Source organism: Chiloscyllium punctatum, chromosome 23 (assembly GCF_047496795.1).
Source record: "Chiloscyllium punctatum isolate Juve2018m chromosome 23, sChiPun1.3, whole genome shotgun sequence".
Classification (NCBI taxonomy): Eukaryota; Metazoa; Chordata; class Chondrichthyes; order Orectolobiformes; family Hemiscylliidae; genus Chiloscyllium; species Chiloscyllium punctatum.
In genome coordinates, this window is record NC_092761.1 from 12674576 (window position 1) to 12743449 (window position 68874).

The window sequence follows — 68874 nt, forward strand, 5'->3', positions numbered from 1 at the left end:
GTTACATTGACAGAGTTGGGTCAGTGTGCTCTTCCCAGGGCGTGTCACATTGACAGATTGGGGTCAGTCTGCTCTTTTATGGGTGTGTTACATTGACAGAGTCAGGTTAGTCTGCTCTTCCCAGGGCGTAACACATTGTCAGAGTGGGGTCAGTCTGCTCTTTTATGAGTGGGTTACATTGACAGAGTGGGGTCAGTCTGCTCTTCCCTGGGTGTGTTACATTGGCAGAGTGAGGTCAGTCTGCTCTTCCCTGGGTTTGTTACATTGACACAGTGGGGTCAGTCTGCACTTCCCTGGGTGTGTTACATGGACAGAGTGAGGTCAGTCTTCTCTTCCCTGGGTTTGTTACATTTACAGAGTGTGGTCAGTCTACTCTTCCCTGGGTGTGTTACATTGACAGAGTGGGGTAAGACTGCAGTTGACTGTGTGAGTAATTTTGCAGAAGCGGTCATTCTGCTCTTTTCTGGGTGGGTTACATTGACAGAGTGAGGTCAGTCTGCTCTTCCCTGGGTTTGTAAAATTGACAGAGTGGTGACAGTCTGCTCTTCCCTGGGTGTGTTACAGTGACAGGGTGGGTTCAGTCTGCTCCTCCCTGGGTGTGTTACATTGACAGAGTTGGGTCAGTCTGCTTTTCCCTGGGTGTGTTACATTGACAGAGTGGGGTAAGACTGCAGTTGACTGTGTGAGTAATTTTGCAGAAGCGGTCATTCTGCTCTTCTCTGGTTGGGTTACATTGACAGAGTGAGGTCAGTCTGCTCTTCCCTGGGTGTGTTACAGTGACAGATTGGGGTCAGTCTGCTCTTCCCTGGGTGTGTTACATTGACAGAGTGAGGTCAGTCTGCTCTTCCCTGGGTGTGTTACATTGACAGAGTGAGGTCAGTCTGCTCTTCCCTGGGTTTGTTACATTGACAGAGTTGGGTCAGTGTGCTCTTCCCAGGGCGTGTCACATTGACAGAGTGGGGTCAGTCTGCTCTTTTATGGGTTGGTTACATTGACAGAGTGGGGTCAGTCTGCTCTTCCCTGGGTGTGTAACATTGGCAGAGTGAGGTCAGTCTGCTCTTCCCTGGGTTTGTTACATTGACACAGTGGGGTCAGTCTGCACTTCCCTGGGTGTGTTACATGGACAGAGTGTGTTCAGTCTGCGCTTCCCTGGGTGTGTTACATTGACAGATTGGGGTCAGTCTGCTCTTCCCTTTCTGTGTTACAATGACAGAGTGGGGTCAGTGTGCACTTCCCTGTGTGTGTTACTTTGACAGAGTGGGGGTCAGTCTGTTCTCCCAGGGTTTGTTACATTGACAGAGTGGGGTCAGTCTGCTCTTCCCTTTCTGTGTTACAATGACAGAGTGGGGTCAGTGTGCACTTCCCTGTGTGTGTTACTTTGACAGAGTGGGGGTCAGTCTGCTCTTCCCAGGGTGTGTTACATTGACAGAGTGGGGTCAGTCTGTTCTTCCTTGGGTGTGTTAAATTGACAGTGTTGGGTCAGTCTGCTCTTCCCTGGGTGTGTTACATTGACAAAGTGGCGTCAGTCTGTTCTTCCCTGGGAGTGTTACAGCGACAGGGTGGTGTCAGTCTGCTCTCCCCTGGGTGTATTACATTGACAGAGTGGGGTCAGTCTGTTCTTCCCTTGGTGTGTTACATTGACAGAGTGGTATCTGTCTGCTCTTCCCTGGGTGTGTTACATTGACAGAGTGGGGTCAGTCTGGTCTCCCATTGTGTGTTACATTGACAGAGTGGGGTCAGTCTGCTCTTCCCTGGGTGTGTTACAATGACAGAGTGGGGTCAGTGTGCACATCACTGGGTGGGTTACATTGACAGAGTGGGGTAAGTCTGCAGTTCACTGTGTGAGTAATTTTGCAGAAGAGGACATTCTGCTCTTCTCTGGGTGGGTTACATTGACAGAGTGAGGTCAGTCTGCTCTTCCCTGGGTTTGTTACATTGACAGAGTTTGGTCAGTCTGCTCTTCCCTGGGTGTGTTACATTGACAGAGTTGGGTCAGTGTGCTCTTCCCAGGGCGTGTCACATTGACAGATTGGGGTCAGTCTGCTCTTTTATGGGTGTGTTACATTGACAGAGTCAGGTTAGTCTGCTCTTCCCAGGGGGTAACACATTGTCAGAGTGGGGTCAGTCTGCTCTTTTATGGGTGGGTTACATTGACAGAGTGGGGTCAGTCTGCTCTTCCCTGGGTGTGTAACGTTGGCAGAGTGAGGTCAGTCTGCTCTTCCCTGGATTTGTTACATTGACACAGTGGGGTCAGTCTGCACTTCCCTTGGGTTTGTTACATGGACAGAGTGAGGTCAGTCTGCTCTTCCCTGGGTTTGTTGCATTTACAGAGTGTGGTCAGTCTACTCTTCCCTGGGTGTGTTACATTGACAGAGTGGGGTAAGACTGCAGTTGACTGTGTGAGTAATTTTGCAGAAGCGGTCATTCTGCTCTTCTCTGGGTGGGTTACATTGACAGAGTGAGGTCAGTCTGCTCTTCCCTGGGTTTGTTAAATTGACAGAGTGGGGACAGTCTGCTCTTCCCTGGGTGTGTTACAGTGACAGGGTGGGTTCAGTCTGCTCCTCCCTGGGTGTGTTACATTGACAGGGTTGGGTCAGTCTGCTTTTCCCTGGGTGTGTTACATTGACAGAGTGGGGTAAGACTGCAGTTGACTGTGTGAGTAATTTTGCAGAAGCGGTCATTCTGCTCTTCTCTGGTTGGGTTACATTGACAGAGTGAGGTCAGTCTGCTCTTCCCTGGGTGTGTTACAGTGACAGATTGGGGTCAGTCTGCTCTTCCCTGGGTGTGTTACATTGACAGAGTGAGGTCAGTCTGCTCTTCCCTGGGTGTGTTACATTGACAGAGTGAGGTCAGTCTGCTCTTACCTGGGTGTGTTACATTGACAGATTGGGGTCAGTCTGCTCTTCCCTGGGTGTGTTACATTGACAGAGTGAGGTCAGTCTGCTCTTCCCTGGGTGTGTTACATTGACAGATTGGGGTCAGTCTGCTCTTCCCTGCGTGTGTTACATTGACAGAGTGAGGTCAGTCTGTTCTTCCTTGGGTGTGTTAAATTAACAGTGTTGGGTCAGTCTGCTCTTCCCTGGGTGTGTTACATTGACAGAGTGGCGTCAGTCTGTTCTTCCCTGGGAGTGTTACAGTGACAGGGTGGTGTCAGTCTGCTCTCCCCTGGGTGTATTACATTGACAGAGTGGGGTCAGTCTGCTCTTCCCTGGGTGTGTTAAATTGACAGAGTGGGGTCAGTCTGTTCTTCCCTTGGTGTGTTACATTGACAGAGTGGGGTCAGTCTGTTCTCCCATTGTGTGTTACATTGACAGAGTGGGGTCAGTCTGCTCTTCCCCGGGTGTGTTACAATGACAGAGTGGGGTCAATGTGCACTTCACTGGGTGGGTTACATTGACAGAGTGGGGTAAGTCTGTTGTTCACTGTGTGAGTAACTTTGCAGAAGAGGTCATTCTGCTCTTCTCTGGGTGTGTTACATTGACAGAGTGAGGTCAGTCTGCTCTTCCCTGGGTTTGTTACATTGACAGAGTTTGGTCAGTCTGCTCTTCCCTGGGTGTGTTACATTGACAGAGTTGGGTCAGTGTGCTCTTCACAGGGCGTGTCCCATTGACAGAGTTGGGTCAGTCTGATCTTCCCTGGTTGTGTTACATTGACAGAGTGAGTTCAGTCTGCTCTTCCCTGGGTGTGTTACATTGACAGAGTGGGGTCAGTCTCCTCTTCCCTGGGAGGGTTACATTGACAGAGAGGGGTCAGTCTTCTCTTCCCTGGGTGTGTTACATTGACAGATTGGGGTCAGTCTGCTCTTCCCCAAGTTTGTTACATTGACACAGTGGGGTCAGTCTGTTGTTCCCAGGGTGTGTTACATTGACAGAGTGGGGTCTGTCTGCTCTTCCCTGGCTGTGTTACATTGACAGAGTGGGGTCAGTCTGCTCTTCCCTGGGTGTGTTACATTGACAGAGTGGGGTCAGTCTGTTCTTCCCTGGGTGTGTTACATTGACAGAGTGGGGTCAGTCTGCTCTTCCCTGGGTGTGTTACATTGACAGAGTGGGGTCAATCTGCTCTTCCCTGGGTGGGTAACATTGACAGAGTGTGGTCAGTCTGCTCTTCCCTGGGTGTGTTTCATTGACAGAGTGGGGTCAGTTTGCTCTTCCCTGGGTGTGTTACATTGACAGAGTGGTGTCAGTCTGCTCTTCCCTGGGTTTGTTACATTGACAGAGTGGGGTCAGTCTGCCCTTCCCTGGGTGTGTTACATTGACAGAGTGGTGTCAGTCTGCTCTTCCCTGGGTGTGTTATATTGACAGAGTGGGGTCAGTCTGCCCTTCCCTGGGTGTGTTACATTGACAGAGTGAGGTCAGTCTGCTCTTCCCAGGGCGTGTCACATTGACAGAGTGGGGTCAATCTGCTCTTCCCAGGGCGTGTCACATTGACAGAGTGGGGCCAGTCTGCTCTTCCCAGGGCGTGTCACATTGACAGAGTGGGGCCAGTCTGCTCTTTTATGGGTGGGTTACATTGACAGAGTGGGGTAAGTCTGCTATTCCCTGGGTGTGTTACATTGACAGAGTGGGGTCAGTCTGCTCTTCCCTTGCTGTGTTACAATGACAGAGTGGGGTCAGTGTGCACTTCCCTGTGTGTGTTACATTGACAGAGTGGGGGTCAGTCTGCTCTTCCCAGGGTGTGTTACATTGACAGAGTGTGGTCAGTCTGCTCTTCCCAGGGCGTGTCACATTGACAGAGTGGGGTCAGTCTGCTCTTTTATGAGTGGGTTACATTGACAGAATGAATTCAGTCTGCTCTTCCCTGCGTGTGTTACATTGACAGAGTGGGGTCAGTCTGCTCTTCCCTGGGTGTGTTACATTGACAGAGTGAGTTCAGTCTGCTCTTCCCTGGGTGTGTTACATTGACAGAGTGGGGCCAGTCTGTTCTTCCCTGGGTGTGTTACATTGACAGCGTGAGGTCAGTCTGCTCTTCCCTGGGTTTGTTACATTGACAGAGTGGCGTCAGTCTTCTTTTCCCTGGGTGTGTTACATTGACAGATTGGGGTCAGTCTGCTCTTCCCTGAGTGTGTTACATTGACAGGGTGGGGAAATTCTGTTCTTCCTTGGGTGTGTTAAATTGACAGTGTTGGGTCAGTCTGCTCTTCCCTGGGTGTTTTACATTGACAGAGTGAGGTCAGTCTGCTCTTCCCTGGGTTTGTTACATTGACAGAGTTTGGTCAGTCTGCTCTTCCCTGGGTGTGTTACATTGACAGAGTTGGGTCAGTGTGCTCTTCCCAGGGCGTGTCCCATTGACAGAGTGGGGACAGTCTGCTCTTTTATGGGTGGGTTACATTGACAGAGTGGGGTCAGTCTGATCTTCCCTGGTTGTGTTACATTGACAGAGTGAGTTCAGTCTGCTCTTCCCTGGGTGTTTTACATTGACAGAGTGGGGTCAGTCTCCTCTTCCCTGGGAGGGTTACATTGACAGAGAGGGGTCAGTCTTCTCTTCCCTGGGTGTGTTACATTGACAGATTGGGGTCAGTCTGCTCTTCCCCAAGTTTGTTACATTGACACAGTGGGGTCAGTCTGTTGTTCCCTGGGTGTGTTACATTGACAGAGTGTGGTCAGTCTGCTCTTCCCTGGGTGTGTTACATTGACAGAGTGGGGTCAGTCTGCCTTTCCCTAGGTGTGTCCAATGACAGAGTGGAGTCAGTCTGTTCTTCCCTGGGTGTGTTACATTGACAGAGTGAGGTCAGTCTGCTCTTCCCAGGGCGTGTCACATTGACAGAGTGGGGCCAGTCTGCTCTTTTATGGGTGTGTTACATTGACAGAGTGGGGTAAGTCTGCTATTCCCTGGGTGTGTTACATTGACAGAGTGGGGTCAGTCTGCTCTTCCCTGGGTGTGTTTCATTGACCGAGTGGGGTCAGTCTCCTCTTCCCAGGGTGTGTTACATTGACAGAGTGGGGTCAGTTTTGTTCTTCCCTGGGTGTGTTACATTGACAGAGTGGGTTCAGTCTGCTCTTCCCTGGGTGTTTTACATTGACAGAGCGGGGTCAGTCTGTTCTCCCCTGGGTGTGTCACATTGACAGAGTGGGTTCAGTCTGCTCTTCCCTGGGTGTGTTACATTGACAGAGTGGGGTCAGTCTGTTCTCCCAGGGTTTGTTACATTGACAGAGTGGGGTCAGTCTGCTCTTCCCTTGCTGTGTTACAATGACAGAGTGGGGTCAGTGTGCACTTCCCTGTGTGTGTTACTTTGACAGAGTGGGGGTCAGTCTGCTCTTCCCAGGATGTGTTACATTGACAGAGTGGGGTCAGTCTGTTCTTCCTTGGGTGTGTTAAATTGACAGTGTTGGGTCAGTCTGCTCTTCCCTGGGTGTGTTACATTGACAGAGTGGCGTCAGTCTGTTCTTCCCTGGGAGTGTTACAGTGACAGGGTGGTGTCAGTCTGCTCTCCCCTGGTTGTATTACATTAACAGAGTGGGGTCAGTCTGTTCTTCCCTTGGTGTGTTACATTGACAGAGTGGTATCTGTCTGCTCTTCCCTGGGTGTGTTACATTGACAGAGTGGGGTCAGTCTGTTCTCCCATTGTGTGTTACATTGACAGAGTGGGGTCAGTCTGCTCTTCCCTGGGTGTGTGACAATGACAGAGTGGGGTCAGTGTGCACATCACTGGGTGGGTTACATTGACAGAGTGGGGTAAGTCTGCAGTTCACAGTGTGAGTAATTTTGCAGAAGAGGACATTCTGCTCTTCTCTGGGTGGGTTACATTGACAGAGTGAGGTCAGTCTGCTCTTCCCTGGGTTTGTTACATTGACAGAGTTTGGTCAGTCTGCTCTTCCCTGGGTGTGTTACATTGACAGAGTTGGGTCAGTGTGCTCTTCCCAGGTCGTGTCACATTGACAGAGTGGGGGCAGTCTGCTCTTTTATGGGTGTGTTACATTGACAGAGTCAGGTTAGTCTGCTCTTCCCAGGGCGTAACACATTGTCAGAGTGGGGTCAGTCTGCTGTTTTATGGGTGGGTTACATTGACAGAGTGGGGTCAGTCTGCTCTTCCCTGGGTTTGTTACATTGACACAGTGGGGTCAGTCTGCACTTCCCTGGGTGTGTTACATGGACAGAGTGAGGTCAGTCTGCTCTTCCCTGGGTTTGTTACATTTACAGAGTGTGGTCAGTCTACTCTTCCCTGGGTGTGTTACATTGACAGAGTGGGGTAAGACTGCAGTTGACTGTGTGAGTAATTTTGCAGAAGCGGTCATTCTGCTCTTCTCTGGGTGGGTTACATTGACAGAGTGAGGTCAGTCTGCTCTTCCCTGGGTTTGTTAAATTGACAGAGTGGGGACAGTCTGCTCTTCCCTGGGTGTCTTACAGTGACAGGGTGGGTTCAGTCTGCTCCTCCCTGGGTGTGTTACATTGACAGAGTTGGGTCAGTCTGCTTTTCCCTGGGTGTGTTACATTGACAGAGTGGGGTAAGACTGCAGTTGACTGTGTGAGTAATTTTGCAGAAGCGGTCATTCTGCTCTTCTCTGGTTGGGTTACATTGACAGAGTGAGGTCAGTCTGCTCTTCCCTGGGTGTGTTACAGTGACAGATTGGGGTCAGTCTGCTCTTCCCTGGGTGTGTTACATTGACAGAGTGAGGTCAGTCTGCTCTTCCCTGGGTGTGTTACATTGACAGAGTGAGGTCAGTCTGCTCTTACCTGGGTGTGTTACATTGACAGATTGGGGTCAGTCTGCTCTTCCCTGGGTGTGTTACATTGACAGAGTGAGTTCAGTCTTCTCTTCTCTGGGTGTGTTACATTGACAGAGTGGGTTCAGTCTGCTCTTCCCTGGGTGTGTTACATTGACAGAGTGAGGTCAGTCTGCTCTTCCCTGGGTGTGTTACATTGACAGATTGGGGTCAGTCTGCTCTTCCCTGAGTGTGCTACATTGACAGAGTGAGGTCAGTCTGTTCTTCCTTGGGTGTGTTAAATTAACAGTGTTGGGTCAGTCTGCTCTTCCCTGGGTGTGTTACATTGACAGAGTGGCGTCAGTCTGTTCTTCCCTGGGAGTGTTACAGTGACAGGGTGGTGTCAGTCTGCTCTCCCCTGGGTGTGTTACATTGACAGAGTGGGGTCAGTCTGCTCTTCCCTGGGTGTGTTAAATTGACAGAGTGGGGTCAGTCTGTTCTTCCCTTGGTGTGTTACATTGACAGAGTGGTATCTGTCTGCTCTTCCCTGGGTGTGTTACATTGACAGAGTGGGGTCAGTCTGTTCTCCCATTGTGTGTTACATTTACAGAGTGGGGTCAGTCTGCTCTTCCCTGGGTGTGTTACAATGACAGAGTGGGGTCAATGTGCACTTCACTGGGTGGGTTACATTGACAGAGTGGGGTAAGTCTGTTGTTCACTGTGTGAGTAACTTTGCAGTAGAGGTCATTCTGCTCTTCTCTGGGTGTGTTACAATGACAGAGTGAGGTCAGTCTGCTCTTCCCTGGGTTTGTTACATTGACAGAGTTTGGTCAGTCTGCTCTTCCCTGGGTGTGTTACATTGACAGAGTTGGGTCAGTGTGCTCTTCACAGGGCGTGTCCCATTGACAGAGTGGGGTCAGTCTGATCTTCCCTGGGTGTGTTACATTGACAGAGTGGGGTCAGTCTCCTCTTCCCTGGGAGGGTTACATTGACAGAGTGGGGTCAGTCTTCTCTTCCCTGGGTGTGTTACATTGACAGATTGGGGTCAGTCTGCTCTTCCCCAAGTTTGTTACATTGACACAGTGGGGTCAGTCTGTTGTTCCCTGGGTGTGTTACATTGACAGTGTGGGGTCAGTCTGCTCTTCCCTGGCTGTGTTACATTGACAGAGTGGGGTCAGTCTGCTCTTCCCTGGGTGTGTTACATTGACAGAGTGGGGTCAGTCTGTTCTTCCCTGGGTGTGTTACATTGACAGAGTGGGGTCAATCTGCTCTTCCCTGGGTGGGTAACATTGACAGAGTGGGGTCAGTCTGCTCTTCCCTGGGTGTGTTTCATTGACAGAGTGGGGTCAGTTTGCTCTTCCCTGGGTGTGTTACATTGACAGAGTGGTGTCAGTCTGCTCTTCCCTGGGTGGGTTACATTGACAGAGTGGGGTCAGTCTGCCCTTCCCTGGGTGTGTTACATTGACAGAGTGAGGTCAGTCTCCTCTTCCCAGGGCGTGTCACATTGACAGAGTGGGGTCAATCTGCTCTTCCCAGGGCGTGTCACATTGACTGAGTGGGGTCAGTCTGTTCTTCCCTGGGTGTATTACATTGACAGAGTGGGGTCATTCTTTTCTTCCCTGGGTGTGTTACATTGACAGAGTGGGTTCAGTCTGCTCTTCCCTGGGTGTGTTACATTGACAGAGTGGGGTCAGTCTGTTCTCCCAGGGTTTGTTACATTGACAGAGTGGGGGTCAGTCTGCTCTTCCCTTGCTGTGTTACAATGACAGACTGGGGTCAGTGTGCACTTCCCTGTGTGTGTTACATTGACAGAGTGGGGGTCAGTCTGCTCTTCCCAGGCTGTGTTACATTGACAGAGTGTGGTCAGTCTGCTCTTCCCAGGGCGTGTCACATTGACAGAGTGGGGTCAGTCTGCTCTTTTATGAGTGGGTTACATTGACAGAATGAATTCAGTCTGCTCTTCCCTGCGTGTGTTACATTGACAGAGTGGGGTCAGTCTGCTCTTCCCTGGGTGTGTTACATTGACAGAGTGAGTTCAGTCTGCTCTTCCCTGGGTGTGTTACATTGACAGAGTGGGGCCAGTCTGTTCTTCCCTGGGTGTGTTACATTGACAGAGTGAGGTCAGTCTGCTCTTCCCTGGGTTTGTTACATTGACATAGTGGCGTCAGTCTTCTTTTCCCTGGGTGTGTTACATTGACAGATTGGGGTCAGTCTGCTCTTCCCTGAGTGTGTTACATTGACAGGGTGGGGAAATTCTGTTCTTCCTTGGGTGTGTTAAATTGAAAGTGTTGGGTCAGTCTGCTCTTCCCTGGGTGTGTTACATTGACAGAGTGAGGTCAGTCTGCTCTTCCCTGGGTTTGTTACAGTGACAGAGTTTGGTCAGTCTGCTCTTCCCTGGGTGTGTTACATTGACAGAGTTGGGTCAGTGTGCTCTTCCCAGGGCGTGTCCCATTGACAGAGTGGGGACAGTCTGCTCTTTTATGGGTGGGTTACATTGACAGAGTGGGGTCAGTCTGATCTTCCCTGGTTGTGTTACATTGACAGAGTGAGTTCAGTCTGCTCTTCCCTGGGTGTGTTACATTGACAGAGTGGGGTCAGTCTCCTCTTCCCTGGGTTTGTTACATTGACAGAGTGGGGTCAGTCTTCTCTTCCCTGGGTGTGTTACATTGACAGATTGGGGTCAGTCTGCTCTTCCCTGAGTGTGTTACATTGACAGAGTGGGGTCAGTCTGTTCTTCCTTGGGTGTGTTAAATTGACAGTGTTGGGTCAGTCTGCTCTTCCCTGGTTGTGTTAAATTGACAGAGTGGGGTCAGTCTGTTCTTCCCTTGGTGTGTTAAATTGACAGTGTTGGGTCAGTCTGCTCTTCCCTGGTTGTGTTAAATTGACAGAGTGGGGTCAGTCTGCTCTTCCCTCGGTGTGTTACAATGACAGAGTGGGGTCAGTGTGCACATCACTGGGTGGGTTACATTGACAGAGTGGGGTAAGTCTGCAGTTCACTGTGTGAGTAATTTTGCAGAAGAGGACATTCTGCTCTTCTCTGGGTGGGTTACATTGACCGAGTTTGGTCAGTCTGCTCTTCCCTGGGTGTGTTACATTGACAGAGATGGGTCAGTGTGCTCTTCCAGGGCGTGTCACATTGACAGAGTGGGGTCAGTCTGCTCTTCCCTGGATTTGTTACATTGACAGAGTTTGGTCAGTCTGCTCTTCCCTGGGTGTGTTACATTGACAGAGATGGGTCAGTGTGCTCTTCCAGGGCGTGTCACATTGACAGAGTGGGGTCAGTCTGCTCTTCCCTGGGTGTGTTACATTGACAGAGTGAGGTTAGTCTGCTCTTCCCAGGGCGTGTCACATTGACAGAGTGGGGTCAGTCTGCTCTTTTATGGGTGGGTTACATTGACAGAGTGGGGTCAGTCTGCTCTTCCCTGGGTGTGTTACATTGGCAGAGTGAGGTCAGTCTGCTCTTCCCTGGGTTTGTTACATTGACATAGTGGGGTCAGTCTGTACTTCCCTGGGTGTGTTACATTGACAGAGTGGGGTCAGTCTGCTCTTCCCTGGGTGTGTTACATTGACAGAGTGGGGTCAGTCTGCACTTCCCTGGGTGTGTTACATAGACAGAGTGAGGTCAGTCTGCTCTTCCCTGGGTTTGTTACATTTACAGAGTGTGGTCAGTCTCCTCTTCCCTGGGTGTGTTACTTTGACAGAGTGGGGTAAGACTGCAGTTGACTGTGTGAGTAATTTTGCAGAAGCGGTCATTCTGCTCTTCTCTGGGTGGGTTACATTGACAGAGTGAGGTCAGTCTGCTCTTCCCTGGGTTTGTTAAATTGACAGGGTGGGTTCAGTCTGCTCCTCCCTGGGTGTGTTACATTGACAGAGTTGGGTCAGTCTGCTCTTCCCTGGGTTTGTTACATTGACAGATTGGGGTCAGTCTTCTCTTCCCTGGGTGTGTTACATTGGCAGAGTGAGGTCAGTCTGCTCTTCCCTGGGTGTGTTACATTGGCAGAGTGAGGTCAGTCTGCTCTTCCCTGGGTTTGTTACATTGACATAGTGGGGTCAGTCTGTACTTCCCTGGGTGTGTTACATTGACAGAGTGGGGTCAGTCTGCTCTTCCCTGGGTGTGTTACATTGACAGAGTGGGGTCAGTCTGCACTTCCCTGGGTGTGTTACATTTACAGAGTGTGGTCAGTCTACTCTTCCCTGGGTGTGTTACATTGACAGAGTGGGGTAAGACTGCAGTTGACTGTGTGAGTAATTTTGCAGTAGCGGTCATTCTGCTCTTCTCTGGGTGGGTTACATTGACAGAGTGAGGTCAGTCTGCTCTTCCCTGGGTTTGTTAAATTGACAGAGTGGGGACAGTCTGCTCTTCCCTGGGTGTGTTACAGTGACAGGGTGAGTTCAGTCTGCTCTTCCCTGGGTGTGTTACATTGACAGAGTTGGGTCAGTCTGCTTTTCCCTGGGTGTGTTACATTGACAGAGTTGGGTAAGACTGCAGTTGACTGTGTGTGTAATTTTGCAGAAGCGGTCATTCTGCTCTTCTCTGGGTGGGTTACATTGACAGAGTGAGGTCAGTCTGCTCTTCCCTGGGTGTGTTAAAGTGACAGGGTGGGTTCAGTCAGCTCCTCCCTGGTTGTGATACATTGACAGAGTGAGTTCAGTCTGCTCTTCCCTGGGTGTGTTACATTGACAGAGTGGGGTCAGTCTGCTCTTCCCTGGGTGTGTTACATTGACAGAGTGAGTTCAGTCTGCTCTTCCCTGGGTTTGTTACATTGACAGATTGGCGTCAGTCTTCTCTTCCCTGGGTGTGTTACATTGACAGATTGGGGTCAGTCTGCTCTTCCCTGAGTGTGTTACATTGACAGAGTGGGGTCAGTCTGTTCTTCCTTGGGTGTGTTAAATTGACAGTGTTGGGTCAGTTTGCTCTTCCCTGGGTGTGTTACATTGACAGAGTGGCGTCAGTCTGTTCTTCCCTGGGAGTTTTACAGTGACAGGGTGGTGTCAGTCTGCTCTCCCCTGGGTGTGTTAAATTGACAGAGTGGGGTCAGTCTGTTCTTCCTTGGGTGTGTTAAATTGACAGTGTTGGGTCAGTCTGCTCTTCCCTGGGTGTGTTACATTGACAGAGTGGCGTCAGTCTGTTCTTCCCTGGGAGTGTTACAGTGACAGGGTGGTGTCAGTCTGCTCTCCCCTGGGTATGTTACATTGACAGAGTGGGGTCAGTCTGCTCTTCCCTGGGTGTGTTAAATTGACAGAGTGGGGTCAGTCTGTTCTTCCCTTGGTGTGTTACATTGACAGAGTGGTATCTGTCTGCTTTTCCCTGGGTGTGTTACATTGACAGAGTGGGGTCAGTCTGTTCTCCCATTGTGTGTTACATTGACAGAGTGCGGTCAGTCTGCTCTTCCCTGGGTGTGTTACAATGACAGCGTGGGGTCAGTCTGTTCTTCCCTGGGTGTGTTACATTGACAGAGTGGGTTCAGTCTGCTATTCCCTGGGCGTGTTACATTGACAGAGTGGGGTCAGTCTGTTCTCCCAGGGTTTGTTACATTGACAGAGTGGGGGTCAGTCTGCTCTTCCCTTGCTGTGTTACAATGACAGAGTGGGGTCAGTGTGCTCTTCCCTGTGTGTGTTACATTGACAGAGTGGGGGTCAGTCTGCTCTTCCCAGGGTGTGTTACATTGACAGAGTGGGGTCAGTCTGCTCTTCCCTGGGTGTGTTACAATGACAGAGTGGGGTCAGTGTGCACATCACTGGGTGGGTTACATTGACAGAGTGGGGTAAGTCTGCAGTTCACTGTGTGAGTAATTTTGCAGAAGAGGACATTCTGCTCTTCTCTGGGTGGGTTACATTGACAGAGTGAGGTTAGTCTGCTCTTCCCTGGGTTTGTTACATTGACAGAGTTTGGTCAGTCTGCTTTTCCCTGGGTGTGTTACATTGACAGAGTTGGGTCAATGTGCTCTTCCAGGGCGTGTCACATTGACAGAGTGGGGTCAGTCTGCTCTTTTCTGGGTGTGTTACATTGACAGAGTGAGGTTAGTCTGCTCTTCCCAGGGCGTGTCACATTGACAGAGTGGGGTCAGTCTGCTCTTTTATGGGTGGGTAACATTGACAGAGTGGGGTCAGTCTGCTCTTCCCTGGGTGTGTGACATTGGCAGAGTGAGGTCAGTCTGCTCTTCCCTGGGTGTGTTACATTGACATAGTGGGGTCAGTCTGTACTTCCCTGGGTGTGTTACATTGACAGAGTGGGGTCAGTCTGCTCTTCCCTGGGTGTGTTACATTGACAGAGTTGGGTCAGTCTGCACTTCCCTGGGTGTGTTACACTGACAGAGTGTGGTCAGTCTACTCTTCCCTGGGTGTGTTACATTGACAGAGTGGGGTAAGACTGCAGTTGACTGTGTGAGTAATTTTGCAGAAGCGGTCAGTCTGCTCTTCTCTGGGTGGGTTACATTGACAGAGTGAGGTCAGTCTGCTCTTCCCTGGGTTTGTTAAATTGACAGAGTGGGGACAGTCTGCACTTCCCTGGGTGTGTTACAGTGACAGGGAGGGTTCAGTCTGCTTCTCCCTGGGTGTGTTACATTGACAGAGTTGGGTCAGTCTGCTTTTCCCTGGGTGTGTTACATTGACCGAGTTGGGTAAGACTGCAGTTGACTGTGTGAGTAATTTTGCAGAAGCGGTCATTCTGCTCTTCTCTGGGTGGGTTACATTGACAGAGTGAGGTCAGTCTGCTCTTCCCTGGGTGTGTTACAGTGACAGGGTGGGTTCAGTCTGCTCCTCCCTGGTTGTGTTACATTGACAGAGTGAGTTCAGTCTGCTCTTCCCTGGGTGTGTTACATTGACAGAGTGGGGTCAGTCTGCTCTTCCCTGGGTGTGTGACATTGACAGAGTGAGGTCAGTCTGCTCTTCCCTGGGTTTGTTACATTGACAGATTGGGGTCAGTCTTCTCTTCCCTGGGTGTGTTACATTCACAGATAGGGGTCAGTCTGCTCTTCCCTGAGTGTGTTACCTTGACAGAGTGGCGTCAGTCTGTTCTTCCTTGGGTGTGTTACATTGACAGTGTTGGGTCAGTCTGCTCTTCCCTGGGTGTGTTACATTGACAGAGTGGCGTCAGTATGTTCTTCCCTGGGAGTTTTACAGTGACAGGGTGGTGTCAGTCTGCTCTCCCCTGGGTGTGTTAAATTGACAGAGTGTGGTCAGTCTGCTCTTCCCTGGGTGTGTTACATTGACAGAGTGGGGTCAGTCTGCTCTTCGCTGAGTGTGTTACATTGACAGAGTGGGGTCCGTCTGTTCTTCCTTGGGTGTGTTAAATTGACAGTGTTGGGTCAGTCTGCTCTTCCCTGGGTGTGTTACATTGACAGAGTGTGGTCAGTCTGTTCTTCCCTGGGAGTGTTACAGTGACAGGGTGGTTTCAGTCTGCTCTCCCCTGGGTATGTTACATTGACAGAGTAGGGTCAGTCTGCTCTTCCCTGGGTGTGTTAAATTGACAGAGTGGGGTCAGACTGCTCTTTTATGGGTGTGTTACATTGACAGAGTGGGGTCAGTCTGCTCTTCCCTGGGTGTGTAACATTGGCAGAGTTAGGTCAGTCTGCTCTTCCCTGGGTTTGTTACATTGACACAGTGGAGTCAGTCTGCTCTTCCCTGGGTGTGTTACATTGAGAGATTGGGGTTAGTCTGCTCTTCCCCAAGTTTGTTACATTGACAGAGTGGGGTCAGTCTGCACTTCCCTGGGTGTGTTACATTGACAGAGTGAGGTCAGCCTGCTCTTCCCTGGGTTTGTTACATTTGCAGAGTGTGGTCAGTCTGCTCTTCCCTGGGTGTGTTACATTGACAGAGTGGGGTAAGACTGCAGTTGACTGTGTGAGTAATTTTGCAGAAGCGGTCATTCTGCTCTTCTCTGGGTGGGTTACATTGACAGAGTGAGGTCAGTCTGCTCTTCCCTGGGTGTGTTACAGTGACAGGGTCGGTTCAGTCTGCTCCTCCCTGGTTGTGTTACATTGACAGAGTGAGTTCAGTCTGCTCTTCCCTGGGTGTGTTACATTGACAGAGTGGGGTCAGTCTGCTCTTCCCTGGGTGTGATACATTGACAGAGTGAGGTCAGTCTGCTCTTCCCTGGGTGTGTTACCTTGACAGAGTGTGGTCAGTCTGCTCTTCCCTGGGTGTGTGACATTGACAGAGTGAGGTCAGTCTGCTCTTCCCTGGGTTTGTTACATTGACAGATTGGGGTCAGTCTTCTCTTCCCTGGGTGTGTTACATTGACAGATTGGGGTCAGTCTGCTCTTCCCTGAGTGTGTTACATTGACAGAGTGGGGTCAGTCTGTTCTTCCCTGGGAGTTTTACAGTGACAGGGTGGTGTCAGTCTGCTCTCCCCTGGGTGTGTTAAATTGACAGAGTGGGGTCAGTCTGCTCTTCCCTGGGTGTGTTACATTGACAGAGTGGGGTCAGTCTGCTCTTCGCTGAGTGTGTTACATTGACAGAGTGCGGTCAGTCTGTTCTTCCTTGGGTGTGTTAAATTGACAGTGTTGGGTCAGTCTGCTCTTCCCTGGGTGTGTTACATTGACAGAGTGGCGTCAGTCTGTTCTTCCCTGGGAGTGTTACAGTGACAGGGTGGTTTCAGTCTGCTCTCCCCTGGGTGTGTTACATTGACAGAGTGGGGTCAGTCTGTTCTTCCCTTGGTGTGTTACATTGACAGAGTGGTATCTGTCTGCTCTTCCCTGGGTGTGTTACATTGACAGAGTGGGGTCAGTCTGTTCTCCCATTGTGTGTTACATTGACAGAGTGCGGTCAGTCTGCTCTTCCCTGGGTGTGTTACAATGACAGAGTGGGGTCAGTGTGCACATCACTGGGTGGGTTACATTGAGAGAGTGGGGTAAGTCTGCAGTTCACTGTGTGAGTAATTTTGCAGAAGAGGACATTCTGCTCTTCTCTGGGTGGGTTACATTGACGGAGTGAGGTCAGACTGCTCTTCCCTGGGTTTGTTACATTGACAGAGTTTGGTCAGTCTGCTCTTCCCTGTGTGTGTTACATTGACAGAGTTGGGTCAGTGTGCTCTTCCCAGGGCGTGTCACATTGACAGAGTGGGGTCAGTCTGCTCTTTTATGGGTGTGTTACATTGACAGAGTGGGGTCAGTCTGCTCTTCCCTGGGTGTGTAACATTGGCAGAGTGAGGTCAGTCTGCTCTTCCCTGTGTTTGTTACATTGACACAGTGGAGTCAGTCTGCTCTTCCCTGGGTGTGTTACATTGAGAGATTGGGGTTAGTCTGCTCTTCCGTAAGTTTGTTACATTGACAGAGTGGGGTCAGTCTGCACTTCCCTGGGTGTGTTACATTGACAGAGTGAGGTCAGCCTGCTCTTCCCTGGGTTTGTTACATTTACAGAGTGTGGTCAGTCTACTCTTCCCTGGGTGTGTTACATTGACAGAGTGGGGTAAGACTGCAGTTGACTGTGTGAGTAATTTTGCAGAAGCGGTCATTCTGCTCTTCTCTGGGTGGTTTACATTGACAGAGTGAGGTCAGTCTGCTCTTCCCTGGGTGTGTTACAGTGACAGGGTGGGTTCAGTCTGCTCCTCCCTGGTTGTGTAACATTGACAGAGTGAGTTCAGTCTGCTCTTCCCTGGGTGTGTTACATTGACAGAGTGGGGTCGGTCTGCTCTTCCCTGGGTGTGATACATTGACAGAGTGAGGTCAGTCTGCTCTTCCCTGGGTGTGTTACATTGACAGAGTGGGGTCAGTCTGCTCTTCCCTGTGTGCGTTACATTGACAGAGTGAGTTCAGTCTGCTCTTCCCTGGGTTTGTTACATTGACAGATTGGGGTCAGTCTTCTCTTTCCTGAGCGTGTTACATTGACAGAGTGGGGTCAGTCTGTTCTTCCTTGGGTGTGTTAAATTGACAGTGTTGGGTCAGTCTGCTCTTCCCTGGGTGTGTTACATTGACAGAGTGGCGTCAGTCTGTTCTTCCCTGGGAGTTTTACAGTGACAGGGTGGTGTCCGTCTGCTCTTCCCTGGGTGTGTTACATTGACAGAGTGAGGTCAGACTGCTCTTCCCTGGGTTTGTTACATTGACAGAGTTTGGTCAGTCTGCTGTTCCCTGTGTGTGTTACATTGACAGATTTGGGTCAGTGTGCTCTTCCCAGGGCGTGTCACATTGACAGAGTGGGGTCAGTCTGCTCTTTTATGGGTGTGTTACATTGACAGAGTGGGGTCAGTCTGCTCTTCCCTGGGTGTGTAACATTGGCAGAGTGAGGTCAGTCTGCTCTCCCATTGTGTGTTACATTGACAGAGTGCGGTCAGTCTGCTCTTCCCTGGGTGTGTTACAATGACAGCGTGGGGTCAGTCTGTTCTTCCCTGGGTGTGTTACATTGACAGAGTGGGTTCAGTCTGCTCTTCCCTGGGCGTGTTACATTGACAGAGTGGGGTCAGTCTGTTCTTCCCTTGGTGTGTTACATTGACAGAGTGGTATCTGTCTGCTTTTCCCTGGGTGTGTTACATTGACAGAGTGGGGTCAGTCTGTTCTCCCATTGTGTGTTACATTGACAGAGTGCGGTCAGTCTGCTCTTCCCTGGGTGTGTTACAATGACAGCGTGGGGTCAGTCTGTTCTTCCCTGGGTGTGTTACATTGACAGAGTGGGTTCAGTCTGCTCTTCCCTGGGCGTGTTACATTGACAGAGTGGGGTCAGTCTGTTCTCCCAGGGTTTGTTACATTGACAGAGTGGGGGTCAGTCTGCTCTTCCCTTGCTGTGTTACAATGACAGAGTGGGGTCAGTGTGCTCTTCCCTGTGTGTGTTACATTGACAGAGTGGGGGTCAGTCTGCTCTTCCCAGGGTGTGTTACATTGACAGAGTGGGGTCAGTCTGCTCTTCCCTGGGTGTGTTACAATGACAGAGTGGGGTCAGTGTGCACATCACTGGGTGGGTTACATTGACAGAGTGGGGTAAGTCTGCAGTTCACTGTGTGAGTAATTTTGCAGAAGAGGACATTCTGCTCTTCTCTGGGTGGGTTACATTGACAGAGTGAGGTTAGTCTGCTCTTCCCTGGGTTTGTTACATTGACAGAGTTTGGTCAGTCTGCTTTTCCCTGGGTGTGTTACATTGACAGAGTTGGGTCAATGTGCTCTTCCAGGGCGTGTCACATTGACAGAGTGGGGTCAGTCTGCTCTTTTCTGGGTGTGTTACATTGACAGAGTGAGGTTAGTCTGCTCTTCCCAGGGCGTGTCACATTGACAGAGTGGGGTCAGTCTGCTCTTTTATGGGTGGGTAACATTGACAGAGTGGGGTCAGTCTGCTCTTCCCTGGGTGTGTGACATTGGCAGAGTGAGGTCAGTCTGCTCTTCCCTGGGTGTGTTACATTGACATAGTGGGGTCAGTCTGTACTTCCCTGGGTGTGTTACATTGACAGAGTGGGGTCAGTCTGCTCTTCCCTGGGTGTGTTACATTGACAGAGTTGGGTCAGTCTGCACTTCCCTGGGTGTGTTACACTGACAGAGTGTGGTCAGTCTACTCTTCCCTGGGTGTGTTACATTGACAGAGTGGGGTAAGACTGCAGTTGACTGTGTGAGTAATTTTGCAGAAGCGGTCAGTCTGCTCTTCTCTGGGTGGGTTACATTGACAGAGTGAGGTCAGTCTGCTCTTCCCTGGGTTTGTTAAATTGACAGAGTGGGGACAGTCTGCACTTCCCTGGGTGTGTTACAGTGACAGGGAGGGTTCAGTCTGCTTCTCCCTGGGTGTGTTACATTGACAGAGTTGGGTCAGTCTGCTTTTCCCTGGGTGTGTTACATTGACCGAGTTGGGTAAGACTGCAGTTGACTGTGTGAGTAATTTTGCAGAAGCGGTCATTCTGCTCTTCTCTGGGTGGGTTACATTGACAGAGTGAGGTCAGTCTGCTCTTCCCTGGGTGTGTTACAGTGACAGGGTGGGTTCAGTCTGCTCCTCCCTGGTTGTGTTACATTGACAGAGTGAGTTCAGTCTGCTCTTCCCTGGGTGTGTTACATTGACAGAGTGGGGTCAGTCTGCTCTTCCCTGGGTGTGTGACATTGACAGAGTGAGGTCAGTCTGCTCTTCCCTGGGTTTGTTACATTGACAGATTGGGGTCAGTCTTCTCTTCCCTGGGTGTGTTACATTCACAGATAGGGGTCAGTCTGCTCTTCCCTGAGTGTGTTACCTTGACAGAGTGGCGTCAGTCTGTTCTTCCTTGGGTGTGTTACATTGACAGTGTTGGGTCAGTCTGCTCTTCCCTGGGTGTGTTACATTGACAGAGTGGCGTCAGTATGTTCTTCCCTGGGAGTTTTACAGTGACAGGGTGGTGTCAGTCTGCTCTCCCCTGGGTGTGTTAAATTGACAGAGTGTGGTCAGTCTGCTCTTCCCTGGGTGTGTTACATTGACAGAGTGGGGTCAGTCTGCTCTTCGCTGAGTGTGTTACATTGACAGAGTGGGGTCCGTCTGTTCTTCCTTGGGTGTGTTAAATTGACAGTGTTGGGTCAGTCTGCTCTTCCCTGGGTGTGTTACATTGACAGAGTGTGGTCAGTCTGTTCTTCCCTGGGAGTGTTACAGTGACAGGGTGGTTTCAGTCTGCTCTCCCCTGGGTATGTTACATTGACAGAGTAGGGTCAGTCTGCTCTTCCCTGGGTGTGTTAAATTGACAGAGTGGGGTCAGACTGCTCTTTTATGGGTGTGTTACATTGACAGAGTGGGGTCAGTCTGCTCTTCCCTGGGTGTGTAACATTGGCAGAGTTAGGTCAGTCTGCTCTTCCCTGGGTTTGTTACATTGACACAGTGGAGTCAGTCTGCTCTTCCCTGGGTGTGTTACATTGAGAGATTGGGGTTAGTCTGCTCTTCCCCAAGTTTGTTACATTGACAGAGTGGGGTCAGTCTGCACTTCCCTGGGTGTGTTACATTGACAGAGTGAGGTCAGCCTGCTCTTCCCTGGGTTTGTTACATTTGCAGAGTGTGGTCAGTCTGCTCTTCCCTGGGTGTGTTACATTGACAGAGTGGGGTAAGACTGCAGTTGACTGTGTGAGTAATTTTGCAGAAGCGGTCATTCTGCTCTTCTCTGGGTGGGTTACATTGACAGAGTGAGGTCAGTCTGCTCTTCCCTGGGTGTGTTACAGTGACAGGGTCGGTTCAGTCTGCTCCTCCCTGGTTGTGTTACATTGACAGAGTGAGTTCAGTCTGCTCTTCCCTGGGTGTGTTACATTGACAGAGTGGGGTCAGTCTGCTCTTCCCTGGGTGTGATACATTGACAGAGTGAGGTCAGTCTGCTCTTCCCTGGGTGTGTTACCTTGACAGAGTGTGGTCAGTCTGCTCTTCCCTGGGTGTGTGACATTGACAGAGTGAGGTCAGTCTGCTCTTCCCTGGGTTTGTTACATTGACAGATTGGGGTCAGTCTTCTCTTCCCTGGGTGTGTTACATTGACAGATTGGGGTCAGTCTGCTCTTCCCTGAGTGTGTTACATTGACAGAGTGGGGTCAGTCTGTTCTTCCCTGGGAGTTTTACAGTGACAGGGTGGTGTCAGTCTGCTCTCCCCTGGGTGTGTTAAATTGACAGAGTGGGGTCAGTCTGCTCTTCCCTGGGTGTGTTACATTGACAGAGTGGGGTCAGTCTGCTCTTCGCTGAGTGTGTTACATTGACAGAGTGCGGTCAGTCTGTTCTTCCTTGGGTGTGTTAAATTGACAGTGTTGGGTCAGTCTGCTCTTCCCTGGGTGTGTTACATTGACAGAGTGGCGTCAGTCTGTTCTTCCCTGGGAGTGTTACAGTGACAGGGTGGTTTCAGTCTGCTCTCCCCTGGGTGTGTTACATTGACAGAGTGGGGTCAGTCTGTTTTTCCCTTGGTGTGTTACATTGACAGAGTGGTATCTGTCTGCTCTTCCCTGGGTGTGTTACATTGACAGAGTGGGGTCAGTCTGTTCTCCCATTGTGTGTTACATTGACAGAGTGCGGTCAGTCTGCTCTTCCCTGGGTGTGTTACAATGACAGAGTGGGGTCAGTGTGCACATCACTGGGTGGGTTACATTGAGAGAGTGGGGTAAGTCTGCAGTTCACTGTGTGAGTAATTTTGCAGAAGAGGACATTCTGCTCTTCTCTGGGTGGGTTACATTGACGGAGTGAGGTCAGACTGCTCTTCCCTGGGTTTGTTACATTGACAGAGTTTGGTCAGTCTGCTCTTCCCTGTGTGTGTTACATTGACAGAGTTGGGTCAGTGTGCTCTTCCCAGGGCGTGTCACATTGACAGAGTGGGGTCAGTCTGCTCTTTTATGGGTGTGTTACATTGACAGAGTGGGGTCAGTCTGCTCTTCCCTGGGTGTGTAACATTGGCAGAGTGAGGTCAGTCTGCTCTTCCCTGGGTTTGTTACATTGACACAGTGGAGTCAGTCTGCTCTTCCCTGGGTGTGTTACATTGAGAGATTGGGGTTAGTCTGCTCTTCCGTAAGTTTGTTACATTGACAGAGTGGGGTCAGTCTGCACTTCCCTGGGTGTGTTACATTGACAGAGTGAGGTCAGCCTGCTCTTCCCTGGGTTTGTTACATTTACAGAGTGTGGTCAGTCTACTCTTCCCTGGGTGTGTTACATTGACAGAGTGGGGTAAGACTGCAGTTGACTGTGTGAGTAATTTTGCAGAAGCGGTCATTCTGCTCTTCTCTGGGTGGTTTACATTGACAGAGTGAGGTCAGTCTGCTCTTCCCTGGGTGTGTTACAGTGACAGGGTGGGTTCAGTCTGCTCCTCCCTGGTTGTGTAACATTGACAGAGTGAGTTCAGTCTGCTCTTCCCTGGGTGTGTTACATTGACAGAGTGGGGTCGGTCTGCTCTTCCCTGGGTGTGATACATTGACAGAGTGAGGTCAGTCTGCTCTTCCCTGGGTGTGTTACATTGACAGAGTGGGGTCAGTCTGCTCTTCCCTGTGTGCGTTACATTGACAGAGTGAGTTCAGTCTGCTCTTCCCTGGGTTTGTTACATTGACAGATTGGGGTCAGTCTTCTCTTTCCTGAGCGTGTTACATTGACAGAGTGGGGTCAGTCTGTTCTTCCTTGGGTGTGTTAAATTGACAGTGTTGGGTCAGTCTGCTCTTCCCTGGGTGTGTTACATTGACAGAGTGGCGTCAGTCTGTTCTTCCCTGGGAGTTTTACAGTGACAGGGTGGTGTCCGTCTGCTCTTCCCTGGGTGTGTTACATTGACAGAGTGAGGTCAGACTGCTCTTCCCTGGGTTTGTTACATTGACAGAGTTTGGTCAGTCTGCTGTTCCCTGTGTGTGTTACATTGACAGATTTGGGTCAGTGTGCTCTTCCCAGGGCGTGTCACATTGACAGAGTGGGGTCAGTCTGCTCTTTTATGGGTGTGTTACATTGACAGAGTGGGGTCAGTCTGCTCTTCCCTGGGTGTGTAACATTGGCAGAGTGAGGTCAGTCTGCTCTTCCCTGGGTTTGTTACATTGACACAGTGGAGTCAGTCTGCTCTTCCCTGGGTGTGTTACATTGAGAGATTGGGGTTAGTCTGCTCTTCCCCAAGTTTGTTACATTGACAGAGTGGGGTCAGTCTGCACTTCCCTGGGTGTGTTACATTGACAGAGTGAGGTCAGCCTGCTCTTCCCTGGGTTTGTTACGTTTGCAGAGTGTGGTCAGTCTGCTCTTCCCTCGGTGTGTTACATTGACAGAGTGGGGTAAGACTGCAGTTGACTGTGTGAGTAATTTTGCAGAAGCGGTCATTCTGCTCTTCTCTGGTTGGGTTACATTGACAGAGTGAGGTCAGTCTGCTCTTCCCTGGGTGTGTTACAGTGACAGATTGGGGTCAGTCTGCTCTTCCCTGGGTGTGTTACATTGACAGAGTGAGGTCAGTCTGCTCTTCCCTGGGTGTGTTACATTGACAGAGTGAGGTCAGTCTGCTCTTACCTGGGTGTGTTACATTGACAGATTGGGGTCAGTCTGCTCTTCCCTGGGTGTGTTACATTGACAGAGTGAGTTCAGTCTTCTCTTCTCTGGGTGTGTTACATTGACAGAGTGGGTTCAGTCTGCTCTTCCCTGGGTGTGTTACATTGACAGAGTGAGGTCAGTCTGCTGTTCCCTGTGTGTGTTACATTGACAGATTGGGGTCAGTCTGCTCTTCCCTGAGTGTGCTACATTGACAGAGTGAGGTCAGTCTGTTCTTCCTTGGGTGTGTTAAATTAACAGTGTTGGGTCAGTCTGCTCTTCCCTGGGTGTGTTACATTGACAGAGTGGCGTCAGTCTGTTCTTCCCTGGGAGTGTTACAGTGACAGGGTGGTGTCAGTCTGCTCTCCCCTGGGTGTGTTTCATTGACAGAGTGGGGTCAGTCTGCTCTTCCCTGGGTGTGTTAAATTGACAGAGTGGGGTCAGTCTGTTCTTCCCTTGGTGTGTTACATTGACAGAGTGGTATCTGTCTGCTCTTCCCTGGGTGTGTTACATTGACAGAGTGGGGTCAGTCTGTTCTCCCATTGTGTGTTACATTTACAGAGTGGGGTCAGTCTGCTCTTCCCTGGGTGTGTTACAATGACAGAGTGGTGTCAATGTGCACTTCACTGGGTGGGTTACATTGACAGAGTGGGGTAAGTCTGTTGTTCACTGTGTGAGTAACTTTGCAGTAGAGGTCATTCTGCTCTTCTCTGGGTGTGTTACAATGACAGAGTGAGGTCAGTCTGCTCTTCCCTGGGTTTGTTACATTGACAGAGTTTGGTCAGTCTGCTCTTCCCTGGGTGTGTTACATTAACAGAGTTGGGTCAGTGTGCTCTTCACAGGGCGTGTCCCATTGACAGAGTGGGGTCAGTCTGATCTTCCCTGGTTGTGTTACATTGACAGAGTGAGTTCAGTCTGCTCTTCCCTGGGTGTGTTACATTGACAGAGTGGGGTCAGTCTCCTCTTCCCTGGGAGGGTTACATTGACAGAGTGGGGTCAGTCTTCTCTTCCCTGGGTGTGTTACATTGACAGATTGGGGTCAGTCTGCTCTTCCCCAAGTTTGTTACATTGACACAGTGGGGTCAGTCTGTTGTTCCCTGGGTGTGTTACATTGACAGAGTGGGGTCAGTCTGCTCTTCCCTGGCTGTGTTACATTGACAGAGTGGGGTCAGTCTGCTCTTCCCTGGGTGTGTTACATTGACAGAGTGGGGTCAGTCTGTTCTTCCCTGGGTGTGTTACATTGACAGAGTGGGGTCAATCTGCTCTTCCCTGGGTGGGTAACATTGACAGAGTGGGGTCAGTCTGCTCTTCCCTGGGTGTGTTTCATTGACAGAGTGGGGTCAGTTTGCTCTTCCATGGGTGTGTTACATTGACAGAGTGGTGTCAGTCTGCTCTTCCCTGGGTGTGTTACATTGACAGAGTGGGGTCAGTCTGCCCTTCCCTGGGTGTGTTACATTGACAGAGTGAGGTCAGTCTGCTCTTCCCAGGGCGTGTCACATTGACAGAGTGGGGTCAATCTGCTCTTCCCAGGGCGTGTCACATTGACAGAGTTGGGCCAGTCTGCTCTTCCCAGGGCGTGTCACATTGACAGAGTGGGGCCAGTCTGCTCTTTTATGGGTGGGTTACATTGACAGAGTGGGGTAAGTCTGCTATTCCCTGGGTGTGTTACATTGACAGAGTGGGGTCAGTCTGCTCTTCCCTGGGTGTGTTACATTGACTGAGTGGGGTCAGTCTGTTCTTCCCTGGGTGTATTACATTGACAGAGTGGGGTCATTCTTTTCTTCCCTGGGTGTGTTACATTGACAGGGTGGGTTCAGTCTGCTCTTCCCTGGGTGTGTTACATTGACAGAGTGGGGTCAGTCTGTTCTCCCAGGGTTTGTTACATTGACAGAGTGGGGGTCAGTCTGCTCTTCCCTTGCTGTGTTACAATGACAGAGTGGGGTCAGTGTGCACTTCCCTGTGTGTGTTACATTGACAGAGTGGGGGTCAGTCTGCTCTTCCCAGGGTGTGTTACATTGACAGAGTGTGGTCAGTCTGCTCTTCCCAGGGCGTGTCACATTGACAGAGTGGGGTCAGTCTGCTCTTTTATGAGTGGGTTACATTGACAGAATGAATTCAGTCTGCTCTTCCCTGCGTGTGTTACATTGACAGAGTGGGGTCAGTCTGCTCTTCCCTGGGTGTGTTACATTGACAGAGTGAGTTCAGTCTGCTCTTCCCTGGGTGTGTTACATTGACAGAGTGGGGCCAGTCTGTTCTTCCCTGGGTGTGTTACATTGACAGAGTGAGGTCAGTCTGCTCTTCCCTGGGTTTGTTACATTGACATAGTGGCGTCAGTCTTCTTTTCCCTGGGTGTGTTACATTGACAGATTGGGGTCAGTCTGCTCTTCCCTGAGTGTGTTACATTGACAGGGTGGGGAAATTCTGTTCTTCCTTGGGTGTGTTAAATTGAAAGTGTTGGGTCAGTCTGCTCTTCCCTGGGTGTGTTACATTGACAGAGTGAGGTCAGTCTGCTCTTCCCTGGGTTTGTTACAGTGACAGAGTTTGGTCAGTCTGCTCTTCCCTGGGTGTGTTACATTGACAGAGTTGGGTCAGTGTGCTCTTCCCAGGGCGTGTCCCATTGACAGAGTGGGGTCAGTCTGATCTTCCATGGTTGTGTTACATTGACAGAGTGAGTTCAGTCTGCTCTTCCCTGGGTGGGTTACATTGACAGAGTGGGGTAAGTCTGCAGTTCACTGTGTGAGTAATTTTGCAGAAGAGGACATTCTGCTCTTCTCTGGGTGTGTTACATTGACCGAGTTTGGTCAGTCTGCTCTTCCCTGGGTGTGTTACATTGACAGAGATGGGTCAGTGTGCTCTTCCAGGGCGTGTCACATTGACAGAGTGGGGTCAGTCTGCTCTTCCCTGGGTTTGTTACATTGACAGAGTTTGGTCAGTCTGCTCTTCCCTGGGTGTGTTACATTGACAGAGATGGGTCAGTGTGCTCTTCCAGGGCGTGTCACATTGACAGAGTGGGGTCAGTCTGCTCTTCCCTGGGTGTGTTACATTGACAGAGTGAGGTTAGTCTGCTCTTCCCAGGGCGTGTCACATTGACAGAGTGGGGTCAGTCTGCTCTTTTATGGGTGGGTTACATTGACAGAGTGGGGTCAGTCTGCTCTTCCATGGGTGTGTTACATTGGCAGAGTGAGGTCAGTCTGCTCTTCCCTGGGTTTGTTACATTGACATAGTGGGGTCAGTCTGTACTTCCCTGGGTGTGTTACATTGACAGAGTGGGGTCAGTCTGCTCTTCCCTGGGTGTGTTACATTGACAGAGTGAGGTCAGTCTGCACTTCCCTGGGTGTGTTACATAGACAGAGTGAGGTCAGTCTGCTCTTCCCTGGGTTTGTTACATTTACAGAGTGTGGTCAGTCTCCTCTTCCCTGGATGTGTTACTTTGACAGAGTGGGGTAAGACTGCAGTTGACTGTGTGAGTAATTTTGCAGAAGCGGTCATTCTGCTCTTCTCTGGGTGGGTTACATTGACAGAGTGAGGTCAGTCTGCTCTTCCCTGGGTTTGTTAAATTGACAGAGTGGGGACAGTCTGCTCTTCCCTGGGTGTGTTACAGTGACAGGGTGGGTTCAGTCTGCTCCTCCCTGGGTGTGTTACATTGACAGAGTTGGGTCAGTCTGCTTTTCCCTGGGTGTGTTACATTGACAGAGTTGGGTAAGACTGCAGTTGACTGTGTGAGTAATTTTGCAGAAGCGGTCATTCTGCTCTTCTCTGGTTGGGTTACATTGACAGAGTGAGGTGAGTCTGCTCTTCCCTGGGTGTGTTACAGTGACAGGGTGGGTTCAGTCTGCTCCTCCCTGGTTGTGTTACATTGACAGAGTGAGTTCAGTCTGCTCTTCCCTGGGTGTGTTACATTGACAGAGTGAGGTCAGTCTGCTCTTCCCTGGGTGTGTTACATTGACAGAGTGAGGTCAGTCTGCTCTTCCCTGGGTTTGTTACATTGACAGATTGGGGTCAGTCTTCTCTTCCCTGGGTGTGTTACATTGGCAGAGTGAGGTCAGTCTGCTCTTCCCTGGGTGTGTTACATTGGCAGAGTGAGGTCAGTCTGCTCTTCCCTGGGTTTGTTACATTGACATAGTGGGGTCAGTCTGTACTTCCCTGGGTGTGTTACATTGACAGAGTGGGGTCAGTCTGCTCTTCCCTGGGTGTGTTACATTGACAGAGTGGGGTCAGTCTGCACTTCCCTGGGTGTGTTACATTGACAGAGTGAGGTCAGTCTGCTCTTCCCTGGGTTTGTTACATTTACAGAGTGTGGCCAGTCTACTCTTCCCTGGGTGTGTTACATTGACAGAGTGGGGTCAGTCTACTCTTCCCTGGGTGGGTTACATTGACAGAGTGAGGTCAGTCTGCTCTTCCCTGGGTTTGTTAAATTGACAGAGTGGGGACAGTCTGCTCTTCCCTGGGTGTGTTACAGTGACAGGGTGAGTTCAGTCTGCTCCTCCCTGGGTGTGTTACATTGACAGAGTTGGGTCAGTCTGCTTTTCCCTGGGTGTGTTACATTGACAGAGTTGGGTAAGACTGCAGTTGACTGTGTGTGTAATTTTGCAGAAGCGGTCATTCTGCTCTTCTCTGGGTGGGTTACATTGACAGAGTGAGGTCAGTCTGCTCTTCCCTGGGTGTGTTAAAGTGACAGGGTGGGTTCAGTCTGCTCCTCCCTGGTTGTGTTACATTGACAGAGTGAGTTCAGTCTGCTCTTCCCTGGGTGTGTTACATTGACAGAGTGGGGTCAGTCTGCTCTTCCCTGGGTGTGTTACATTGACAGAGTGAGTTCAGTCTGCTCTTCCCTGGGTTTGTTACATTGACAGATTGGCGTCAGTCTTCTCTTCCCTGGGTGTGTTACATTGACAGATTGGGGTCAGTCTGCTCTTCCCTGAGTGTGTTACATTGACAGAGTGGGGTCAGTCTGTTCTTCCTTGGGTGTGTTAAATTGACAGTGTTGGGTCAGTTTGCTCTTCCCTGGGTGTGTTACATTGACAGAGTGGCGTCAGTCTGTTCTTCCCTGGGAGTTTTACAGTGACAGGGTGGTGTCAGTCTGCTCTCCCCTGGGTGTGTTAAATTGACAGAGTGGGGTCAGTCTGTTCTTCCTTGGGTGTGTTAAATTGACAGTGTTGGGTCAGTCTGCTCTTCCCTGGGTGTGTTACATTGACAGAGTGGCGTCAGTCTGTTCTTCCCTGGGAGTGTTACAGTGACAGGGTGGTGTCAGTCTGCTCTCCCCTGGGTATGTTACATTGACAGAGTAGGGTCAGTCTGCTCTTCCCTGGGTGTGTTAAATTGACAGAGTGGGGTCAGTCTGTTCTTCCCTTGGTGTGTTACATTGACAGAGTGGTATCTGTCTGCTTTTCCCTGGGTGTGTTACATTGACAGAGTGGGGTCAGTCTGTTCTCCCATTGTGTGTTACATTGACAGAGTGCGGTCAGTCTGCTCTTCCCTGGGTGTGTTACAATGACAGCGTGGGGTCAGTCTGTTCTTCCCTGGGTGTGTTACATTGACAGAGTGGGTTCAGTCTGCTCTTCCCTGGGCGTGTTACATTGACAGAGTGGGGTCAGTCTGTTCTCCCAGGGTTTGTTACATTGACAGAGTGGGGGTCAATCTGCTCTTCCCTTGCTGTGTTACAATGACAGAGTGGGGTCAGTGTGCACTTCCCTGTGTGTGTTACATTGACAGAGTGGGGGTCAGTCTGCTCTTCCCAGGGTGTGTTAGATTGACAGAGTGGGGTCAGTCTGCTCTTCCCTGGGTGTGTTACAATGACAGAGTGGGGTCAGTGTGCACATCACTGGGTGGGTTACATTGACAGAGTGGGGTAAGTCTGCAGTTCACTGTGTGAGTAATTTTGCAGAAGAGGACATTCTGCTCTTCTCTGGGTGGGTTACATTGACAGAGTGAGGTGAGTCTGCTCTTCCCTGGGTTTGTTACATTGACAGAGTTTGGTCAGTCTGCTTTTCCCTGGGTGTGTTACATTGACAGAGTTGGGTCAGTGTGCTCTTCCAGGGCGTGTCACATTGACAGAGTGGGGTCAGTCTGCTCTTTTCTGGGTGTGTTACATTGACAGAGTGAGGTTAGTCTGCTCTTCCCAGGGCGTGTCACATTGACAGAGTGGGGTCAGTCTGCTCTTTTATGGGTGGGTAACATTGACAGAGTGGGGTCAGTCTGCTCTTCCCTGGGTGTGTGACATTGGCAGAGTGAGGTCAGTCTGCTCTTCCCTGGGTTTGTTACATTGACATAGTGGGGTCAGTCTGTACTTCCCTGGGTGTGTTACATTGACAGAGTGGGGTCAGTCTGCTCTTCCCTGGGTGTGTTACATTGACAGAGTGGGGTCAGTCTGCACTTCCCTGGGTGTGTTACACTGACAGAGTGTGGTCAGTCTACTCTTCCCTGGGTGTGTTACATTGACAGAGTGGGGTAAGACTGCAGTTGACTGTGTGAGTAATTTTGCAGAAGCGGTCAGTCTGCTCTTCTCTGGGTGGGTTACATTGACAGAGTGAGGTCAGTCTGCTCTTCCCTGGGTTTGTTAAATTGACAGAGTGGGGACAGTCTGCACTTCCCTGGGTGTGTTACAGTGGCAGGGAGGGTTCAGTCTGCTTCTCCCTGGGTGTGTTACATTGACAGAGTTGGGTCAGTCTGCTTTTCCCTGGGTGTGTTACATTGACAGAGTTGGGTAAGACTGCAGTTGACTGTGTGAGTAATTTTGCAGAAGCGGTCATTCTGCTCTTCTCTGGGTGGGTTACATTGACAGAGTGAGGTCAGTCTGCTCTTCCCTGGGTGTGTTACAGTGACAGGGTGGGTTCAGTCTGCTCCTCCCTGGTTGTGTTACATTGACAGAGTGAGTTCAGTCTGCTCTTCCCTGGGTGTGTTACATTGACAGAGTGGGGTCAGTCTGCTCTTCCCTGGGTGTGTGACATTGACAGAGTGAGGTCAGTCTGCTCTTCCCTGGGTTTGTTACATTGACAGATTGGGGTCAGTCTTCTCTTCCCTGGGTGTGTTACATTCACAGATTGGGGTCAGTCTGCTCTTCCCTGAGTGTGTTACCTTGACAGAGTGGCGTCAGTCTGTTCTTCCTTGGGTGTGTTACATTGACAGTGTTGGGTCAGTCTGCTCTTCCCTGGGTGTGTTACATTGACAGAGTGGCGTCAGTCTGTTCTTCCCTGGGAGTTTTACAGTGACAGGGTGGTGTCAGTCTGCTCTCCCCTGGGTGTGTTAAATTGACAGAGTGGGGTCAGTCTGCTCTTCCCTGGGTGTGTTACATTGACAGAGTGGGGTCAGTCTGCTCTTCGCTGAGTGTGTTACATTGACAGAGTGGGGTCCGTCTGTTCTTCCTTGGGTGTGTTAAATTGACAGTGTTGGGTCAGTCTGCTCTTCCCTGGGTGTGTTACATTGACAGAGTGTGGTCAGTCTGTTCTTCCCTGGGAGTGTTACAGTGACAGGGTGGTTTCAGTCTGCTCTCCCCTGGGTATGTTACATTGACAGAGTAGGGTCAGTCTGCTCTTCCCTGGGTGTGTTAAATTGACAGAGTGGGGTCAGTCTGGTCTTCCCTTGGTGTGTTACATTGACAGAGTGGTATCTGTCTGCTCTTCCCTGGGTGTGTTACATTGACAGAGTGGGGTCAGTCTGTTCTCCCATTGTGTGTTACATTGACAGAGTGCGGTCAGTCTGCTCTTCCCTGGGTGTGTTACAATGACAGAGTGGGGTCAGTGTGCACATCACTGGGAGGGTTACATTGAGAGAGTGGGGTAAGTCTTCAGTTCACTGTGTGAGTAATTTTGCAGAAGTAAAGACATTCTGCTCTTCTCTGGGTGGGTTACATTGACAGAGTGAGGTCAGACTGCTCTTCCCTGGGTTTGTTACATTGACAGAGTTTGGTCAGTCTGCTCTTCCCTGTGTGTGTTACATTGACAGAGTTGGGTCAGTGTGCTCTTCCCAGGGCGTGTCACATTGAAAGAGTGGGGTCAGACTGCTCTTTTATGGGTGTGTTACATTGACAGAGTGGGGTCAGTCTGCTCTTCCCTGGGTGTGTAACATTGGCAGAGTTAGGTCAGTCTGCTCTTCCCTGGGTTTGTTACATTGACACAGTGGAGTCAGTCTGCTCTTCCCTGGGTGTGTTACATTGAGAGATTGGGGTTAGTCTGCTCTTCCCCAAGTTTGTTACATTGACAGAGTGGGGTCAGTCTGCACTTCCCTGGGGGTGTTACATTGACAGAGTGAGGTCAGCCTGCTCTTCCCTGGGTTTGTTACATTTGCAGAGTGTGGTCAGTCTGCTCTTCCCTGGGTGTGTTACATTGACAGAGTGGGGTAAGACTGCAGTTGACTGTGTGAGTAATTTTGCAGAAGCGGTCATTCTGCTCTTCCCTGGGTGTGTTACAGTGACAGGGTCGGTTCAGTCTGCTCCTCCCTGGTTGTGTTACATTGACAGAGTGAGTTCAGTCTGCTCTTCCCTGGGTGTGTTACATTGACAGAGTGGGGTCAGTCTGCTCTTCCCTGGGTGTGATACATTGACAGAGTGAGGTCAGTCTGCTCTTCCCTGGGTGTGTTACCTTGACAGAGTGTGGTCAGTCTGCTCTTCCCTGGGTGTGTGACATTGACAGAGTGAGGTCAGTCTGCTCTTCCCTGGGTTTGTTACATTGACAGATTGGGGTCAGTCTTCTCTTCCCTGGGTGTGTTACATTGACAGATTGGGGTCAGTCTGTTCTTCCCTGAGTGTGTTACATTGACAGAGTGGGGTCAGTCTGTTCTTCCCTGGGAGTTTTACAGTGACAGGGTGGTGTCAGTCTGCTCTCCCCTGGGTGTGTTAAATTGACAGAGTGGGGTCAGTCTGCTCTTCCCTGGGTGTGTTACATTGACAGAGTGGGGTCAGTCTGCTCTTCGCTGAGTGTGTTACATTGACAGAGTGCGGTCAGTCTGTTCTTCCTTGGGTGTGTTAAATTGACAGTGTTGGGTCAGTCTGCTCTTCCCTGGGTGTGTTACATTGACAGAGTGGCGTCAGTCTGTTCTTCCCTGGGAGTGTTACAGTGACAGGGTGGTTTCAGTCTGCTCTCCCCTGGGTGTGTTACATTGACAGAGTGGGGTCAGTCTGTTCTTCCCTTGGTGTGTTAAATTGACAGAGTGGTATCTGTCTGCTCTTCCCTGGGTGTGTTACATTGACAGAGTGGGGTCAGTCTGTTCTCCCATTGTGTGTTACATTGACAGAGTGCGGTCAGTCTGCTCTTCCCTGGGTGTGTTACAATGACAGAGTGGGGTCAGTGTGCACATCACTGGGTGGGTTACATTGAGAGAGTGGGGTAAGTCTGCAGTTCACTGTGTGAGTAATTTTGCAGAAGAGGACATTCTGCTCTTCTCTGGGTGGGTTACATTGACGGAGTGAGGTCAGACTGCTCTTCCCTGGGTTTGTTACATTGACAGAGTTTGGTCAGTCTGCTCTTCCCTGTGTGTGTTACATTGACAGAGTTGGGTCAGTGTGCTCTTCCCAGGGCGTGTCACATTGACAGAGTGGGGTCAGTCTGCTCTTTTATGGGTGTGTTACATTGACAGAGTGGGGTCAGTCTGCTCTTCCCTGGGTGTGTAACATTGGCAGAGTGAGGCCAGTCTGCTCTTCCCTGGGTTTGTTACATTGACACAGTGGAGTCAGTCTGCTCTTCCCTGGGTGTGTTACATTGAGAGATTGGGGTTAGTCTGCTCTTCCGTAAGTTTGTTACATTGACAGAGTGGGGTCAGTCTGCACTTCCCTGGGTGTGTTACATTGACAGAGTGAGGTCAGCCTGCTCTTCCCTGGGTTTGTTACATTTACAGAGTGTGGTCAGTCTACTCTTCCCTGGGTGTGTTACATTGACAGAGTGGGGTAAGACTGCAGTTGACTGTGTGAGTAATTTTGCAGAAGCGGTCATTCTGCTCTTCTCTGGGTGGGTTACATTGACAGAGTGAGGTCAGTCTGCTCTTCCCTGGGTGTGTTACAGTGACAGGGTGGGTTCAGTCTGCTCCTCCCTGGTTGTGTTACATTGACAGAGTGAGTTCAGTCTGCTCTTCCCTGGGTGTGTTACATTGACAGAGTGGGGTCAGTCTGCTCTTCCCTGGGTGTGTTACATTGACAGAGTGGGGTCAGTCTGCTCTTCCCTGTGTGTGTTACATTGACAGAGTGAGGTCAGTCTGCTCTACCCTGGGTGTGTTACATTGACAGAGTGGGGTCAGTCTGCTCTTCCCTGTGTGTGTTACATTGACAGAGTGAGGTCAGTCTGCTCTTCCCTGGGTTTGTTACATTGACAGATTGGGGTCAGTCTTCTCTTTCCTGAGTGTGTTACATTGACAGAGTGGGGTCAGTCTGTTCTTCCTTGGGTGTGTTAAATTGACAGTGTTGGGTCAGTCTGCTCTTCCCTGGGTGTGTTACATTGACAGAGTGGCGTCAGTCTGTTCTTCCCTGGGAGTTTTACAGTGACAGGGTGGTGTCCGTCTGCTCTCCCCTGGGTGTGTTACATTGACAGAGTGAGGTCAGACTGCTCTTCCCTGGGTTTGTTACATTGACAGAGTTTGGTCAGTCTGCTCTTCCCTGTGTGTGTTACATTGACAGAGTTGGGTCAGTGTGCTCTTCCCAGGGCGTGTCACATTGACAGAGTGGGGTCAGTCTGCTCTTTTATGGGTGTTTTACATTGACAGAGTGGGGTCAGTCTGCTCTTCCCTGGGTGTGTAACATTGGCAGAGTGAGGTCAGTCTGCTCTTCCCTGGGTTTGTTACATTGACACAGTGGAGTCAGTCTGCTCTTCCCTGGGTGTGTTACATTGAGAGATTGGGGTTAGTCTGCTCTTCCCCAAGTTTGTTACATTGACAGAGTGGGGTCAGTCTGCACTTCCCTGGGTGTGTTACATTGACAGAGTGAGGTCAGCCTGCTCTTCCCTGGGTTTGTTACGTTTGCAGAGTGTGGTCAGTCTGCTCTTCCCTCGGTGTGTTACATTGACAGAGTGGGGTAAGACTGCAGTTGACTGTGTGAGTAATTTTGCAGAAGCGGTCATTCTGCTCTTCTCTGGGTGGGTTACATTGACAGAGTGAGGTCAGTCTGCTCTTCCCTGGGTGTGTTACAGTGACAGGGTCGGTTCAGTCTGCTCCTCCCTGGTTGTGTTACATTGACAGAGTGAGTTCAGTCTGCTCTTCCCTGGGTGTGTTACATTGACAGAGTGGGGTCAGTCTGCTCTTCCCTGGGTGTGATACATTGACAGAGTGAGGTCAGTCTGCTCTTCCCTGGGTGTGTTACCTTGACAGAGTGGGGTCAGTCTGCTCTTCCCTGGTTGTGTGACATTGACAGAGTGAGGTCAGTCTGCTCTTCCCTGGGTTTGTTACATTGACAGATTGGGGTCAGTCTTCTCTTCCCTGGGTGTGTTACATTGACAGATTGGGGTCAGTCTGCTCTTCCCTGAGTGTGTTACATTGACAGAGTGGGGTCAGTCTGTTCTTCCTTGGGTGTGTTACATTGACAGTGTTGGGTCAATCTGCTCTTCCCTGGGTGTGTTACATTGACAGAGTGGCGTCAGTCTGTTCTTCCCTGGGTGTTTTACAGTGACAGGGTGGTGTCAGTCTGCTCTCCCCTGGGTGTGTTAAATTGACAGAGTGGGGTCAGTCTGCTCTTCCCTGGGTGTGTTACATTGACAGAGTGGGGTCAGTCTGCTCTTCGCTGAGTGTGTTACATTGACAGAGTGGGGTCAGTCTGTTCTTCCTTGGGTGTGTTAAATTACAGAGTAGGGTCAGTCTGCTCTTCCCTGGGTGTGTTACATTGACAGAGTGGCGTCAGTCTGTTCTTCCCTTGGTGTGTTACATTGACAGGGTGGTATCTGTCTGCTCTTCCCTGGGTGTGTTACATTGACAGAGTGGGGTCAGTCTGTTCTCCCATTGTGTGTTACATTGACAGAGTGCGGTCAGTCTGCTCTTCCCTGGGTGTGTTACAATGACAGAGTGGGGTCAGTGTGCACATCACTGGGTGGGTTACATTGAGAGAGTGGGGTAAGTCTGCAGTTCACTGTGTGAGTAATTTTGCAGAAGAGGACATTCTGCTCTTCTCTGGGTGGGTTACATTGACAGAGTGAGGTCAGACTGCTCTTCCCTGGGTTTGTTACATTGACAGAGTTTGGTCAGTCTGCTCTTCCCTGTGTGTGTTACATTGACAGAGTTGGGTCAGTGTGCTCTTCCCAGGGCGTGTCACATTGACAGAGTGGGGTCAGTCTGCTCTTTTATGGGTGTGTTACATTGACAGAGTGGGGTCAGTCTGCTCTTCCCTGGGTGTGTAACATTGGCAGAGTGAGGTCAGTCTGCTCTTCCCTGGGTTTGTTACATTGACACAGTGGAGTCAGTCTGCGCTTCCCTGGGTGTGTTACATTGAGAGATTGGGGTTAGTCTGCTCTTCCGCAAGTTTGTTACATTGACAGAGTGGGGTCAGTCTGCACTTCCCTGGGGGTGTTACATTGACAGAGTGAGGTCAGCCTGCTCTTCCCTGGGTTTGTTACATTTACAGAGTGTGGTTAGTCTACTCTTCCCTGGGTGTGTAACATTGACAGAGTGGGGTAAGACTGCAGTTGACTGTGTGAGTAATTTTTCAGAAGCGGTCATTCTGCTCTTCTCTGGGTGGGTTACATTGACAGAGTGAGGTCAGTCTGCTCTTCCCTGGGTGTGTTACAGTGACAGGGTGGGTTCAGTCTGCTCCTCCCTGGTTGTGTTACATTGACAGAGTGAGTTCAGTCTGCTCTTCCCTGGGTGTGTTACATTGACAGAGTGGGGTCAGTCTGCTCTTCCCTGGGTGTGATACATTGACAGAGTGAGGTCAGTCTGCTCTTTCCTGGGTGTGTTACATTGACAGAGTGGGGTCAGTCTGCTCTTCCCTGGGTGTGTTACATTGACAGAGTGAGGTCAGTCTGCTCTTCCCTGGGTTTGTTACATTGACAGATTGGGGTCAGTCTTCTCTTTCCTGAGTGTGTTACATTGACAGAGTGGGATCAGTCTGTTCTTCCTTGGGTGTGTTAAATTGACAGTGTTGGGTCAGTCTGCTCTTCCCTGGGTGTGTTACATTGACAGAGTGGCGTCAGTCTGTTCTTCCCTGGGTGTGTTACATTGACAGAGTGGGTTCAGTCTGCTCTTCCCTGGGTGTGTTAAATTGACAGAGTGGGGTCAGTCTGTTCTTCCCTTGGTGTGTTACATTGACAGAGTGGTATCTGTCTGCTCTTCCCTGCGTGTGTTAAATTGACAGAGTGGGGTCAGTCTGTTCTCCCATTGTGTGTTACATTGACAGAGTGGGGTCAGTCTGCTCTTCCCTGGGTGTGTTACAATGACAGAGTGGGGTCAATGTGCACTTCACTGGGTGGGTTTCATTGACAGAGTGGGGAAGTCTGCAGTTCACTGTGAGTAACTTTGCAGAAGAGGTCATTCTGCTCTTCTCTGGGTGGGTTACATTGACAGAGTGAGGTCAGTCTGCTCTTCCCTGGGTTTGTTACATTGACAGAGTTTGGTCAGTCTGCTCTTCCCTGGGTGTGTTACATTGACAGAGTTGGGTCAGTGTGCTCTTCCCAGGGCATGTCACATTGACAGAGTGGGGACAGTCTGCTCTTTTATGGGTGGGTTACATTGACAGAGTGGGGTCAGTCTGCTCTTCCCTGAGTGTGTTACATTGACAGAGTGGGGTCAGTCTGATCTTCCCTGGTTGTGTTACATTGACAGAGTGAGTTCAGTCTGCTCTTCCCTGGGTGTGTTATATTGACAGAGTGGGGTCAGTCTGCTCTTCCCTGGGAGGGTTACATTGACAGAGTGGGGTCAGTCTTCTCTTCCCCGGCGTGTGTTACATTGACAGATTGGGTCCGTCTGCTCTTCCCCAAGTTTGTTACATTGACACAGTGGGGTCAGTCTGCTCTTCCCTGGCTGTGTTACATTGACAGAGTGGGGTCAGTCTGCTCTTCCCTGGGTGTGTTACATTGACAGAATTGGGTCAGTCTGTTCTTCCCTGGGTGTGTTACATTGACAGAGTGGGGTCAGTCCGCTGTTCCCAGGGCGTGTCACATTGACAGATTGGGGTCAGTCTTCTCTTCCCTGGGTGTGTTACATTGACAGATTGGGGTCAGTCTGCTCTTCCCTGAGTGTGTTACATTGACAGAGTGGGGTCAGTCTGTTCTTCCTTGGGTGTGTTACATTGACAGTGTTGGGTCAGTCTGCTCTTCACTGGGTGTGTTACATTGACAGAGTGGCGTCAGTCTGTTCTTCCCTGGGAGTTTTACAGTGACAGGGTGGTGTCAGTCTGCTCTCCCCTGGGTGTGTTAAATTGACAGAGTGGGGTCAGTCTGTTCTTCCTTGGGTGTGTTAAATTGACAGTGTTGGGTCAGTCTGCTCTTCCCTGGGTGTGTTATATTGACAGAGTGGCGTCAGTCTGTTCGTCCCTGGGAGTGTTACAGTGACAGGGTGGTTTCAGTTTGCTCTCCCCTGGGTATGTTACATTGACAGAGTAGGGTCAGTCTGCTCTTCCCTGCGTGTGTTAAATTGACAGAGTGGGGTCAGTCTGTTCTTCCCTTGGTGTGTTACATTGACAGAGTGGTATCTGTCTGCTCTTCCCTGGGTGTGTTACATTGACAGAGTGGGGTCAGTCTGTTCTCCCATTGTGTGTTACATTGACAGAGTGCGGTCAGTCTGCTCTTCCCTGGGTGTGTTACAATGACAGAGTGGGGTCAGTGTGCACATCACTGGGTGGGTTACATTGAGAGAGTGGGGTAAGTCTGCAGTTCACTGTGTGAGTAATTTTGCAGAAGAGGACATTCTGCTCTTCTCTGGGTGGGTTACATTGACAGAGTGAGGTCAGACTGCTCTTCCCTGGGTTTGTTACATTGACAGAGTTTGGTCAGTCTGCTCTTCCCTGTGTGTGTTACATTGACAGAGTTGGGTCAGTGTGCTCTTCCCAGGGCGTGTCACATTGACAGAGTGGGGTCAGTCTGCTCTTCCCTGGGTGTGTAACATTGACAGAGTGGGGTCAGTCTGCTCTTTTATGGGTGTGTTACATTGACAGACTGAGGTCAGTCTGCTCTTCCCTGGGTTTGTTACATTGACACAGTGGAGTCAGTCTGCGCTTCCCTGGGTGTCTTACATTGAGAGATTGGGGTTAGTCTGCTCTTCCGCAAGTTTGTTACATTGACAGAGTTGGGTCAGTCTGCACTTCCCTGGGTGTGTTACATTGACAGAGTGAGGTCAGCCTTCTCTTCCCTGGGTTTGTTACATTTACAGAGTGTGGTCAGTCTACTCTTCCCTGGGTGTGTTACATTGACAGAGTAGGGTAAGACTGCAGTTGACTGTGTGAGTAATTTTGCAGAAGCGGTCATTCTGCTCTTCTCTGGGTCGGTTACATTGACAGAGTGAGGTCAGTCTGCTCTTCCCTGGGTGTGTTACAGTGACAGGGTGGGTTCAGTCTGCTCCTCCCTGGTTGTGTTACATTGACAGAGTGAGTTCAGTCTGCTCTTCCCTGGGTGTGTTACATTGACAGAGTGGGGTCAGTCTGCTCTTCCCTGGGTGTGATACATTGACAGAGTGAGGTCAGTCTGCTCTTCTCTGGGTGTGTTACATTGACAGAGTTGGGTCAGTCTGCTCTTCCCTGTGTGTGTTACATTGACAGAGTGAGGTCAGTCTGCTCTTCCCTGGGTTTGTTACATTGACAGATTGGGGTCAGTCTTCTCTTTCCTGAGTGTGTTACATTGACAGAGTGGGGTCAGTCTGTTCTTCCTTGGGTGTGTTAAATTGAATGTGTTGGGTCAGTCTGCTCTTCCCTGGGTGTGTTACATTGACAGAGTGGCGTCAGTCTGTTCTTCCCTGGGTGTGTTAAATTGACAGAGTGGGGTCAGTCTGTTCTTCCCTTGGTGTGTTACATTGACAGAGTGGTATCTGTCTGCTCTTCCCTGCGTGTGTTACATTGACAGAGTGGGGTCAGTCTGTTCTCCCATTGTGTGTTACATTGACAGAGTGGGGTCAGTCTGCTCTTCCCTGGGTGTGTTACAATGACAGAGTGGGGTCAATGTGCACTTCACTGGGTGGGTTACATTGACAGAGTGGGGAAGTCTGCAGTTCACTGTGAGTAACTTTGCAGAAGAGGTCATTCTGCTCTTCTCTGGGTGGGTTACATTGACAGAGTGAGGTCAGTCTGCTCTTCCCTGGGTTTGTTACATTGACAGAGTTTGGTCAGTCTGCTCTTCCCTGGGTGTGTTACATTGACAGAGTTGGGTCAGTGTGCTCTTCCCAGGGCATGTCACATTGACAGAGTGGGGACAGTCTGCTCTTTTATGGGTGGGTTACATTGACAGAGTGGGGTCAGTCTGCTCTTCCCTGAGTGTGTTACATTGACAGAGTGGGGTCAGTCTGATCTTCCCTGGTTGTGTTACATTGACAGAGTGAGTTCAGTCTGCTCTTCCCTGGGTGTGTTACATTGACAGAGTGGGGTCAGTCTGCTCTTCCCTGGGAGGGTTACATTGACAGAGTAGTGTCAGTCTTCTCTTCCCCGGCGTGTGTTACATTGACAGATTGGGTCCGTCTGCTCTTCCCCAAGTTTGTTACATTGACACAGTGGGGTCAGTCTGCTCTTCCCTGGCTGTGTTACATTGACAGAGTGGGGTCAGTCTGCTCTTCCCTGGGTGTGTTACATTGACAGAGTTGGGTCAGTCTGTTCTTCCCTGGGTGTGTTACATTGACAGAGTAGGTCAGTCCGCTCTTCCCAGGGCGTGTCACATTGACAGAGTGGGGTCAATCTGCTCTTCCCTGGGTGGGTAACATTGACAGAGTGGGGCCAGTCTGCTCTTTTATGGGTGGGTTACATTGACAGAGTGGGGTAAGTCTGCTATTCCCTGGGTGTGTTACATTGACAGAGTGGGGTCAGTCTGCTCTTTCCTGGGTGGGTTACATTGACAGATTGGGGTCAGTCTGTTCTTCCCTGGGTGTGTTATATTGACAGAGTGGGGTCAGTCTGCCCTGCCCTGGGTGTGTTACATTGACAGAGTGGGGGTCAGTCTGCTCTTCCCTGGGTTTGTTACATTGATAGGGTGGGGTCAGTGTGCACTTCCCTGGGTGTGTTACATTGACAGAGTGGGGTCAGTCTGCTCTTCCCTGGGTGTGTTACATTGACAGAGTGGGGTCAGCCTACTCTTCCCTGTGTGTTACATTGGCAGATTGGGGTCGGTCCGCACTTCCCTGGGTGTGTTACATTGACAGAGTGGGGTCAGCCTGCTCTTCCCTGTGTGTGTTACATTGACAGATTGGGGTCAGTCTGCACTTCCCTGGGTGTGTTACTTTGACAGAGTGGGATCAGTCTGCTCTTCCCTGTGTGTGTTACATTGACAGAGTGGCGTCAGTCTGTTCTTCCCTGGGAGTTTTACAGTGACAGGGTGGTGTCAGTCTGCTCTCCCCTGGGTGTGTTACATTGACAGAGTGGGGTCAGTCTGCTCTTCCCTGGATGTGTTAAATTGACAGAGTGGGGTCAGTCTGTTCTTCCCTTGGTGTGTTACATTGACAGAGTGGTATCTGTCTGCTCTTCCCTGCGTGTGTTACATTGACAGAGTGGGGTCAGTCTGTTCTCCCATTGTGTGTTACATTGACAGAGTGGGGACAGTCTGCTCTTCCCTGGGTGTGTTACAATGACAGAGTGGGGTCAATGTGCACTTCACTGGGTGGGTTACATTGACAGAGTGGGGAAGTCTGCAGTTCACTGTGAGTAACTTTGCAGAAGAGGTCATTCTGCTCTTCTCTGGGTGGGTTACATTGACAGAGTGAGGTCAGTCTGCTCTTCCCTGGGTTTGTTACATTGACAGAGTTTGGTCAGTCTGCTCTTCCCTGGGTGAGTTACATTGACAGAGTTGGGTCAGTGTGCTCTTCCCAGGTCGTGTCACATTGACAGAGTGGGGACAGTCTGCTCTTTTATGGGTGGGTTACATTGACAGAGTGGGGTCAGTCTGCTCTTCCCTGAGTGTGTTACATTGACAGAGTGGGGTCAGTCTGATCTTCCCTGGTTGTGTTACATTGACAGAGTGAGTTCAGTCTGCTCTTCCCTGGGTGTGTTACATTGACAGAGTGGGGTCAGTCAGCTCTTCCCTGGGAGGGTTACATTGACAGAGTGGGGTCAGTCTTCTCTTCCACGGCGTGTGTTACATTGACAGATTGGGTCCGTCTGCTCTTCCCCAAGTTTGTTACATTGACACAGTGGGGTCAGTCCGCTCTTCCCTGGCTGTGTTACATTGACAGAGTGGGGTCAGTCTGCTTTTCCCTGGGTGTGTTACATTGACAGAGTGAGGTCAGTCTGCTCTTCCCAGGGTGTTTTACATTGACAGAGTGGGGTCAGTCTGCTCTTCCCTGGGTGTGTTACATTGACACAGTGGGGTCAGTCTGCTCTTCCCTGGCTGTGTTACATTGACAGAGTGGGGTCAGTCTGCTCTTCCCTGGGTGTGTTACATTGACAGAGTGGGGTCAGTCTGTTCTTCCCTGGGTGTGTTACATTGACAGAGTGAGGTCAGTCTGCTCTTCCCAGGGCGTGTCACATTGACAGAGTGGGGTCAATCTGCTCTTCCCTGGTTGGGTAACATTAACAGAGTGTGGTCAGTCTGCTCTTCCCAGAGCGTGTCACATTGACAGAGTGGGGCCAGTCTGCTCTTTTATGGGTGTGTTACATTGACAGAGTGGGGTAAGTCTGCTATTCCCTGGGTGTGTTACATTGACAGAGTGGGGTCAGTCTGCTCTTTCCTTGGTGGGTTACATTGACAGATTGGGGTAAGTCTGTTCTTCCCTGGGTGTGTTATCTTGACAGAGTGGGTCAGTCTGCCCTTCCCTGGGTGTGTTACATTGACAGAGTGGGGGTCAGTCTGCTCTTCCCTGGGTTTGTTACTTTGATAGGGTGGGGTCAGTGTGCACTTCCCTGGGTGTGTTACATTGACAGAGTGGGGTCAGTCTGCTCTTCCCTGGATGTGTTACATTGACAGAGTGGGGTCAGCCTGCTCTTCCCTGTGTGTGTTACATTGACAGATTGGGGTCAGTCTGCACTTCCCTGGGTGTGTTACATTGACAGAGTGGGGTCAGCCTGCTCTTCCCTGTGTGTGTTACATTGACAGAGTCGGGTCAGTCTGCACTTCCCTGGGTGTGTTACATTGACAGAGTGGGGTCAGTCTGCTCTTCCTTGGCTGTGTTTCATTGACAGAGTGGGGTCAGTCTGCCCTTCCCTGGGTGTGTTACATTGACAGAGTGGGGGTCAGTCTGCTCTTCCCTGGGTTTGTTACTTTGACAGAGTGGGGTCAGTCTTCTCTTCCCCGTGTGTGTTACATTGACAGATTAGGGTCAGTGTGCACTTCCCTTGGTGGGTTACATTGACAGAGTTGGGTCAGTCTGCTCTTCAGTGCATGGGTCAGGTGACGGTCTACCTCTTTCATTGGGGCAGTTGTCAAGGAGCATCTTAAACCGGAGAGGGATCGGGGGGAATTGGAGCCGTTGAGAGAGAGAGTACAGAAGGTAAGACAGCTCAGCTCAAAGCACGGTAGTTAATGCTGCCCCGATTAAAATATTGAAGATGGCAGAGGGGCAGATGAGCTGAGACAGGGTGGGAGCTGGGCGATATTGATGATGTGGAAGGACAGTGTGTGTATCTGATCACATTCTGTCAGTCTGACTAATAGCAGTCATTCCTGCCACTGGATTCACTGAGGGGTGAAGGCTATGTGAACAGAGAAGACTGTCCCTGTTATTTTGTTCCTGACTCTCCAGCTCCCACTCTGTTAGTGACCTCTCAGTCTCCCGGGAAATGGGCTTTTTCCCAATTGTGCCGGATTCCTGGCCTTCATCCTTGGCCGAGCTGAGAGTTGATGGTCTGAGGAATATCATTCCCAAATGACTCCTGTCCAAGATAATACCGATTAATGTGTCTGTGTATCCTTCAGTAATCTGTAAACATCATTGCTCAGGGCTGGAGGGACATGGATTGATGACATTGAGGATGTTATGAACCAGACCAAAATCCTCTGCCTTAAGAAAATGGTCTAGACCCCTTTTCCTGATTTCCTGAAGGGAAGTGTAAGGCGTTACAATGTGATTGGTCAAACTGCCAGGCTTGAATCAAAATACACTTTACTCCACACTATCGTTGTAACACAAACATAAGGAAGAAAGATTGGACAAACCGAACTCGATTGGAAACCTGAACCAAATGAACATTATTTAACTATAAACAGCAACTGTTCGGATATCGTAACATTCCATAAACCACACAATTCTGGTCTTTCTGCTATCGGGAGAATGGGGTGAAACTTGTAAAGATTCAGAAAAGATTTACAAGGATGTTTGCAGAGTCAGGATTTCTGATTGTTTTGTGGCTGGAGTTTATTTTATCCTTGTGTAGATTTGACACATTAACCCTCCCTCCCCACCACTACAGAAGCTGTTGGAACTGTTCAGTGTTTCCAGTGGCTTCTGTAATTATTTCAGGTTCCTGACTGGAGCAGTCTCTCACTTTTCGAACAAAACAAACCCATCCTTGTGCTGTACCCAATATTTCAATAAGAAATGGGAAGCAGCAGAGGGGAAAGCTTCTGAGATGCCGAGCAATGCTGCCCGGTTCCACACTGCAATTCACAGGAACCATCACCAGGAAAAGCAAGGAGCAATCTGACAGATCCGGTTTACCACAGAATGAAAGATTTATTTCCTCGATTTATCCCAGTGCCTTACTTTTAAAAGGCTGTTTACAAACCACAACACTGCAATGGCTGGGAATCGGACCCAGGTCAACTGCTTGGAAGACAGCTCTGCTCCCCACTATCCCACCATCACCCTCCTAACAGCTCCCTCCCCATTCCCAAACACACTTAACAAGGCCGTGATCATCACCAACTGGATTGGGGCTGAAATCCAAACAGACACATACTCTGTATCTAACCCAGTGATGGAGCTATCCTGATTGAGTTTGATGTGAACAGGATGGGGGAAGTGGGGGATTTAATCAGTACCTAACGCCGAGCTCAAAATGGCCTGGGAATTTGAAATGCTGCAGTGTAGAGGGAGATTTACTCTGTATCTGACCCCATTCTCTACCTGCCCTGGGGATTTAAATGGAGACAGTTTAATGGGAGCTTTATTTTGTCTGGAACCCTGTGCTCCCTCTGCCCTGGGAGTGTTTGCTGGGATCACTGTCTAACCTCTGTGATATGGATCCTATGAAGATTGATGGGAGACAGTGTAAATGGAATTGTCAGGATCCAATTCCTTCACGTGGATGAGAGAAGGTGGGAAAAAATGATACCAGTGGGATTGAAGGGTCAGTAGCAGAATGAAGACACCATTGGCTCAGAGAGAGTAGACAGGAGAGAGGGTCATGAGGGTTTCAGACTGGAGGGAGCTACAGGCACATACAAGTTGGGAACTGTTTTCAGTAAAAGACAATTGATCCCAGGTCACTGCAGAGTGTAAGAATCTGATGCCTTTCCCTCACTATCCCCCTCCAATCCCTGGGAAGATCTGCTCCCACACCATGTTCCATCCCAACTGCTGACTGTGTTACATACATTAATACATTTGAGCTGGGCAGAGGTGCTTTTAACCCTGGGATCTTGCTGTGTAACTTGCCTCCAAAATGCTCTTGCTCCCCCTTTCAACTAATCTTTTCCCTCTTTTATCCCGAGGAACCTTTGTTTGGAAAGCTGCAACGTGAAGATCCAAAATGTTCGAGTCCAGGAAAGAACAACCTCCAGAGGGGGAGCACGGGCCTGAGGCCTGAGGCCTGGTCGACAGGCTGCACCCCGTGGGGGCCCACGTGAGTTGTGTGTTTATTTACCCCGAGGTTTAATCTCCTCTGGGGGGGACCCTGGGTTTTAGGGGCCTCTGGGTAACTGGTTCCTGTCAGATTGTGGCCCTGTCATTTTTAAAACAGGTTTGAAGCCTGGGGTTAAAGTTTGTCAATCCCCAGGATCTGAGAGGTAGGACTCTCTCAGGGTGGAATTAAAACCCAAATGCTGTGACCCTCTCTAAAGACTCCCTCTCTCACCCTTCTCTCTCACCCCTCTCTCTCTCACACCCCTCTCTCACAGCCCCTCCTGCTCTCACCCACGCTCTCTTGCACCCCCTATCTCTCTCACCTCCTTCTCTCTCACAGCCTCTCTCTCACACACCCCCTTTCTCTCTCACCTTGTTATCTCTCTCTCCCTCACTCTCTCTCACCCCCTCTCTCTCCACCCTGCTCTCTCACTCTCACCCCTCCCTCTGTCATCCCTCACCCTCTCTCCCCTTTACACCCTCTCTCTCCCCCGCCCTCTCTCTCATCCCCTCATGTCTCTCGCTCCCTTTTTCTCTCTCTCATTCCCCTTCCCTCTCGCACTCTGTCTCACACTCCCACTCTCTTTCTCTCTCGCACCCTCTTTCTCTTGTTCACCCCATTTCTCCATCTCTTTTGACCCCTTTCTTCCTCCCTCCTTCTTGCTCTCGCTCTGTCTCTCTCTAGCGCCCACTCTCTCATCCCATCTCCCTCACACCCCTCTAACTGTCTCATCTGTTCACTCGCTCTCTCTCTCTGTCTCTCTCTCTCTCAACCCATCATTCACTGTCTATCTCACCCTCTCTCTCACCTCTTTAACTCTCTCTCTCTCGCGTCCCATCTCTCTCATCCCTCTTTATCTCGCTGTCCCCTTTCTCTCTCACCCTTTCTCTATCTCTCCTCCTTTCTCTCAATCCCTCTCTCTCACCCCCTCTCTCTCCCACTCTCTCTCCCACCTCCTCTCTCTCACCCCCTCACATTCACTCTTTCTCTGACCTTCTCTCTCTCTTTCTCTTCCCCCTCTCTCTTTCTCCTCCTCTCTCCTTTTCTCAGACCTGTCTCCCTTTCTCACCCCTCTCTCCCTCACCCCTTTCTCTCTTACCCCCTCTCTCTCAACCCCTCTCTCTCACCCTCTCTCTCTCACCCCCGCATCCCCCTCTCTCCCCCCTCTCTCACCCCCTCTCTCCCCCTCTCCTCCATCTCTCCCCCTCTCTGCCATCTCTCTACCCCCTCTCTGTGCCCTCTCTCTGCCCCCAATCCCACCCCCTCTCCCTCTCCCTCCTCCTCCCTCGCCCCCTCTCTCTCATCCTCTCTCCCCTCCTCTCTCGCCCCTCTGTCTCGCACCCCTCTCTCACCCCCCCCTCTCTCTCTCACATTCTCTCTCTCTGTCTCACTCTTCTGCTCGCTCTCTTCCTCTTGCGGTCTCTCTCTCACTCTCTCACCCTCTTCTCACGTTCTCTCTCTCTCCCTGCCTCGCTCCCTCTCTCTTGCCTCCCGCTCTCTCTTATCTCACGGTCTCTCTCGTTCGCTCTCTCGCTCGTGCTCTCTCTCTCTCTGTCGCTCATGCTCTCTCTGTCTGTCACTCTCACTCTTGCTCTATCTCTCTCTGTCTGTCGCTCTCTCTCTCTCCATCTCTCTCTCTCAGTCCTCCCCCTCACCTCCTTTCTCTTGCAACCCATCTTTCTCAACCCCTCTCTCTCCCGTCTCTCTCTAACCCTCTCTCTCTCTATCACCCCCTCTTTCCCCAGTCTCTCTCTTAACCTCTCTCTCTCAAAACCTCTCTCACCCCCTCTCTCTCAACCTGTCTCTCCCCCCTCAACCCCCCTCTCTCAATTGCTCTCTCACCCCTCTCATTCTCACCCTCTCTCTCTTCCCCCTCTCCCACCCTCTCTCTCTCACTCCCGTCACTCTCTCTCTCAAGCCCCCCCTCTCTCTCTCTCACATCTATCTCCCTCTCACACCCCTCTCTCTCTCCCCTCTCTCTCCATCACCCCTCTCTCTCCCACCCCAATCTCTTTCACATCCCCCTCTCTCTCTCTCACACACACACTCTCACACACCCTCGCTCTCTCACCCCCTCCCTCTCTCCCACCATCTCTCTGCCTCTTTCTCATCCCCTCTCTCTCCTTCTCGCTCCCTCTCTCTCACCTACTCTCTCTCTCCCACCTCCTCTCTGTCACTCACTCCCACCTCTCCCTCTCACCGCCCTCTCACCCAGCTCTCTCTCCCCCTCTATCTCACCTCCTCTCTCTCACCCCTCTCTCTCGCACCCCTCTCTCACCCCCCTCTCTCTCACATTCTCTCTCTCTGTCTCACTCGTCTGCTTGCTCTCTTCCTCTTGCGGTCTCTCCCTCACTCTCTCACCCGCTTCTCACGCTCTCTCTCTCTCACTGTGTCTATCCCACTCTCTTGCCTCCCGCTCTCTCTTATCTCACGGTCTCTCTCGTTCGCTCTCTCGCGCTCGTGCTCTCTCTCTGTCGCTCATGCTCTCTCTGTCTGTCACTCTCACTCTCTCTCTCCCTCTCTCTCAGTCCACCCTATCTCTCTCACCTCTTTGCTCTCACTCTTGCTCTATCGTTCTCTCTGTCTGTCACTCTCTCACCCCTCACTCTCACTCCCTCTCTCTCTCAGCCCCCCTCACCACCCCTTCTCTCGACACCCCTCAATCTCCCATCCCCTCACTCTCTCACGCCCCTCCGTCTCTCACCCCCCTCTCTCTCAATCCCTCGCTCTCTCTCACATCCAACTCTCTCTCACCCCTCTCTCTCAACCCCCCTCTCTCTCCCCTCTCTCTTCCTCACCCCTCTCTCTCCCACCCCATTCTCTTTCACAACCCCCCCTCTCTCACACACACTCTCACACACCCTCGCTCTCTCACCCCCTCCCTCTCTCCCACCATCTCTCTGCCTCGTTCTCATCCCCTTTCTCTCCTTCTCACTCCCTCTCTCTCTCCCACCCCCTCTCTCAACCCCCCACACTCTCTCATTCCCTCAGTCTCTCACCCCCTCTCTCTCAACCCCTTGCTCTCTAAACCCCCCTTCTCTCACCCCCCTCTGTCTCTCACTCCCCCTTTCTCTCACCACCCCCTCTCTCAATCCCCCTACTCTCTCATTCCCTCAGTCTCTCACCCCCTCTCTCTCAACCCCTTGCTCTCTAAACCCCCCCACTCTCACCCCCCTCTCTCTCACTCCCCCTCTCTCTCACCACCCCCTCTCTCAACCCCCCACACTCTCTCACCCCCTCAGTCTCTCACCCCCTCTCTCTCAACCCCTTGCTCTCAAACCCCCCCTCCCTCTCCATCTCCCTCTGTCTCTCACACCCCCTCTCTCTCCATCCCATCTCACTCTCTCACACCCACTCTCTCTCACACACCCCCTCTCTCTCACCCCCACTCCCTCACCCCCTCTGTCTCACCCATCTCTCTCCCCCCTCCCGCTCTCTCCACTCTCTCGCTCCCCCCTCTCTCGCCCTCCCCTCTCTCTCACCCTTCCCTCTCTCTCGCCCTCCCCACTCTCTCTCCCTCCCCTCTCTCGCCCTCCCCTCTTCGCCCTCCCCTCTCACTCGCCCACCCCTCACTGGCTCTCCCCTCTCTCTCCCTGCCCCCTCTCTCTCTCCCTCCCCTCACTGGCCCTCCCATCTCTCTCCGTCCCCCTCACTCTCCTTCCCCTCTCTTGCCCTCCCCTCCCTCTCACTCTCCCTCCCCTCTCAATCTCCCTCCCCTCTTACTCTCCCTCCCCCTCCACCCACCCAGCCTCCACTCTCTCTCCCACCCGCTCTCTCCCACGCTCTCTCCCCTCTTCTCTCTACCCCCTCCCCCTCTCACTTGTCTCACACCCTCCACTCCCCCTCGTCTCTCTCCTCCCTCCTCTCTCTTCCTTCCTCTCTGACCCTCCTCTCTCCCCCTCCTCTCTCCCCTACTCTTTCTCCTCATTGCTCTCCTTCTCTATCTCTCCCTTATCCTCTCTCCCCTCCTCTCTCTTCGCACCTCTCTCTTCCCTCCTCTCGCCTCCTCTCTCTCCCACTCTCTCTCTCTCTCTTGCTCTCTCTCTCACTCTCTCTCCCCTCTCTCTCTGCACTCTCTCCCCTCTCTCTCCTTCCCCTCTTTCTCTCCCCGAACTTTCTCTCCCCCCACTCTCTCTCTCTGCCCACTCTCTGTGCCTCATCTCTCTGTCCTCTCCCTACCGTCCCCCCGTCCCCCTCTGTCCCCCACTCTCTGCATCCCCCATTCTCTGTCCCCCTCTCTCTGACTCCTTCTCTCTTCCCCACTCTGTACCCCTCTCTCTGCCCCAGACTCTCTGTCCCCCTCTATCTCCCCCACTCTCTGTGCCCCTGCTCTGTAGTCCTCTCTCTGTCCCCCCCCTCTCTGTTCCCCTCTCGCTCTGTCCCCCTCTCTCTGTCCCCCTCTCTCTGTCCCCCTCTCTCTGTCCTCCTCTCTCTGTCCCCCCTCTCTCTGTACGCCTCTCTCTGCCCCCCTCTCTCTGTCCCCCTCTCTCTGTCCCCCCTCTCTCTGTACCCCTCTCTCTGCCCCCGACTCTCTGTCCCCCTCTATCTCCCCCACTCTCTGTGCCCCTGCTCTGAAGTCCTCTCTCTGTCCCCCTCTCTCTCTGTCCCCCTCTCTCTGTCCCCCTCTCTCTCTGTCCCCCTCGCTCTCTTTCCCCCTCTCTCTGTCCCCCTCTCTCTCCCACCCGCCTCACTATCCCCCCTCTTTGTCCTCCTCTCTCTCTGTCCCCCTCTCTCTGTCCCCCTCTCTCTGTCCTCCTCTCTCTGTCCCCCCTCTCTCTGTACGCCTCTCTCTGTCCCCCTCTCTCTGTCCCCCTCTCTCTGTCCCCCCTCTCTCTGTACCCCTCTCTCTGCCCCCGACTCTCTGTCCCCCTCTATCTCCCCCACTCTCTGTGCCCCTGCTCTGAAGTCCTCTCTCTGTCCCCCTCTCTCTCTGTCCCCCTCTCTCTGTCCCCCTCTCTCTCTGTCCCCCTCGCTCTCTTTCCCCCTCTCTCTGTCCCCCTCTCTCTGTGCCCCTCTCTCTCCCACCCGCCTCACTATCCCCCCTCTTTGTCCTCCTCTCTCTCTGTTCCCCTCTCTCTCAGTCCGGCTCTCTCTGTTCCCCCTATCTCTGTCGCCCTCTCTCTCCCACCGCCTCTCTCAGACCCCCTCTCCCTCCCACCACATCTCTCTCTGCCCCCCTCTCTCTATCTCCCCCTCTCTCTGTCCACCCTGTCTCTGTCCCACCTCTCTCTGTCCACTCTCTCTGTCCCCCTCTCTCTGTCCCCTCCACCTCTACCCCGCTCTCTGCCCCCCTCTCAGTCGCCCTCTCTCTGCACCGTCTCTCTCTGCCCCCAGTCTGACCCCCTCTCTCTCTCTGTCCCTCACTCTCTCCATCTCCCCACTCTTTGTCCCCCACTCTCTGTCCCCCTCTCTCTGACCCCCTCTATCTCCCCCACTCTCTGTGCCCCTCTCTCTATCGCCCTCTCTCTGCCCCCTCCCCTTCCACCCGCCTCTCTCTGTCCCCCCCTTTCTCTCTCCCCCCTCTGTGTCCCCCCTCTGTCCCCCCTCTGTCCCCCCTCTCTGCCCCCTCAATCTCCCCCTCCCTCTAACCCCCTCTACCTCCCCCTCTTTTTGTCCTCCTCTATCTTCCCCACTCTCAGTACCCCCCTCTCTCTACCCCTCCCTCTGACCCCCTCTACCTCGCCCTCTTTTTGTCCCCCTCTATCTCCCCCACTCTCAGTACCCCACTATCTGTCCCCCTCCCTCTGACCATCTCTACCTCCCTCTCTTTTTCCCCCTCTTTTTGTCCCCCTCTATCTCCCCGACTCTCAGTACCCCCCTCTCTGTCCCACTCTCCGTGCCCCCCTCTCTGTGCCCCCCTCTCCGTGCACCCCTCTCCGTGACCCCTCTCTGTCCCCCTCTCTCTGTCCCCCTCTCTCTGTCCCCCTCTCTCTTCCACCCGCCTCGCTATCCCCCCTCTTTGTCCCCACCCCCCCGTCCCCCTCTCTCTCAGTTCGGCTCTCTCATACCCCTTCTCTCACCCACCGCATGTCTCTCTGTCCACCTCTCTCTGCCCCCCCTCTCTCTGTCCACCCTCTCTCTGTCTCCTCTCTCTGTCCCCCTCTCTCTGTCCCCCTCTCTCTGTCCCCCTCTCCCTGTCCCCCCTCTCTCTGTCCCCCCTCTCTGTCCCCCTCTCTCTGTCCCCTCTTTCTCTCCCCTGCTCTCTGCCACCCCCTCTGTCGCCCTGTCTCTGCTCCGTCACTCTCTGCCCCTCTCTCTAACCCCCCCTCTCTCTCTCTCCCCCACTCTCTCCATCCCCCCCACTCTCTGTCCCCCTCTCTGACCCCGTCTCTCTGACCCCCTCTCTCTCCTCCACTCTGTACCCATCTCTCTGTCCCCCACTCTATATTGCCCTCTCTCTCTGTCACCCTGTCTCTGAGCCCCGCTATCTCCCACCTCTCTCTGTCCCCCCTCTCTCTATCCCCTCTCTTCTCTGTCCCCCTCTCTCTCTGCCCCCTCTGTCTCTCTGTCCCCTCTCTCTCTGTCCCCTCTCTCTCTGTCACCCTCTCTCTGTCGCCATTTCTCAGCCCCCCTCTCTCACTGTCCCCCTCTCTCTCTGACCCCCTCTCTTGCTGTCCCCCTCTATATCACCCTCTCTCTGTCCCTCTCTCTCTGACCCCCTCGATCTCCTCCACATTCTGTGCCCCTCTCTCTGTCGCCCTCTCTCTGTCACCCTCTCTCTGTACCCCCTCTCTCTCTGTCCCCCCTCTGTCTCCCCCTCTCTCTCTGTCCCCCTCTATCTCCCCCTCTCTCTGACCCCCTCTATCACCCCCTCTTTTTGTCCTACTCTCTGTCCACCTCTATCTCCCCCACTCGCTGTACCACTATCTCTGTACTCTTCGCTCTGAACCCCTCTATCTACCCCTCTCTCTGTGCCTCTCTCTCTGTCCCCCTCTCTCTGTCCCCCTCTCTCTCCCACCAGCCTCTCTCTGACCCCCTCTCTCTCCCACCCGCCTCTCCCTCTCTGTCCCTCTCTCTGTCCCCCCCCCCTCTGTCCCCCCCTCTCTGTCCCCCCTCTCTCTGTCCCCCCTCTTTCGGTCCACCCCTCTTTCTGTCCCTCCCTCTCTCTGTCCCCCTCTCTCTGACCCGCTCTCTCTGACCCTCTCTAGCTCCCCCACTCTCTGTGCTCATCTCTCTGTCGCCCTCTCTCTGCCCTCCTCTCCCTTCCACCTGCCTCTCTCTTCCCCCCCTCGCTCTGACCCCCTCTCTCTCTGTCCCCCTCTCTCTCTGTCCCCTTCTCTCTGTCCCCCCCTCTCTCTGTCCCACCTCTCTCTGTCCCCCCTCTGTCTGTCCCCCCCCTCTCTCTGTCCCCCCCTCTGTCCCTCTCTCTCTCTGTCCCCCCCTCTCTCTGCCCCCTCTCTCTCTGCCCCGCTCTCTCTCTGTCCCCCTCTCTCTCTCTGTCCCCCTCTCTGTCCCCCTCTCTGTGCCCCCCTCTCTGTGCCCCCCTCTCTGTGTCCCCCTTTCTGTTCCCCCTCTCTCTGTCCCCCTCACTCTGTCCCGCTCTCTCTGTCCCCGTCGCTCTCTGCCTCCTCTCTCTGTCCCCCTCTCTCTGTCCCCCTCTATCTGTGCTGCTCTCTCTGTCCCCTCTATCTCTACCCCGGTCTCTGCGCCCCTCTCTTTCGCCCTCTCTCTGCTCCGTCTCTCCCTGTCCCCCTCTCTGACCACCTCTCTGTCTCTCTCTCTCTCTCTGTTCCACACTCTCTCCATCTCCCCACTGTCTGTCTCCCCCTCTCTCTGACCCCATCTATCTCCCCCACTCTCGGTGCCTCTCTCTGTCGCCCTCTCTCTGCCCCTCTCTCCCTTCTACCTGCCACTCTCTGTCCTCCTCTCTCTCTGTCCTCCTCTCTCTCTGACCTCCTCTCTCTGTCCTTCTCTCTCTGTCCACATCTCTCTCTGTCCCTCTCTCTCTCTGTTCCCCTCTCTCTCTGTCCCCACCTCTCTCCGTCCCCCCAACTCTCCGTCCCCCCCACTCTATGTCCCCCTCTCTCTGTCTCCCTCTCTCTGCCCCCATCTCTCTGATTCCCTCTCTCTCCCCCACTCTGTACTCCTCTCTCTGTCCCTCACTCTCTGTCCCCTCTCTCTGTCCCCCTCTATATCTCCGTCTCTCTGTCCCCCTCTCTGACCCTCTCTCTCTGCCCCCTCACTCTGTCCCCTTCTGTCTGCCCCATCTCTCTCTGCCCCTCTCTCTCTGTCCCCCTCTCTTTCTGCCCCCTTTTCTCTCTGTCCCCCTCTCTCTGTTGCTCTCTCTCTGCCCCTCTCTCTCTGTCCCCCACTCTCTCTGTCACCGTCTCTCTGTCGCCATTTCTCTGCCCCCCCTCTCACAGTCCCCCTCTGTCTCTGACTCCTTCTCTCGTAGTCCCCCTCTATATCACCCTCCCTCTGTCCCTCTCTCTCTGACCCCCTCTATCTCCCCCACTCTCTGTGACACTCTCTCTGTCGCCCTCTCTCTGTCCCCCCTCTCTCTGTCCCCCCCTCTCTGCCCCTCTCTCTACCCCCATGCCCCCCCACTCTCAGTCCCCCCAACTCTCTGTCCACCCCATCTCTCTGTCCCCTCTATCTCCCCGACTCTCTGTGCCCCTCTCTCTGTCCCCCTCCCTTTGACCATCTCTGTCTTCCCTTCTCTCTGTCCCCCTCTCTCTGTCCCCGCCTCGCTCTCAGTCCGGCTCTCTCTCTGCCCCCTCTCTCTGTCCCCCTCTCTCTGTCCCGCGCTCTCTCTGCCCCCTCTCTCTGTCCCCCTCTCGCTGTCGCCCTCTCTCTGTCCCCCCCTCTCTCTGTCCCCCTCTCTCTGTCGCCCTCTCTCTCTTTCCCTCTATCTCTCCCCCGCTCTCTGCCCCCTCTCTCTGCTCCGTCTCTCTCTGCCCCTCTCTCTTTGACACCCTCTCTCTCTCTGTCCCCCACTCTCTCCATCCCCCCACTCTCTGTCCCCCTCTCTCTGACCCCCTCTCTCTCCCACGCTTTACCCCTCTCTCTGCCCCCTCTCTCTGTCCCCCTCTCTCTGTCGCCCTCTCTCTCTTTCCCTCTATCTCTCCCCCGCTCTCTGCCCCCTCTCTCTGCTCCGTCTCTCTCTGCCCCTCTCTCTTTGACACCCTCGCTCTCTCTCCCCCACTCTCTCCATCCCCCCACTCTCTGTCCCCCTCTCTCTGACCCCCTCTCTCTCCCACTCTTTACCCCTCTCTCTGTCCCCCACTCTCTGTCCCCCACTCTCTGTCCCCCTCTCTGTCCCCCTCTCTCTGTCCCCCTCTATGTCCTCCTCTCTCTGAGCCCCGCTATCTCCCCCACACACTGTGCTCCTCTCTCTGTCGCCCTCTCTCTGCCCCCCTCTCCCTTCCACCCGCCTCTCTCTCTGTACCCCCCTCTATGACCGCCTCTCTCTCTGTCCCCCTCTCTCTCTGTCCGCCTCTCTTTCTGCCCCCTTTTCTCTCTGTCCCCCTCTCTCTGTCGCCCTCCCTCTGCCCCACTCTCTCTGTCCCCCACTCTCTTTTCACTCTCTCTCTGCCCCCTCTCTCTCAGCCCCCCTCACTCTGTCTCCCTCTGTCTGCCCCATCTCTCTTTTCCCCTCTATCTCTGCCCCGCTCTCTCTCTGTTCCCGCCCTCTCTTTAACCCCCTCTGTCCCACCCCTCTCTGTCCCCCCTCACTGTCCCCCCTCTCTCCGGCCCCCCCTCTCTCTGACCCCCTCTATCTCCCCCTCTCTCTTTTTCCCCTCTCTCTCTTTCCCCTCTCTCTCTGTCCCCTCACTCTGTCCCACTCTCTCTGCCCCCCTCTCTCTGTCCCCTCTTTCTCTGTCCCCCACTATCTCCCCCACTCTCTGTGCCCCTCTCTCTGTACCCCTCTCTCTGACCCCCTCTACCTCCCGCACTCTCTGTGCCCCTCCCTCTGTCCCCTCTCTCTGTACCCCTCTCTCTGACCCCCTCTACCTCCCGCACTCTCTGTGCTCCTCCCTCTGTCCCCTCTCTCTGACCCCCTCTATCTCCCCCTCTCTCTGTCCCCCTCTCTCTGAACCCCTCTACCTCCCCCTCTTTCTGTCCCCCTCTCTCTGTTCCCCCTCTCTCTCTGTCGCCCTCTCTGTGTCGCCCTCTCTCTGTCGCCCTCTCTTTTCCCCCTCTCTCTCTGTCCCCCTCTCTCTCTATCCCCCTCACTCTGTCCCTTACTCTCTGTCCCCCTCTCTTTGTCCCCCTCTCTCTGACCACCTCTACCTCCCCCACTCTCTGTCCTGTCTCTCTGTCGCCCCCGTCCCTGTGCCATCTCTCTCTGTCCCCCTCTCTCTGACCCCCTCTCTCTCTGACCTCCCGCTCTCTCTCTGACCCCCTCCCTCTGTCCGTCTCCCTCTGTCCCCCCTCCCTCTGTCCCCCTCTCTCTGTCCCCCCTATCTCTGGTCCCCCCCTCTCTCTCTGTACCCCTCTCTCTGTACGCCTCTCACTCTGTCCCTCTCTCTCTCTGACCCCCTCTTTCCCACCCGCTTCTCTCTCACCCCCGCTCTCTGCCCCCCTCTGTCCCCTCTCTCTGCCCCGCTCTCTCTCCCACCCGCCTCCCTCTCTCCCCCTCTCTCTCCCCCACTCTCTGTCCCCCTCTCTGTCGCCCTCTCTCTGACCCCCACTGTCTGACCCACTCTTTCACCCCCCTCTCTCCCACCCATCTCCCTCTATCCCCCCTCTTTTACCCCCTCTCTCTCTGTCCCCTCTCTCTCTGTCCCGCGCTCTCTCCCACCCGCCTCTCTCTGATGCCCTCTCTCTGTCCCCCGCTCTCTGACCCCGCTCTCTGTCCGCCCCTCTCTGTCCCCCACTCCCTGTTCCCTCTCTCTTCCCCCCTCTCTCTGACCCCTCTCTATGTCGCCCTCTCTCCGCCCCCTCTCTGTCACTGTCTCTCTGCGCCCCCGTCCCCCCTCTCTGTGTCCCTCCTCTCTCTGTCCCCCTCTCTCTCCCCCATCTCTGTTATCGTCTTTCTGTCCCCCCCTCCCTCTCTCCACTCCCTCTCTCCCCCCTTTCTCTGTCCCCCCTCTCTCTCTCTGTCCCTCCCTCTAGCTGTTCCCCCTCTCTCTGTCCCCCCTCTCTATCCCGCCTCTATCTGTCCATCCTCTTTGTCCCAACCCTCTCTGAACCCCCTCCTCCTCTCACTGTCCCCCTCTCTTTCTGTTCCCCTGTCTCTGAACCCCTCTACCTCCCCCACTCTCTGTCCCCCCACTCTCTGTCCCCCCTCTCTCTGTCCCCCCCTCTCTCTGTCGCCCTTTATCTGACCCCCTCTCTCTCTGTCCCTCTCTCTGTCCTCTCTCTCTGTCCCCCACACTCTGTCTCTGACCCCCTCTCTCTGTCCCTCTCTGCCCCCTCTCTCTGTTCCCTTCTCTCTGTCCCCCTGTCTCTGTCGCCTCTCTCTCTGTTCCCCTCTATCTCTGTCCCCCTCTCTCTCTGTCCCCCCTTTCTCTGTCACCCCCTCTCTGTCCTCCCCACTCTTTCCCCCATTTCTCTGTCCCCCATTTCTCTTTTCGCTCTCTCTCTGTCCCCCCTCTCTGTCCCCCTCTCTCTCTGTCCCCCCTCTCTCTCTGTCCCGCTCTCCCTCCCACCCACCTCTCTCTGACCCCCTCTCTCTATCCCCCTCTCTCTGAACCCATCTATCTCACCCACTCTCTGTCCCCCCCTCTCTCCCACCCATCTCCCTCGATCCCCCCTCTTTGTCCCCCTCTCTCTCTGTCCCCCTCCCTCTTTACCCCCGCTCTCTGTCCCCCTCTCTGTCGCCCTCTATCTTCCCCCCTCTCTATCCCCCTCTCTCTGAACCCATCTATCTCACCCACTCTCTGTCCCCCCCTCTCTCCCACCCATCTCCCTCGATCCCCCCTCTTTGTCCCCCTCTCTCTCTGTCCCCCTCCCTCTTTACCCCCGCTGTCTGTCCCCCTCTCTGTCGCCCTCTATCTTCCCCCCTCTCTGTCCCTCTCTCTCTCTGTCCCCCCTCTCTCTCTGTCCCCCTCTCTCTGACCCACTCTCTCTGTCGCCCTCTATCTGTCCCCCTCTCTCTGTCCCGCTCTCCCACCCACCCACCTCTCTCTGATCCCCTCTCTCTCCCACCCGCCTCTCTCTCTGTCCCATGCCCTCTGACCCCCTCTCTCTCTGTCCCCCTCTCTCTGTCCCCCTCTCTCTCTGTCCACATTCTCTCTGTCCCCCTCTCTCTGTCCCTCTCTCTCTGTCCCCCCTCTCTCTGTCCCCCTCTCTCTGTCCCCTTCTATCTGACCCACTCTCTCTGTCACCCTCTCTATAACCCCCTCTCTCTACCACCCGCCTCTCTCTCTCCCCGGTCTCTGACCCCCTGTCTGTCGCCCTCTCTCTGTCCCCCTCTCTCTCCCACCTCCATCTATCCCCCCTTGTTCTCCTCTCTCTGTTCCCCTCTCTCTCTGTCCACTCTCTCTCCCACCCGCCTCTCTCTGACCCCCCTCTCACCCCCACTCTTTACCCCTCTCTCTGTCCTCCAGTCTCTGTCCCCCACACTCTGTCCCCCTTTCTGTCCTCCTCTCTCTGTCGCCCTCTATCTCCCCCTCTCTCTGACTCCCTCTACCTCCGACTTTTTCTGTTCCCCTCTCTTTATCCCCCTCTCTCTATCCCCCTCTCTCTGTCGCCCCTCTCTCTGTCGCCCCTCTCTCTGTCGCCCCTCTCTCTGTCCCCCACTCTCTGTCCCCCTCTCTCTCCCACCTGTCTCCCTCTATCCCCCCTCTTTGTCCCCCTCTCTCTCTGTTCCCCTCTTGCTCTGTCCCACGCACTCTCCCACCCGCCTCTCTCTGACTCCCTCTCTCTCCCACCAGACTCTTTCTCTGTCCCCCTCTCTCTGTCCCCCTCCCGCTCTCTGTCCCGCGCTCTCTCCCACCCGCCTCTCTGACCCACTCACTCTGTCCCCCTCTCTCTCTGCCCCCTCACTCTGTCGCCTTCTCTCTGTCGCCCTCTCTCTGTCCCCCTCTCTATGACTCCCTCTCTCCCACCCACCTCCCTCTATCCCCCCTCTTTGTTCTCCTCTCTCTCTGTTCCCTCTCTCTCTGTCCCGCTCTCCCTCCCACCCGCCTCTCTCTGACTCCTCCGCCTCACACTCACCTCTCTCTCTACCCTCCTCTCCCTGTCTCCTCTCTCTGTCTCCTCTCTCTATCCCCCTCTCTCTATCCCCCTCTCTCTGTCCCCCTCTCTCTGTCCCCCTCTCTCTGTCCCCCTCTCTCTGTCCTCGTCTCTCTGTCCCCCTCTCTCTTTCGCCCTCTCTCTGTCGCCCTCTCTCTGCCCCTCTCTCCCTTCTACCTGCCACTCTCTGTCCTCCTCTCTCTCTGTCCTCCTCTCTCTCTGACCTCCTCTCTCTGTCCTTCTCTCTCTGTCCACATCTCTCTCTGTCCCTCTCTCTCTCTGTTCCCCTCTCTCTCTGTCCCCACCTCTCTCCGTCCCCCCAACTCTCCGTCCCCCCCACTCTATGTCCCCCTCTCTCTGTCTCCCTCTCTCTGCCCCCATCTCTCTGATTCCCTCTCTCTCCCCCACTCTGTACTCCTCTCTCTGTCCCTCACTCTCTGTCCCCTCTCTCTGTCCCCCTCTATATCTCCGTCTCTCTGTCCCCCTCTCTGACCCTCTCTCTCTGCCCCCTCACTCTGTCCCCTTCTGTCTGCCCCATCTCTCTCTGCCCCTCTCTCTCTGTCCCCCTCTCTTTCTGCCCCCTTTTCTCTCTGTCCCCCTCTCTCTGTTGCTCTCTCTCTGCCCCTCTCTCTCTGTCCCCCACTCTCTCTGTCACCGTCTCTCTGTCGCCATTTCTCTGCCCCCCCTCTCACAGTCCCCCTCTGTCTCTGACTCCTTCTCTCGTAGTCCCCCTCTATATCACCCTCCCTCTGTCCCTCTCTCTCTGACCCCCTCTATCTCCCCCACTCTCTGTGACACTCTCTCTGTCGCCCTCTCTCTGTCCCCCCTCTCTCTGTCCCCCCCTCTCTGCCCCTCTCTCTACCCCCATGCCCCCCCACTCTCAGTCCCCCCAACTCTCTGTCCACCCCATCTCTCTGTCCCCTCTATCTCCCCGACTCTCTGTGCCCCTCTCTCTGTCCCCCTCCCTTTGACCATCTCTGTCTTCCCTTCTCTCTGTCCCCCTCTCTCTGTCCCCGCCTCGCTCTCAGTCCGGCTCTCTCTCTGCCCCCTCTCTCTGTCCCCCTCTCTCTGTCCCGCGCTCTCTCTGCCCCCTCTCTCTGTCCCCCTCTCGCTGTCGCCCTCTCTCTGTCCCCCCCTCTCTCTGTCCCCCTCTCTCTGTCGCCCTCTCTCTCTTTCCCTCTATCTCTCCCCCGCTCTCTGCCCCCTCTCTCTGCTCCGTCTCTCTCTGCCCCTCTCTCTTTGACACCCTCTCTCTCTCTGTCCCCCACTCTCTCCATCCCCCCACTCTCTGTCCCCCTCTCTCTGACCCCCTCTCTCTCCCACGCTTTACCCCTCTCTCTGCCCCCTCTCTCTGTCCCCCTCTCTCTGTCGCCCTCTCTCTCTTTCCCTCTATCTCTCCCCCGCTCTCTGCCCCCTCTCTCTGCTCCGTCTCTCTCTGCCCCTCTCTCTTTGACACCCTCGCTCTCTCTCCCCCACTCTCTCCATCCCCCCACTCTCTGTCCCCCTCTCTCTGACCCCCTCTCTCTCCCACTCTTTACCCCTCTCTCTGTCCCCCACTCTCTGTCCCCCACTCTCTGTCCCCCTCTCTGTCCCCCTCTCTCTGTCCCCCTCTATGTCCTCCTCTCTCTGAGCCCCGCTATCTCCCCCACACACTGTGCTCCTCTCTCTGTCGCCCTCTCTCTGCCCCCCTCTCCCTTCCACCCGCCTCTCTCTCTGTACCCCCCTCTATGACCGCCTCTCTCTCTGTCCCCCTCTCTCTCTGTCCGCCTCTCTTTCTGCCCCCTTTTCTCTCTGTCCCCCTCTCTCTGTCGCCCTCCCTCTGCCCCACTCTCTCTGTCCCCCACTCTCTTTTCACTCTCTCTCTGCCCCCTCTCTCTCAGCCCCCCTCACTCTGTCTCCCTCTGTCTGCCCCATCTCTCTTTTCCCCTCTATCTCTGCCCCGCTCTCTCTCTGTTCCCGCCCTCTCTTTAACCCCCTCTGTCCCACCCCTCTCTGTCCCCCCTCACTGTCCCCCCTCTCTCCGGCCCCCCCTCTCTCTGACCCCCTCTATCTCCCCCTCTCTCTTTTTCCCCTCTCTCTCTTTCCCCTCTCTCTCTGTCCCCTCACTCTGTCCCACTCTCTCTGCCCCCCTCTCTCTGTCCCCTCTTTCTCTGTCCCCCACTATCTCCCCCACTCTCTGTGCCCCTCTCTCTGTACCCCTCTCTCTGACCCCCTCTACCTCCCGCACTCTCTGTGCCCCTCCCTCTGTCCCCTCTCTCTGTACCCCTCTCTCTGACCCCCTCTACCTCCCGCACTCTCTGTGCTCCTCCCTCTGTCCCCTCTCTCTGACCCCCTCTATCTCCCCCTCTCTCTGTCCCCCTCTCTCTGAACCCCTCTACCTCCCCCTCTTTCTGTCCCCCTCTCTCTGTTCCCCCTCTCTCTCTGTCGCCCTCTCTGTGTCGCCCTCTCTCTGTCGCCCTCTCTTTTCCCCCTCTCTCTCTGTCCCCCTCTCTCTCTATCCCCCTCACTCTGTCCCTTACTCTCTGTCCCCCTCTCTTTGTCCCCCTCTCTCTGACCACCTCTACCTCCCCCACTCTCTGTCCTGTCTCTCTGTCGCCCCCGTCCCTGTGCCCTCTCTCTGACCCCCTCTCTCTCTGACCTCCCGCTCTCTCTCTGACCCCCTCCCTCTGTCCGTCTCCCTCTGTCCCCCCTCCCTCTGTCCCCCTCTCTCTGTCCCCCCTATCTCTGGTCCCCCCCTCTCTCTCTGTACCCCTCTCTCTGTACGCCTCTCACTCTGTCCCTCTCTCTCTCTGACCCCCTCTTTCCCACCCGCTTCTCTCTCACCCCCGCTCTCTGCCCCCCTCTGTCCCCTCTCTCTGCCCCGCTCTCTCTCCCACCCGCCTCCCTCTCTCCCCCTCTCTCTCCCCCACTCTCTGTCCCCCTCTCTGTCGCCCTCTCTCTGACCCCCACTGTCTGACCCACTCTTTCACCCCCCTCTCTCCCACCCATCTCCCTCTATCCCCCCTCTTTTACCCCCTCTCTCTCTGTCCCCTCTCTCTCTGTCCCGCGCTCTCTCCCACCCGCCTCTCTCTGATGCCCTCTCTCTGTCCCCCGCTCTCTGACCCCGCTCTCTGTCCGCCCCTCTCTGTCCCCCACTCCCTGTTCCCTCTCTCTTCCCCCCTCTCTCTGACCCCTCTCTATGTCGCCCTCTCTCCGCCCCCTCTCTGTCACTGTCTCTCTGCGCCCCCGTCCCCCCTCTCTGTGTCCCTCCTCTCTCTGTCCCCCTCTCTCTCCCCCATCTCTGTTATCGTCTTTCTGTCCCCCCCTCCCTCTCTCCACTCCCTCTCTCCCCCCTTTCTCTGTCCCCCCTCTCTCTCTCTGTCCCTCCCTCTAGCTGTTCCCCCTCTCTCTGTCCCCCCTCTCTATCCCGCCTCTATCTGTCCATCCTCTTTGTCCCAACCCTCTCTGAACCCCCTCCTCCTCTCACTGTCCCCCTCTCTTTCTGTTCCCCTGTCTCTGAACCCCTCTACCTCCCCCACTCTCTGTCCCCCCACTCTCTGTCCCCCCTCTCTCTGTCCCCCCCTCTCTCTGTCGCCCTTTATCTGACCCCCTCTCTCTCTGTCCCTCTCTCTGTCCTCTCTCTCTGTCCCCCACACTCTGTCTCTGACCCCCTCTCTCTGTCCCTCTCTGCCCCCTCTCTCTGTTCCCTTCTCTCTGTCCCCCTGTCTCTGTCGCCTCTCTCTCTGTTCCCCTCTATCTCTGTCCCCCTCTCTCTCTGTCCCCCCTTTCTCTGTCACCCCCTCTCTGTCCTCCCCACTCTTTCCCCCATTTCTCTGTCCCCCATTTCTCTTTTCGCTCTCTCTCTGTCCCCCCTCTCTGTCCCCCTCTCTCTCTGTCCCCCCTCTCTCTCTGTCCCGCTCTCCCTCCCACCCACCTCTCTCTGACCCCCTCTCTCTATCCCCCTCTCTCTGAACCCATCTATCTCACCCACTCTCTGTCCCCCCCTCTCTCCCACCCATCTCCCTCGATCCCCCCTCTTTGTCCCCCTCTCTCTCTGTCCCCCTCCCTCTTTACCCCCGCTCTCTGTCCCCCTCTCTGTCGCCCTCTATCTTCCCCCCTCTCTATCCCCCTCTCTCTGAACCCATCTATCTCACCCACTCTCTGTCCCCCCCTCTCTCCCACCCATCTCCCTCGATCCCCCCTCTTTGTCCCCCTCTCTCTCTGTCCCCCTCCCTCTTTACCCCCGCTGTCTGTCCCCCTCTCTGTCGCCCTCTATCTTCCCCCCTCTCTGTCCCTCTCTCTCTCTGTCCCCCCTCTCTCTCTGTCCCCCTCTCTCTGACCCACTCTCTCTGTCGCCCTCTATCTGTCCCCCTCTCTCTGTCCCGCTCTCCCACCCACCCACCTCTCTCTGATCCCCTCTCTCTCCCACCCGCCTCTCTCTCTGTCCCATGCCCTCTGACCCCCTCTCTCTCTGTCCCCCTCTCTCTGTCCCCCTCTCTCTCTGTCCACATTCTCTCTGTCCCCCTCTCTCTGTCCCTCTCTCTCTGTCCCCCCTCTCTCTGTCCCCCTCTCTCTGTCCCCTTCTATCTGACCCACTCTCTCTGTCACCCTCTCTATAACCCCCTCTCTCTACCACCCGCCTCTCTCTCTCCCCGGTCTCTGACCCCCTGTCTGTCGCCCTCTCTCTGTCCCCCTCTCTCTCCCACCTCCATCTATCCCCCCTTGTTCTCCTCTCTCTGTTCCCCTCTCTCTCTGTCCACTCTCTCTCCCACCCGCCTCTCTCTGACCCCCCTCTCACCCCCACTCTTTACCCCTCTCTCTGTCCTCCAGTCTCTGTCCCCCACACTCTGTCCCCCTTTCTGTCCTCCTCTCTCTGTCGCCCTCTATCTCCCCCTCTCTCTGACTCCCTCTACCTCCGACTTTTTCTGTTCCCCTCTCTTTATCCCCCTCTCTCTATCCCCCTCTCTCTGTCGCCCCTCTCTCTGTCGCCCCTCTCTCTGTCGCCCCTCTCTCTGTCCCCCACTCTCTGTCCCCCTCTCTCTCCCACCTGTCTCCCTCTATCCCCCCTCTTTGTCCCCCTCTCTCTCTGTTCCCCTCTTGCTCTGTCCCACGCACTCTCCCACCCGCCTCTCTCTGACTCCCTCTCTCTCCCACCAGACTCTTTCTCTGTCCCCCTCTCTCTGTCCCCCTCCCGCTCTCTGTCCCGCGCTCTCTCCCACCCGCCTCTCTGACCCACTCACTCTGTCCCCCTCTCTCTCTGCCCCCTCACTCTGTCGCCTTCTCTCTGTCGCCCTCTCTCTGTCCCCCTCTCTATGACTCCCTCTCTCCCACCCACCTCCCTCTATCCCCCCTCTTTGTTCTCCTCTCTCTCTGTTCCCTCTCTCTCTGTCCCGCTCTCCCTCCCACCCGCCTCTCTCTGACTCCTCCGCCTCACACTCACCTCTCTCTCTACCCTCCTCTCCCTGTCTCCTCTCTCTGTCTCCTCTCTCTATCCCCCTCTCTCTATCCCCCTCTCTCTGTCCCCCTCTCTCTGTCCCCCTCTCTCTGTCCCCCTCTCTCTGTCCTCGTCTCTCTGTCCCCCTCTCTCTTTCGCCCTCTCTCTGTCGCCCACTCTCTGTCCCACTCACTCAGACCCCCTCTGTCCGACCCACTCTCTGACCCCTCTCTCTCCCACCCGTCTCCCTCTATCCCCCCTCTTTGTCCCCCTCTCTCTGTCCCCCTCTCTCTCTGACGCCATCTCCCTGTCCCCCTCAATCCCCCCGTTCTCTCTGTCCCCGTCTCTCTGTCCCCCTCTCTCTGTCCCCCCTCAGTCTCCCCGCTCTCTGTCCCCCCTCTCTTCGCCCTCTCTCTGCCCCTCCCTCTCTGCCCCCACCCTCTCTGTCCCCTCTATTTCTGTGCCCCACTCTCTCCATCCCCCCACTCTCTGACCCCCTCTCTCACCCCCACTCTGTAAACATCTCTCTGTCCCACTGTCTCTGTCCCACTCTCTCTGTCCCCCTCTCTCTGTCCCCCCTCTCTCTGTCCCCCTCTCTCTCTGTCCCCCTCTCTCTGTCCCCCTCTCTCTTTGTCCCCCTCTCTCTCTGTCCCACTCTCTCTCTGTTCCCCTCTCTCTGTCCCCCTCTCTCTGTCCCCCCTCAGTCTCCCCCGCTCTCTGTCCCCCCTCTCTTCGCCCTCTCTCTGCCCCCTCCCTCTCTGCCCCCACCCTCTCTGTCCCCTCTATCTCTGTGCCCCACTCTCTCCTTCCCCCCACTCTCTGACCCCCTCTCTCACCCCCACTCTGTAACCATCTCTCTGTACCACTCTCTCTGTCCCCCTCTCTCTTTCCCCCTCTCTCTGTGCCTTCTCTCTCTGTCCCCCTCTCTCTGTCCCCCTCGATCTCTGTCACCCTCTCTCTTTCCCCCTATCTCTGTCCCTCTCTCTCTGTCCACCTCTCTCTGTCCCCCTCTCTCTGACCCCCTCTCTCTGCTCCTCTCTCTCTCACCCGCCTCCCTCTATCACCCCTCTTTGTCCCCCTCTCTCTCTCCCCCTCTATCTCTGTCCTGCTCTCCCTCCCACCCGCCTCTCTCTGACCCCCTCTCTCTCGCACACGCCTCTCTCTCTCTGTCCCCCTCTCTCTGTCCCCCCCCTCTGTCCCGCGCTCTATCCCACCCGCCTCTCTCTGACCCCCTCTCTCTGACCCCCTCTGTCTGACCCACTCTCTGTCCCCCACCCGCCTCTCTCTGTTCCCCTCTCTCTGTCCCCCTCTCTCTGTCCTTCTCTCTCTGTCGCCCTCCCTCTGCCCCCTCTCTCTGTCCCCCTCTCTCTCTGTCCCCCTCCCTCTATCCCCCCTGTCTGTCCCCCTCTCTCTCTGTCCCCCCTCTCTCTCTGTCCCCCTCTCTCTCTCTGTCCCCCACTCTCTCTGTCACCTCACTCTCTGTCCCCAACTCTCTCCATCCCCCCAATCTCTGACCCCCTCTCTCACCTCCACTTTATACCCCTCTCTCTGTCCCCTCTCTCTGTCCTCCTCACTTTGTCGCCCTCTATCTCCGCCTCTCTCTGACCCCCTCAACCTCCGACATTTTCTGTCCCCCTCTCTCTATCCCCCTCTCTCTATCCCCCCCTCTCTCTATCCCCCTCTCTCAGTCGCCCCTCTCTGTATCCCCCCTTTGTCCCCTCTCTCTCTGTCCCCCTCTCGCTCTGTCCCCCTCTCTCTGTCCCCCCTCTCTCTCTCTGTCCCGCGCGCTCTCCCACCCGCCTCTCTCTGTCCCCCTCTCTCTGCTCCCCACTCTCTCCATCCCGCCACTCTCTGAACTCCTCTCTCACCCCCACTCTGTACTCCTCCTCTCTGTCCCCCACTCTCTGCCCCCTCTCTCTGTCCCCCTCTCTCTGTCCCCCCTCTCTCTCTCTGTCCCCCTCTATCTCGCCCTCTCTCTGTCCCCCTCTCTCTGTCCCCCTGTCTCTGCCTCCCTCCCTCTGCCCCCTCTCTCTATCCCCCCACTCTCTGTCCCCCCTCTCTGTCCCCCTCTCTCTTTCCCCCTCTCTCTCTGTTCCCTCTCTCTCTGTCCCCCACTCTCTCCATCCCCCCACTCTCTGACCTCCTCTCTCACCCCCACTCTGTACCCCTCTCTCTGTCCCCCACTCTCTGCCCCCCCTCTCTGTCCCCCACTCTATCACCCCTCTCTCTCACCCCCTCTACCTGCGACTTTTTCTGTACCCCTCTCTGTGATCCCCTCTACCTCCCCCTCTCTCTGTCCCCACCCTCTGTCACCCTGTCTCTGTCCCCTCTCTCTCTCTATTCCCCCTCTCTCTCTGTCCCCCTCTCTCTGTCGCCCTCTCTCTGTCCCCTCTCTCTCTCTATTCCCCTCTCACTCTCTGTCCCCCTCTCTCTGTCCCCCTCTCTCTGTCCCCCTCTCTCTCTGCCCCTCTCTCTCTCTATTCCCCCCTCTCTCTCTGTCCCCCTCTCTCTGTCCCCCTCTCTCTCTGTCGCCCTCTCTCTGTCCCCTCTCTCTCTCTATTCCCCTCTCACTCTCTGTCCCCCTCTCTCTGTCCCCCTCTCTCTATTCCACTCTCTCTCTGTCCCCTCCTCTCTGTCCCCTCTCTCTCTCTATTCCCCTCTCACTCTCTGTCCCCCTTTCTCTGTCGCCCCCTCTCTGACCCCCTCTCTCTGTCCCCCTTTCTCTGTCGCCCTCTCTCTGTCCCTCTCTCTCTGTCCCCTCACTCTCTCCAACTCTCACTACCCCTCTCTCTCTGTCCCCCGTATCTCCCCACTCCCTGTCCCCCTCTCTCTGTTGCCCTCTCTCTGACCCGCTCTCTCTGTCCCCCTCTCCCTACCCCCTCTCTCTCTGTCCCCTCCTCTCTGCCCCCTCTCTCTCTGCCCCCCTCTCTCTGTCCCCCTCTCTCTGTCCCTCTCTCACTGTCCCCCTCTCTCTCGCCACCTCTATCTCCCCCACTCTCTGTCCTCTCTCTCTGTCACCCTCTCTCTGCCCTCCTCTCTCTGTCCCCCCCTCTGTCCTGCCTCTACCTATCCACCCTCTCTGCCCCCTCTCTCTGACACCCCTTCCTCTCTCTGTCCTCCTCTCTCTATCACCCCTCTCTCTCTCCCCCACTCTCTGTCCTACTCTCTCTGCCCCCTTTCCCTGTCCCCTCTCTCTCTCCCCCCTCTCTTTATCCCCCTCTCTCTGTCCCCCCTCTCTCTCTGTCACCCCCTTTCTATGTCTCCCCCCTCTCTCTGCCCCCCCCTGTCCTCCCACTCTCTGTCCCCCTCTCTCTGCCCCCTCTCTCTCTGTCCTCCAACTCTCTGTCCCCCTCTCTCTGTCCAAATCTCTCTGCCCCCCCCTCTCTTTCCTCCCCTCTCTCTGTCCCTCTCTCTCTGTCCGCCTCTCTCTGCCCACCTCTCTCTGCCCCCTCTCTCTGTCCCTCTCTTTCTGTCCCCCTCTCTCTCTGTCCCCCACCCTCTCTGTCCCCCTCTCTCTGTCCCCCACTTTCTCTGTCCCCTCTCACTCTGTCCCCCCCATCCCCCCACTATATGACCCCCTCTCTCACCTCCACTCTGTATCCCTTTCTCTGACGCCCATTCTCTGTCCCCCACTCTCTGTCCCCCTCTATCCCCCCTCTCTCTGACCCCCTCTACCTCCGCCTTTTCTGTCCCCCTCTCTCTGATCCCCTCTATCTCCCCTTCTCTCTGCCCCCCTATCTCTGTGCCCCTCTCTCTGTCCCCCTCTCTCTGTCCCCCCTCTCTCTGTCCCCCCCTCTCTCTGTCCCCCCCTCTCTCTGTCCCCCTCTCTCTCTCTGACCCCTCACTCTGTCCCACTCTCTGTGCCCCTCTCTCTGTGCCCATCTCTCTGACCCCCTCTACCTCCCACTTTTTCTGACCCAATCTCTGACCCCCTCTATCTCCCCCATTCCCTGTGCCCCTCTCTCTCTTCCCCCTCTCTCTCACCCCCTCTACTTCCCCCTCTCTCTATCCATCCTCTCTCTGACCCCTCTCTCTGTCCCCCCTCTCTCTGTCCCCCCTCTCTCTGTCCCCCTCTCTCTCTGTCCCCCTCTCTCTCTTCCCCTCTCTCTCTGACCCCCCTCTCTCTGTCCCCCCCACTCTGTCCCCCCTCTCTCTGTCCTCCCTTTCTCTGTCCCCCTCGCTCTCTGTCCCCCTCTCTCTCTTCCCCTCTCTCTCTGTCCCCCCCTCTCTGTCCCCCCTCTCTCTGTCACCCCCTCTCTGTCCCCCCTCTCTCTGTCCCCCCTCTCTCTGTCCCCCTCTCTCTGTCCCCCTCTCTCTCTGTCCCCCCTCTCTCTGTCCCCCTCTCTCTCTGTCCCCCCTCTCTCTGTCCCCCTCTCTCTCTGTCCCCCTCTCTCTGTCCCCCTCTCTCTCTGTCCCCCCTCTCTCTCTGTCCCCCTCTCTCTGTCCCCCCTCTCTCTGCCCCCTCTCTCACTTTCCCCCTCTCTCTCTGTCCCCCTCTCTCTCTGTCCACCCTCTCTCTGTCCCCTCTCTCTGTCCCCCCCTCTCTCTGTCCCAATCTCTCTCTGTCCACCCTCTCTCTGTCCCCCTCTCTCTGTCCGCCTCTCTCTCTTCCCCCTCTCTCTCTGTCCCCCTCTCTCTGTCCCCCTCTCGCTCTGTCCCCCTCTCTCTGTCCCCCCCTCTCTCTGTCCCCCTCTCTCTGTCCCCCTCTCTCTCTGTCCCCCCCTCTCTGTCCCCCTCTCTCTGTCCCCCCTCTCTCTGTCCCCCTCTCTCTCTGTCCCCCCTCTCTCTGTCCCCCTCTCTCTCTGTCCCCCCCTCTCTGTCCGCCCTCTCTCTGTCCCCCCTCTCTCTGTCCCCCTCTCTCTGTCCCCCTCTCTCTGTCCACCCCTCTCTCTGTCCCCCTCTCTCTGTCCCCCTCTCGCTCTGTCCCCCTCTCTCTGTCCCCCCCTCTCTCTGTCCCCCTCTCTCTGTCCCCCTCTCTCTGTCCCCCTCTCTCTCTGTCCCCCCCTCTCTGTCCGCCC